Genomic DNA, 69,426 nt, shown 5'->3' with positions numbered 1-69,426 from the left:
CTTGGTCTCATCTGTCCACAAGATGTTTTCCCAGAAGGATTTTGGCTTACTCAAGTACATTTTGGCAAACTGTAGTCTTGCTTTTTTTTATGTCTCTGTGTCAGCAGTGGGGTCCTCCTGGGTCTCCTGCCATAGCGTTTCATTTCATTTAAATGTCGACGGATAGTTTGCGCTGATACTGATGCTCCCTGAGCCTGCAGGCCAGCTTAAATTTCTTTGGAACTTGCTTGGGGCTGCTTATCCACCATCCGGACTATCTTGTGTTGCAACCTTTCATCAATTTTTCTCTTCTGGCAACGCCCAGAGGGATTAGCTACAGTGCCATGGGTTGCAAACATCTTGATAAGATGGCGCACTGTGGACAAAGGTAAATCTAGATCTATGGAGATGGACTTGTAACCTTGAGATTTTGATATTTTTCCACAATTTTGGTTCTCAAGTCCTCACACAGTTCTTTTCTCCTCTTTCTGTTGCTCATGCTAAGTGTGGCACACAATGCAAAGACTAAGTGAACTTCTCTCCTTTTTATCTGCTTTCAGGTGTAATTTTTATATTGCCCACACCTGTTATTTGCTCCAGGTGAGTTTAAAGGCACATTGCATGCTTGAAACAATCTTATTTATCCACAACTTTGAAAGGGTGCCAAGAATTTTGACCAGCCCATTTTTGGAATTTTGTGTGACGTTCTGTCCAATTTGCTTTTTTTCCTCCCTTTTTTTTTTGTTTTGTTCCAATACACGCAAAGGGAATAAACATGTGTATAGCAAAACATGCTTGATTTTCTGGAAACATTTCTGGGGTGCCAACATTTTCGACCATGACTAATTCTTTCTGTCCACTCGAGCATGTTTTAATGTCAGGTGCCTGCTCCAGTCCCTTCTGTCATTGTCCTTCCTCAGCCGATTTAACCCCTACTAGCCAGCTCCTGTACAGGTGTTTCTTCCACCAAGCAGCTCTTCCTTTTCCTTTTTATGTGCCCTTGTATTGGTTACAGGACTGCCCCCTGCACTCCAATTAGCAAGCTAAGAAGAGAGTGACAGGTATTATAACAGCGGTAGCTGCATGAACAGAAAGCGTGTGTTGGGATGGCACAGATGTTTCCTGTTATCTACTTTCCCTTCTTACAGGCTTTTTTTTTTTTACTTTAATCCTTTTGGTTTTACAACTAAAATTTCTGCTTGCTCCTCCCTCTTATCCTGCAGTGCAAAGCAAGTACACTGCACCATGCAACCAGACTATAGAGCAGCAAAAAAAAAAAGGTATTTATCATTATTTTTGATGAGCTTACATTACTATTATTATTATATTATATTATTTATATTACATTACTGTTGCTTACATTATTATATTTGCGGCTTATTATATATATATATATATATATATATTTCAATTGCACTACCCTTGCTATCTGCAGTAAGTGTCGATGCAAAGTTAATGACACCCCAAAGGCAGTGCGCTTGCCCACACTGAAATACACGGTACAAAAGTACGATGTAATCCGGTTGCAGTCCATTTCCAAAAGTAATACATGCACTTTGATGCAATGCAATTTCAGCCCCTTTAAAATGAATGGGCTGAGTTTGCACTGCACAGAACTGCATGTTGATCGCACAGAAACCACAAAGCATTCCTGTGCAATTCATATGCAGCACCTAGTGTAAATGGGACCTTAATTTTAAAGCTTTCCTCAATGACTGGAAACAACCTCAGCGATGCCTGACAATGTGATGGAGCTTTTTTACTTAGAAAGGGAATTTATTAGTCCCCTAGCTCAGTGGTTCTCAAACTCAGTCCTCAAGTACCCCCAATGGGCCATGTTTTCAGGTTTTCCTTTACTTTTTACAGCTGCTCAATATCAATGACATGGCATTGGTAACCGCTATTTTATCTAAGGGAAGTTCCCAAAACATGGCCCGTTGGGGGTACTTGGATGGTGGTCGAATAAGGGTTTCATGCACATAGCGGACCTTTGTGATCATAGGGATATTTTTGACTAAACAAACTGATAGAAAATTCTGAACATTTTCGATATACTCAGCGCATTTTTTTATTTTTATTTTTTTAATACTTTCTTGCCATCCTGATATAGTTACTGTCACCTATGGAATACTTATGCCACAAGTATGATAAACTTTGAGGTCATTTTTAAGAGAGCTGTGCTATGCTAACATATACCTTGGTACATGGTCAAATGGAAACGGGATCTTCAGGAAAGTTTTGATTTTGATGAATGGCACTTGATGGCTCAGGAAGCCACGAATCATCAATGCCTCCATTATCGTGGCAAATTATAAAGTGCAACTGAGGTGGTATATGGTACCAGACAGATTGGCTACCTACATCTCAGTAACGTCTCCAGTGTGTTTCCGGGGGCTGTGGTCAGGTAGGGATGGCATACCACATATGGTGGCAGTGTTCTAAGGTGAGGCGGTTCTCGATTATAGGTTATCATTTTTATTTATACCCTCACCCAAGTCAATCTAAGTCTCCAAAACACGCTTTGTTGGGATGTATGGTGGAGGAAGCCTCGTAAAACAAGAGACAACACATCACTTTTATATTTGTATCTGCAAAACATACTATTGCCAAATAGGGGTCCGCTATCCTACCATTTGAACAGCTAAAACTTTCCTGGATTATGATAAACAAGTGTCTAACAGTAATATTAAATGACAGAATGAATTTGTTTCGGAATCCGTGGATCAGATTTTTGACAAGTGATCTTCAGACTGTACCCGATTTTAGAATGCTTTTGGTTGGTGCAGGCTGGAATGTGGAGTCCTTTTTCCCCCCTCTCTACTTCCCCCTTGGCTTTTTTCCACCCTTTTTCTTATCCCTTAATTTCACTAATTTCATTAATAACAAATGTCTGGAGGTCTGCACGTTTCACAATTAAAGTATTATACTGCCAATGGGGGTGATATCCTTTCATATGCATAGTATACGTCAGCTACAAGTCTGGGACATGAGGAAAAAAAAAAAAAAAGATGCTTCCAAGGAACATCGGATTAACTTGCCCTAGGGAAGTTTCCTTTTTGGTCCTGCCCTAGACAGTGTCATTACTGTTGCCGCTTGTGGTTGGAGTGTGCTTCTGACTGAATGAAGGAGATCTGAGGATGGCGTAAGGGAACTTCAATCTTCATTTACTTCAACAGTAGTACCTTGTAAGCAGAGCCATAACCTACGTCTCCTAACTGATGCCCCCTCATTTCCTGCTTGGAATTAAGTATACACCACTGGTCAGCAGACAGGACACATTGATACCCCCCCCCGGCATCAGGCTTCTCCTATTAGGTGATGGTAAGTTCCGAGGCCTCCACGGAAGCCGATCAATGGCAGATAGGTCCTATTTTTGTGGCCAAGCTGCAGTTGTCTCACGTTTTAAGGATTTCCCTAAGATGAAACAGCTGTGGTAATTACTAAGGCAGTGAAACTGATCAAATTTACCGTAAAATAATGGAAAGCCTGACAATATTACCTGTTGGGGCACCTTGAGGACCTGGAGGAACACTGCTCTATCAAATGAATATTCCTAGTACTAGCATTTTGATTCTCACTCCCAGCAGACAAATTCTGGTACTTACAGGGAAAAGATGGACGATTCCTAAAATCATATAGTTAAGTGACTGATGAGGCAGATTTTCAGTAGGGCTATTACACCCCAGAAACAACAGTAGGTGTTGACTGGTAGGAGTCATAGTCATCTTTAAATGTTCCTGTGCACCTGTTTGGGTATAGTATGTTCTCATCCCTGTCTACTCTTTAATTTGGGTGTTGTTGATTGCTATAGTGCCTTGCCAAAGTATTCACCCCCCCCCCGGAATTTTTTGTGTTTTGTTGCCTCACAACCTGGAATTAACATGTTTGAGGATTTGCATAAATTAATTTACAGAACATGCCACAACTTTGAAGATAATTTTTTATTTATTTTTTATTTTTGCGAAACAAACAACAAATAGGACAAAATAACAGAAAAAGTCAATGTGCATAACTTTTCACCCCCTAAAGTCAATACTTTGTAGAGCCACCTACTGCGGCTATCACAGCTCCAAATCGCTTTGGATAAGTCTCTACGAGCTTGCCACATCTTACCACTGGAATTTTTACCCATTCCTCCTTGCAAAACTGCTCCAGCTTCTTCGAGTTGTATGGTGGGTGGTCAGACTTAAAGACTGCTGTTCACAAGCACTGATTTTCTATTGGATTGAGGTATGGGCTTTGACTAGGCCATTCCAACACATTTACATGTTTCCCCTTAAACCACTGAAGTGTTGCTTTAGCAGTGTGTTTGGGGTCATTGTCCTGCTGGAAGGTGATCCTCCATCCTAGCCTCAAATCACACACAGAGTGGTACAGGTTTTACTCAAGAATATCCCTGTATTTAGCACCATCCATCTTTCCCCCAACTCTGACCAGTTTCCCAGTCCCTGCTGCTGAAAAACATCCCCACAGCATGATGCTGCCACCACCATGTTTCACTGTGGGGATGGTGTTCTTTGGGTGATGTGATGTGTTGGGTTTGCACCAGACATAGCGTTTTCTTTGATAGCCAAAAAGTAAAATTTTAGTCTTATCAGACCAGAGCACCTTCCTCCATACATTTTGGGAGTCTCCCACATGCCTTTTCGCAAACTCAAAATGTGCCATTTTTGTTTTCCTGAAAGTAATGGCTTTCTTCTGGCCACTTTGCCATAAAGCCCAACTCTAGTAAGCATACAGCTTATTGTTGTCCTATGTACAAATACTCCAGTCTCTGCTGTGGAACTCTGCAGCTCCTCCAAGGTTACCTTAGGTCTCTGTGCTGCCTCTGATTAATGCACTCCTTGCCTGGTCCATGAGTTTTTGTGTGCGGCCATCTCTTGGCAGGTTTGCTGTTGTGCCATGTTCATTCCATTTGGTTATGATAGATTTGATGGTACGATCATATTTTAGGTTAGGTCAAGTCAGGGTTAGGTTATATTTTTTTTTTTTTTTTTTTTTTATAACCTAACCCTGACTTGTACTTCTCAACAACTTTGTCCCTTGTTTGGAGAGAGGTCCTTGGTCTTCCTGGCAGTGTTTGGTTAGTGGTGCCTCTTGCTTAGGTGTTACAGCCTCTGAGACCTTTCAAAAAGGTGTGTATATGCAATGACAGATCATGCACACCCTGACCCTCTGCTGATCACATGTACCTTCTCAAGCACAAAAAAAAAAAAAAACTCTCGAGCAATACACACCTGAGCATGTGCAACCTGGCCCATAATGTTCTGTTCTGTAAGAAAATGGTCTGGAGTCAGTGGAAGAAGGGGAGGATCAGAGAAGACGGTCACACAGCTTTTTTACACAATGCAGAGGATTAACCCCTTAGGTTCCACGGTGAGTATAACAAGCATGATTTACTGCATATACATACTGATTTTACTGTTGTGGGTTTAGTAACACTTTAAAGGCTATGTTACACAAATAAAAATAGAATATAAAGGAAAAATAGGAGTAATGGGTAACAAAACAAAACATAAAAAAAAATCACTGTGTTAATGCTATTGGCAGACCTCATTGTAAGTAGTACCAAACTAAAGGTGTTGCAATTTGGCAATAAAATGAGTCCCTTTATATAAAAGTCACAAAACATACTACAAGGTCATTACTGTATTTGTAGTTCTCCAGATGTAACAAAAACAAAAACATAATCAATAAAAAAGAGATAAGCTTACACCATATGATTTAACAGTTTTTGGAAATAAATCCTTGCTAAGCAACCACCAGCTGTAATATTTGGTCTGATATTAAAGCGGAACTAAACCCATTGATTTCCCAAAACTATTACATTTTACGCATGCCATGAATGACAACTGTCGAATGTGCTTGTGCTGTCAACTGAACTGTTTTTTTTTTCCAAGAGAGCAGTGCTGGTATTTTAGGTGTGGGCGATTACCTCTTACCATTAGTTTTGAACTGAACTGTTAATCCATCAAATGGCTGCTGTCATAACTGATCACATGTACAACCCCACAACAACTGCAGATCAAACCGAGGCTAATAGGTCAGCTTCATTAGGTGTTAACCACTTAAGGACCGCCGCATGTCAATGTACGTTGGCAGAATGGCACCGACAGGCATAAGCACGTACATGTACGTGCTTGCCTTCCAACGGGTGGGGGGTCCGACCCCCTCCCCCTGGCTGCGGCGGTCCGTTTCGCTTCAGGAGCGATCAGGGATGAGGGGATGACCGTTGGTTTCTGGCCATCCCCTCTCGATCGCTCCTGGCAAATGAGAAGCTTCGCCCGCCTGTGTAAACACAGGCAGGGAGGAAGTGATGTCATTCTCCTCGGGGCGGTCTTTTTGACCGGACTGCGAGGAGAACACAATAGTAAGTGCACCAACACTACACTGACATGTAGGTACACATAGGCACACAAATCCTCCCTCCCAGTCACAGTGTCACTGATTGCAGTGATCATTTATTTACTGATCACTGCATTTAGTCTCCGTTGTGACAGTAAAAACTGTCAGGGTAGTTAGTGTTAGGTCCAGGGTAGCCCCCTACCCCCCCCCCCCCCCATAAAGGTTTAACCCCCTGATTGAGTGTCACTAAGCGATCGTTTTTCTGATCGCTGCATTAGTGTCACTGGTGCCGCTAGGTATTTTTTTAGGTTCACTGCCAGGTTTTTATAGTGCTAGGTACCCCCATATACTACCCAATAACGGTTTTAACCCCCTGATTGCCCCTAGTTAACCCTTTCACCAGCGATCACCGTATAAGTGCCACTGGTGATGCTGGTTAGCCAGTTAGTTATTTAGGTTCCCTGTCAGGTTTTTATATAGCGCCAGGGACCCCCATATACTACCTAATAAAGATTTTAACCCCCTGATTGCCCCTAGTTAACCCTTTCACCAGTGATCACCGTATAAGTGTTAGGGGTGACGCTGGTTAGTTAGTTTGCTTTTTATAGCATCAGGGCACCCGCCATTTATTACCCAATAAAGGTTTAACCCCCTGATCACCCGGCGGGTGATATCAATTAGGTTTTAGGGTCAGAGTCTGCGTCGCCCCAGGCAGCGCTAGGTTAGTGCCAGTACCGCTAACACCCACGCGCAAAGCATACACCTCCCGTAGTGGTATAGTATCTGAACAGATCAATATCTGATCAGATCTATACTAGCGTCCCCAGCAGTTTAGGGTTCCAAAAAAACGCATTGTTAGCAGGATCAGCCCAGATACCTGCTAGCACCTGTGTTTTGCCCCTCCGCCCAGCCCACCCAAGTGCAGTATCGATCGATCACTGTCACTTACAAAACACTAAACACATAACTGCAGCGTTCGCAGAGTTAGGCCTGATCCCTGCGATCGCTAACAGGTTTTTTTGGTAGCGTTTTAGATTTAAATCCTGAAGGCGGTGCTTGGTTTTCGGGATCCCGTACGTGGCTAGGCTCCCAAAAAGTCCCCCACGTGTGGTATCCCCGTACTCGGGAGAAGCAGCAGAATTTATTTTGGGGTGTAATTTCACTTATGCCCATAGCATGTGTGAGCAATATATCATTTAGTGACAACTTTGTGACCAAAAAAAATAAAAAATTGTAATATTCCTGCAACTTGTGGCAAAATATAAAATATTTCATGGACTCAACATGCCTCTCAGTAAATAGCTTGGGGTGTCTACTTTCCAAAATGGGGTCATTTGGGGGGTTTGTGCTATTTTGGAATTTTATGGCCTTCGGAACTGTGATAGGTAGTGGAGTGAAATCAAAAATGTGCACCCTTAGAAATCCTGAAGGCAGACTGGTTTTCGGGGTGCCGTACGCGGCTAGACTACCAAAAAGTCCCACATATGTGGTATCCCCATACTCAAGAGAAGCAGCAGAATATATTTTGGGGTGCAATGCCACATATAACTATGGCATGTGTGAGCAATATATCATTTAGTGACAACTTTTTGTAAACTTTTTTTTTTTTTTATGTCATTATTCAATCACTTGGGACAAAAAAAAAATATTCAATGGGCTCACCATGCCCCTCAGCAATTTCCTTGGGGTGTCTACTTTCCAAAATGGGGTCATTTGGGGGGGGGGGGGGTTGTACTGCCCTTCCATTTTAGCACCTCAAGAAATGAGATAGGCAGTCATAAATTAACCACTTCCCGACCGCCGCACGACGATGTACGTCGACAGCATGGCACGGGCAGGCATATGGGCGTACATGTACGTCCCTGCCTTCCCGCGGGTCGGGGGCCCGATCGGGCCGGTGCCTGCGGCGGTCGGTATCCGTGCAGGAGCGATCGGGCCCCCGCCCGGTGCCTGCGGCGGTCGGTATCCGTGCAGGAGCGATCGGTGATGAGGAGGCGGCCATTCATTCATGGCCACCCCCTCGCGATCGCTCCAGACGAATGGGAGTGAAGCATTGCATCACTTCCTCTCCTGTAATGTAAACACAGGAGAGGAAGTGATGTAATCTCTCCTCCGTGTCGGTATTTTTCGTTCCGGCACCAAGGAGAGAGCATCGGTGAGTTGCACAAGCACTACACTACACAGTAGAACATGCCAGGCACACTCACACCCCCCCTTTACCCCCCGATCACCCCCCCAATTACCCCTGCCCCCCCCCCCCCAGTCACAGTGACACCAATGCATTTTTTTTTTTTGCATTGGTGTCATTTGTGACTGTAATAACTGTTAGGGCAGTTAGGGTTAGCCCCCTTTAGTTCTAATGTACCCCCCTAAGCCCCCCAATAAAGGTTTAACCCCGTGATCACCCCCCGTTGCCAGTGTCACTAAGGCTGGGTTCACATTGCAGCGGTTTATGAGAACGGATGTGATTCGCACCGCACTGCAGTGCAAATCACATCCGATCTCTGCGATTCGAGTTCAGCCATTCGCCGCACCCGCCGCAAATTCGCACGGGACCCTTTTTTTGGTCCGCAGCAGAATCGGATCGCATGGGTGTTCACACCATGCGATCAGAGTTTGCAGATCGCACTGCGATATGCGAACTGATCTGGGGGTGTCATTAACATTTCACTGACACTCCTAGCAGTTCGCATAGGGCAGTGTGAACTGCCGCCGGGAGGCATGCGATGCGGGAACCCGCCGCGGATTCGTGGCGTTCCCGCATCACTCCAGTGTGAACCCAGCCTAATAAGCGATCATTTTTCTGATCGCTGTATTAGTGTCACAGGTGACGCTAGTTAGGCAGGTAGGTATTTAGGTTCGCCGCAGCTTTTTATAGCGCCAGGGACCCCCATATACTACCGCATAAAGCCCCCTGATTGCCCCCTAGTTAACCCTTTCACCAGTGATCACCATATAACTGTTACAGGTGACGCTGGTTGGTTAGTTATTTTTTTATAGTTTCAGGGCACCCGCCATTTATTACCTAGTCTCACTAGTGTACCCGTAAATTTAGGGGTGTCTACTTTCCAAAATGGGGTCATTTGGGGGGGGTTGTGCCATCTTGGCATTTTATGGCCTTCAAAACTGTAACGCCCTTAGAAAGCCTGAAGGCGGTGCTTGGTTCTCGGGGCCCCGTACGTGGCTAGGCTCCCAAAAAGTCCCACATATGTGGTATCCCCATACTCAGGAGAAGCAGCAGAATTTATTTTGGGGTGTCATTTCACATATGCCCATGGCATGCGTGAGCAATATATCATTTAGTGACAACTTTGTGTAAAAAAAAAAAAAAAAAGTTTGTAATTTTCCCGCAACTTGTGGCAAAATATAAAATATTCCATGGACTCAACATGCCTCTCAGCAAATAGCTTGGGGTGTCTACTTTCTAAAATGGGGTCATTTGTGGGGGTTTTGTGCCATCTTGGCATTTTATGGCCTTCAAAACTGTAATAGGTAGTGAGAAGTGAAATCAAAAAATTACGCCCTTAGAAAGCCTGATGGCGGTGCTTGGTTTTCGGGGCCCCGTACGCGGCTAGGCTCCCAAAAAGTACCACATATGTGGTATCCCCGTACTCAGGAGAAGCAGCAGAATTTATTTTGGGGTGTCATTTCACATATGCCCATAGCATGTGTGAGCAATATATCATTTAATGACAACTTTGTGTAAAAAAATAAAATAATTTTTTGTCATTATTCAATCGCTTGAGGCAAAAAAATAAAATATTCAATGGGCTCAACATGCCACTTATCAATTTCCTTAGGGGGTCTACTTTCCAAAATGGGGTCATTTGGGGGGGTTTTGTACTGCCCTGCCATTTTAGCACCTCAAGAAATGAGATAGGCAGTCGTAAACTAAAAGCTGCGTAAATTCCAGAAAACGTACCTTAGTTTGTAGATGTGACAACTTTTGCGCAAACCAATAAATATACAGTTATTGACTTTTTTTTTTACCAAAGACATGTGGCTGAATACATTTTGGCCTAAATGTATGACTAAAATTGAGTTTATTGGATTTTTCTAATAACAAAAAGTAGAAAATATCATTTTTTTTCAAAATTTGCGGTCTTTTTACGTTTATATCACAAAAAATAAAAATCGCAGAGTCAGTCAAATACCTTTAAAAGAAAGCTCTATTTGTGGGAAGAAAAGGACGCAAATTTCGTTTGGGTACAACATTGCATGACCGCGCAATTACCAGTTAAAGCAGCGCAGTGCCAAAGTGTAAAAAGACCTCTGGTCATTTACCAGCAAAATGGTCCGGTCTGAAAGTGATTAAAAGCTGTAAATTCCAGAAAATGTACTCTAGTTTGTAGACGCTATAACTTTTGCGCAAACCAATAAATATACGCTTATTGACATTTTTTTTATTATGTGGCTGAATACATTTTGGCCTAAATGTATGACTAAAATTTAGTTTATTCGATTTTTCTTATAACAAAAAGTAGAAAATATATATATATATTTTTAAATTTCAGTCTTTTTCCTTTTATATCGTAAAAAATAAAAATCGCAGAGGCAATCAAATACCATCAAAAGAAAGCTCTATTTGTGGGAAGAAAAGGACCCAAATTTCGTTTGGGTACAACATTGCATGACTGCGCAATTACCAGTTAAAGCAGTGCAGTGCAAAATTGTAAAAAGACCTCTGGTCCTTAGGCTGACAATTGCTCCGGGGCTGAAGTGGTTAAGGATAGGAGGGTTTAGTTCCACTTTAAGTGCACTGTCTGGTGAAAGATAGCAATCAAACAAAACAGGTTAATGTGCACATCACTTATACAGTTTATACACATACATAAGTGAAGGGGGAGGGTGTTTAAAGCATTTGTACTTTAGTGACCAGAAGTTTAGGAATAAATGTCTTGTTCAAATGTCAAAGAGCGTCCAGCACTTCTCACATTTGGTGAGTGTTCATCTGTAGATTTTATGCAACCATGTCAAAAACCTAAACCAGTAGCTCCCTGGAACAGACGAGCATTTACATTGGTCTAATAACTTCACCATTCCAGAGTCTGTCTTCAACGTACAATACTTTCAGGAGTGTCCCACTCTGTGTGCTGTGGTTCTATCCTCCAACCCCACGTAGGACACAGCAGTGACATAGGAGTCAGAGGATGGAACCACAGCATGCAGCGTGGGAGATGCGACATGGCCAAACTTGAATGCTGAAGAATCTGGTGGAGGCTGCAGAGATGGAACAGACTGAAAGGAGGAGGAGATGTGGGCTAGCAAAAAGGTGTGTGTATGTGTAGATATATATATATATTATACATACACACACACACACCTTACCCAAATAAAATTTAGATTATTTGTTTTTCACACCAATATAGCTTTCTTTTGGTAGTATATAAATGAAAAAAAAAAGACTGAAAATTCTGAAAAAAATATATATTTTTTACTTTCTGCCAAAAAAAAAAAATCCATTAAAAAAAAATAGGGCAAAATGTATTCTGCTACATATCTTTTGGTAAAAAAAAAAAAGTTTGTGTGGAAGTTATAGCATCTACAAATAATGGTGTGTATGTGTAATATACACACACACATATACATACATACATACATACATATATATATATATACACACACATACATACATACTGTATATATATATAGTTATATACTAGTAATAACTGTGATTAGAGACTTATAGTGGGACTGTGATAGTGCGGTAGGCAATCTGACACTGGGTAGAAACTGACACCAATACAGTGATCAGTGCTAATACTATACAGTGTACTAATGACACTGGCTGGGAAGGGGTTAACTGAATGCCGATTTTACTAAGCGATGCAGTTGTTTTTAAAACAGCCATATTGCTGCTCTGTATTGCGATTTGTAGCTCCAGGCCATAAATCTTTGGGCCGGGACCTGCTGACCAACTTGTGCTGTACTGAATGACAGCACAGATCAGGCAGCGCATGTGCACCCTACCTGGAAATGCAGGATCGCGTATGTGAATCAGCATAGAGCAGCCGCAGTATTTTTACAATGGAGCCGTTCAACATAATTTAAAGTGTCACTATGTGTCAATATTACTCCATATCTCCACAAACTTATTTTCTATGTGCACTTGTGGTAACTGACATTTCTCTAGTACAGGAACAAAACAAAAAAAAGTCACCATACAGTGAGTAAGCCCTTATGGAGTGGAAAAGGTTTAGAATAGTCAAGCCAGCATGTACGCAGAAAAGGCTCCCTTGTGCACATAGGTGGGAGGCAGGTATACCCAAATTTCAGTTGCATCTCATCTCTGCACCAGGTCACTTTGTAATCTTATGTGAATCCCACTCACCATATACTGCTCTTGTGTGTAGGCAGTCTATAATTATTATCAAAGTGATTGTAATAAGTTGTACCTGTTTAGCTGCAGTCTCCTCTGCAAATAATGGCACTTAGTGCTCTGGATTGAAACAAGTACACACTACAGCTGGATATGCTTTATTCATATTTCATGTCTGAGATATACAACCACTTTAAAAGTAAACCTATTACTTCGCCTATTCAGGTCAAAAGTGACAGATTCACATAATAGACTTGCTCCTTTCTACTGATACCTTTTGCCATGCTCTGTTCGCCTGTCAGAGTCCTTGGCGATACCAGAATACAGTAAGGAAAAGAATTGCAGATTTTGTAAGTTTGCCCACTTACAAAGAAATGAAGGCGCTATCATTTCTTTCATAGGTGTTTTTTAAATAATAGAGCCAAAATAGCAACCAAAAATCCTGAAACAATATAATGCAAATGCCATAAATTGAGTTGCATTTCAGTGAATAAAATAAGTATTTGATCCTCAAGCAAAACAGGACTTAGTACTTGGTGGAGAAACCCTTGTTGGCAATCACAGAGGTAAGACATTTCTTGTAGTTAGTTACCAGGTTTGCATACATCTCAGGGGGGATTTTAGTCCACTCTTCTTTACAGATCTCTAAAGCCTTAGGGGCAACACGACTTCCAGCGCGACTTTTGGAGGTAACTTGGACACGACTTGAGTATGAATAATAAGCATGTATTCCCCCTCTGGGAGCATACCAGGCCCTTAGGTCTGGTATGGATTTTAAGGGGAACCCCCTACGCTGAAAAAACAGCGTGGGGCTCCCCTCAAAATCCATACCAGACCCTTATCCGAGCACGCAGCCTGGCCAGTCAGGAAAGGGGGTGGGGTCGAGCGAGCGCCCCCCGCCCCTGAACCATACCAGGCCGCATGCCCTCAACATGGGGGGTTGGGTGCTTTGGGGAAGGGGGGCACCCTGCGCCCCCCATCCCAAAGCGCCTTGTCCCCATGTTGATGAGGACAAGGGCCTCTGTTGTCGGGGTGGGAGGCTTATTGGAATCCCAGCCCCCCACCCTATGTGAATGAGTAAGGGGTACATTCCATTCACCTGGGGGAACAAAAAGTTTAAAAAAAAACAACACAGGTTTTTAAAGTAATTTATTAATCAGCTGCAGGGGTCTTCTTCCGACTTCTCCGCTCTGTTCGGCCTCTTCTCCCGGGCTCCTCCGCTATCTTCTTGCACCTCTTTTACTAGGGGAGGAGCTCAGTCTCCCCTTCCCCCGATGTTGACACAACACTCTCTCCCACTGAAATGCAGTGTGCGACAACTTTTATGGGGCGTGGTCACCGGGTGATGTCACACTGTGACTCCACCCCCTTATGATGCCAAGTCCGGGGGGAAGACTGGGACTGTGACGTTATAAGGGGCGACATCACCCGGTGACCACGCCCCATACCTATATAAGTTGCCGCGCATGTCGCACAAGCCATTACAGGGGAAGAGAGCGTTGTGTCAACATCAGAAGAAGAAGGACGGAGGAGACCAGGCTCCTCCGCTCGTAAAAGAGCAAGTTGATAGCCGATTAGCCAGAAGAGGCCGGACACCGGGAGAAGAGGCCAAACAGAGAAAAGTCGGAAGAAGACCCCCACAGCTTATTAATAAATTACTTTAAAAACCTGTGTTTTTTTATTGACACTTTTTTCCCCCCCAGGTGAATGAGTAGGGGTACGATGTAGCCCTTACTTATTCACATAGGGTGGGGGGCCGTGATCTGGCAGCCCCCTTATTAAAGGGGGCTCTTGGATTCCGCTAAGCCCCCCCCGCCCGCAGACCCCGACAACCAACGGCCAGGGTTGTTGGGAAGAAGCCCTTGTCCTCATAGACATGGGAACAAGGTGCTTTGCTTCCCCAAAGCACCCACTCCCCCATGTTGAAGGCATGCAGCCTGGTACGGTTCAGGAGGGAGGGGGGGGGGCGATCGCTCGTCCCCACCCCCTTTCCTGACTGGCCTGGCTGCGTGCTCGGATAAGAGTCTGGTATGGATTTCGGGGGGACCCCATGCCGTTTTTTCAGCGTAGGGGGTTCCCCTTAAAATCGTTACCAGACCTAAGGACCTGGTATTCTCCCGGAGGGGGAACCCATGCCTGTTTTTTCTTTAAAATTTGGCGTGGAGTTCCCCCTCGAGAGCTGATCATTCTGTAAGAGAGGCGACATTGTCGCTTCAGTATAGATGGAGATCCGACTTGGAGGCGACTTCCATTGAAATCAATGGGTACAAGTCGCCTAGAAGTCGGATTGAAGTAGTACAGGAACCTTTTCTGAAATCAGAGAGACTTCAGTAGTGTGCATTAAAGATGGCTCTCATTCACTTACATTGATTTTTTACATGTAGCGTGACTTGGGGTGACTTGAAGTCGGATCCAAAGTTGCCCCTGTGTGAATGGAGTCTTAAGGTTTCTTGAGGTTTGCCCACTTCTTTGTAAGGGGTCAAACTTACAAAATGTGCTGGGGGTCAAATAATTCTTTTCCCCACTGTATGTGACCTTTTCCTCTCTCCTACAGTGCAGTGACCAGCAAATGGTCAGTCATAAGCAATGTCACATGGATGAAGGGCATCCCATTGCAAGCTCTGCCACAGATCTGTGGAAGGTATTAGGTGGTTGGGGAAGTTATCAAGGGAACGTGACACTTTTGTCCATTGAGAGGTAAACAGATTGTTATTCATTTGGGAGGGGGGTGATCCTGAGAAAATGCTGAAAGTTTTATCACTCTCTTGGGCTTATAAATAATGTTATGTGATTAATGAAAAATTGTTGCTTGCTGGGTATTGGGTGGCAATGTTATGGGTTTGGGCACTTAGATCTGGTGGCATTTAACCAGCATCAAAAGTCAACCAGCGCTAAATAACAAAATCTTAACACAAACTGCAGCTGAGATACTGAGGGTAAAATTACCAAATCCAAGAATAGTTCATCATAAAAAAGCAGTACAGCGCAGATATTTAAACTAAAACATTAAACTAAAAATAAAGCTAATAATAAAACACAAGAGACAGTCCATTCTCTTAAAAACTGAAAGAAGAAAACTATGAAATCAGCAAAGAAGCCCCAAGGTATCCAGTGAGTCAGGTGAACTATACATCAGGTATGGTGACTTGAGTGACACCCTCCACCACCGGTAGTAATGGGCGCTCACCTCCGGAGATGGACCCCTGAGTGAATCAGACAGGTCAAATACAGCGGTCCCTTTTAGGGAATAAGTAAACGAGCCCAAATGCTGGTTTCACCTGTAGAGCTTGCCGTATCTCTGGTATAACATCATCATTTTCCTCCAAATGTGATACATGTAATAAAAGCAGAAAAATCTAGTGCTCTGATTATAAAACGATTTATTTAAAAATCACAGAGTGCACATAAATCGCACTGTGCCCCAGTGCTAGGTAACAGACAAATCTGAAGCAAAGTGTTCCATAAGGATCAGCATGTAAGGACGCGAGTGATGTCACGATTGCAGGGACATGGTTTGTGTTTTTTGGGGGTTTTTTTTACGTGTTACGTCCCAAGTGGGCAGGACATCGTGAGCGACGACGGCATGATGTTGGCCACTTGCTTTATACACAATCAGCTTACCGCTGCAAGCAATCCGAATGGCTATGCGGCCATCACCATGACAGCCAATCAAGCCATAACATGCGTAAGCGTGTATGACAATAGGAGAGAGTAGAACAACAAGCAACAATGTCTGCGTGGTAATTTCCCACGAAGTGAGTTAAAATAGTATACCTACTACGACTCAATTGGACATATGCCCACAATGAATTATTTTAAAATCATCTTAATAGAACAATAATCTATGTGTCACCCTGCATCCCAGCTGATCCAAATGGTACACTCATAAATTAACAACCACACAGTGGCTACATGAAATTTGCATTTAAAAGATATATTAACATAATAATAAACAAAAAAAATTAAGAAATAAGAGTAAGAGATGAATAACTGAAAAAAGAAAAGATGAAAAATAAAAGTAAAATTAAAATAGAAAATAAAATAATTAGAAATAAAAATAAGAAATATATACAAAAAAATAATAAAAATTATATGGAAATTATATACAAAAATGAAAAAGAATAATAATAAAATTAAAATAAGACAAAATAAAATAAAAATTTAATGAAAAAAGAATAAATCACAATACAAATAAAAAAAATCAATCATCGATCAGAAATGAAACAGTTCAAATCAAATTCCACATTTAAGCCACCCGATACAAGAACTTTTTTCATGGATCCAGTGAGATTCCCTACGACTCAACTGACGTATAAAACTGCCACCTCGCCAGTGTTTGATGACCCTCTCTATACCCCAAAAACTCAAACTTTTGGGACTCTGACCATGTACTAGCTTGAAATGTCTAGAGACATTATGCGTCTTCAAGATCTTTTTTTTTGTATTTTTTACATGTTATCTGAGTCGGACATGAAGAGGTCTCGATGTCTTCCCGATGTATTGGGAGGCCACACCCACACTGGAGCATATACACGACTACTACGGTTGTGCAAGTAGTGAGTTGATCAATTTTATATTCTTTATTAGTTGCTGCAGTTACAAAAGTTTTCCTCTTTTTGATGTTACATTTGGAATGTTTGCAAGCCATGCACCACCTACAGGAATAGAAGCCAGAAAGAAAAGAAAATAATCTACTCTCCGACTGTATCAGATGGTCAACTACTCCTGGGGCCAGCCGGTCACGTAAGGAAGGGGCTTTTTGTATATAAAAGCAGGACGTGTTGGCAATAACGGTCCTAATACACGATCCTGCTTCAATATAAACCAGTTCTTAGCAACCACTTTCTCAATTTTTTTATGCTGCACATTATAGTCAAGAACCATTTTGAAGTTAGCAACACTAGCACTCATATCCTTAACCTTATCAGACACTAATACTGCTCTGTCCATAGCTCGGACTTTATCAATATCTTTTTCCAGCACATTTTTATCATATCCTTTTTCCTGAAACCTGGGAGGATAAAAGTTGTGACCGACTCAAAACACATGGAAACCACATGACTGTGGTTGTGACGTCACCCGCGTCCTTACATGCTGATCCTTGTGGAACACTTCGCTTCTGATTTGTCCATTACCTAGCACTGGGGCACAGTGCGATTTATGCAAGTGCACTCTTTTATTTTTAAATAAATATTGTTTTATAATCAGAGAGCACTAGATTTTGCTACTTTTATTACATGAATCACATTTGGAGGAAAATGATGATGTTATACCAGAGATACGGCAAGCTCTACAGGTGATACCAGCATTTGGGCCGGTTTACTTATTCCCTGAAAGGGACCGCTGTATTTGACCTGTCTGATTCACTCAGGGGTCCATCTCCGGAGGTGAGCGCCCATTACTACCGGTGGTGGAGGGTGTCACTCAAGTCACCATACCTGATGTATAGTTTACCTGACTCACTGGATACCTTGGGGCTTCTTTGCTGATTTCATTGTTTTCTTCTTTCAGTTTTTAAGAGAATGGACTGTCTCTTGTGTTTTATTATTAGCTTTATTTTTAGTTTAATGTTTTAGTTTAAATATCTGCGCTGTACTGCTTTTTTTATGGTGGCGTTTAACCACTTGCTTACTGGGCACTTAAACCCCCTTCCTGCCCAGACCAATTTTCAGCTTTCAGTGCTGACACTTTTTGAAGGACAATTGCGCAGTCATTCAACACTGTACTCAAGACATTTTTATCATATTTTTCATACAAATAGTGATTTCTTTTGATTACCACTGCAGTTTTTTTTGTTTAAAAAAAAATTAAAAAGACCGAAAATTTTGAAAAACCAAAAACAAGTAATTTTTCTCCTTCACTGATGTACGCTGACGAGGCTGCACCGATGGGCACCACTAGGCGGAACTGATAGCTGGCACTGATTGGCATCACTGGTGGGCATTGATAGGTGGCAATGATATGCACAGTTGAGGTAGCTGCGCCACTTCCTCTTCAGGAGCGATGTCCCTTTCACAGAAGCCTGTGATCTGCTTTTTATTCTCCTCACACGGTCAGCAGGAGGAAAAAAAAAAACCCAAAAAAAACAAATTACCGATCTGTTTACATCACATGGTCAGCTGTCATTGTCTGACAGCTGATCATGTGGTAAGTGGCTGTGAGCATCCTGTGTGGGGAGCGTGCAAAAGGGAGGACATCTATTGATGGTCTCCCAGCAATGTAGGTCTGTACTGTAGCCGTCATTCTGCTATAGTGTGGGCGAGAAAGGGATAAAAGAAGGCTAAAACCCCATTATACAGGCTATAATAAATTTCCAAAGTATGCATTTTCATCATGTTGCAATAGTTGCATCTTGTTGATCTTTACATTCAAATTTAATTCACAAAGCATGGTTCAGCTGAATTTACTGCATACAGGTGAGATTTGTCAGTTTGCACCATTTTGTATAGAAAAAGACAATGGTTATTTGTAATAAGATTAAACAAAAAATTTATTAAAAAGGGACAAAAGGTTTTGTCTTGGATAGATCAAGCTGTTAACACCTTTCTGTTGGAAAGATGTAAAAAAAAGGCCTGCTTTTAGGTTTTTGTTTTTTTTTGGATACTTTTTTTGCAGTCTTACATTTTGGCCTTTCAACTTTTTTTTGCCAGAGTGAGGACATTTTAGTTAGCCATTTAAATACTTTATAGAAATCTTGCCCATCAGTTTATCTGCTTAAAGAGGAAGTAAACTCTCCCACTCTGATGCTTCTTTTCATTTAGTCAATTATAATAATTATCAAACTATAGCCACTATAATCCAGCCCAAATCGCATATTACTTACGGTTTAAAGAAACTTTAAAAAACTTGTTTCCAGGGGTTAGGCAGCGCCATCTTAACCACTTCAATACAGGGCACTTAAACACCTTAGTGCCCAGACCAATTTTGAGCTTTCAGTGTTGTCGCACTTTGAATGACAATTGCGCGGTCATGCTACACTGTACCCAAATTAAATTTTTATCATTTTTTTCCCACAAATAGAGCTTTCTTTTGGTGGTATTTGATCACCTCTACGGTTTTTATTTTTTGCGCTACAAATAAAAAAATACCGAAAATTTTGAAAAAAATAATGTTTTTTTTGTTTCAGTTTCAAAACTTTGTAAATAAGTAAGTTTTCTCCTTCACTGATGGGCACTGATAAGGCGGCACTGATGGGCACCAATGAAGTGGCACTGATGAGGTGGCATTGATGGACACTGATAGGTGGCACAAATTGGCACTGATAGCTGGCACAAATTGGCATGGATGGGCGGCAGAGATGGGCATGGATAGGCGGCACAGATGGGCATGGGGGAGCACTGATAGGCGGCACTCATAACAGGTGGGCACTCATAGGCGGCATTGGTGTTATACTGTACTAATGGATGCCAATCAGTGCCAAACAATAATGCATGCCAATCAGTGATGCCCATTATGGGCACTGATTGGCATCCCTGGTGGTCTAGGGAGGATTACCTTTTCCCTGGTGGTCTTGTGGCGTCCCTGGTGGTCCAGTGTGGGCATCCTCGGGGGGGTGTGCTGATAATCGATCAGCACAGCCCCCCCTGTCAGAGGAGCAGCCGATCGGCTCTCCTCTACTCGCGTCTGACAGACGCGAGTGAGGAAAAGCCGATCACTGGCTCTTCCCATTTACACTGTGATCAGCCGTGATTGGACACGGCTGATCACGTGGTAAAGAGTCTCCGTCGGAGACTCTTTACCGAGATCGTAGTTGCCGGGTGTCAGACTGACACCCCGCAACAACGATCGCCGCGATGTGCGCCCCCGGGGGCGCGCAGCGGCTCATAATCCTGAGGACGTCCGGTCAGGATTATGAAACCACTTTGCCGCCGTCAATTTGTAATAGGGCGGGCGGCAAGTGGTTAAGTATTATTTTCTGAGTCCACAGTGGAGTGTATTTCTGCCCTTACATTGAGCACTTCCTGTACTGTTAACCAAGCCTCCTTCTCAATCCAACGTTTCTATGGCAACTTTGCTTCCCTGTTCATAGCTGACTTGTTTTATTTCATAGTATTTACTTGTGCCGATTATCTAGTGTTTGCCTTTTGTCAGTCTTATCAGCTTCAGCTGATAAGACTGCAGTACTGCTGTCCCATGCATGTGCTATAGGAAGTCCCGATAATAGAAAGACAAAGTACACAGAGTGTGCCATAAATCAGGGCAGATCTGGGCAGGGGAGTGCGTTTCCACTTTTACAGCCAAATTAAAATAACACCTACTTTAAACTTGCTACATGTTCACATTGCATTGTATGTTAATAAAGAGGAGACTCTGCCTGTCTGTAGGACAGACTCATGCCGCGTACACACGACTGGACTTTCCGGCAGACTAGGTCCAAAAGGATTAGTCCGGACAATCTGATCGTGTGTGGGCTAGTCCGATCGTTTAAAAAAAATAAAATCAGATGGACCTAGAAATAGAACGTTTCAAATCTATCCGACGGACTCAATCCCGACGGACTAAAATTGAGAAAACCGTTAGCCTGTGTGCTGGTCCGACTGACCAAATACGATGCAAGGGAAGCTATTGGCTACTGAACTTCCTTGTTTAGTCCCGTTTACGTCATTACGTTCAAAACGAATGGACTTTCGAACAGACTTAGTCTGGTCGTGTGTGGCCAAGTCTGTTCATTAAGTCCATCGGAACTCAGCCGAAAGTCCGTCAGGAAGAGCGTTGGACCTAGTCTGCCGGAAAGTCCAGTCGTGTGTACGCGGCATCACTTTGACAAAAATCCTTGAAGTCAGCCACGAGGGGGCCAGAGAAACTTCTAAAAAGGCAAGATAGAGATCTATCATACATACACACACAGTATCTGACAAATGTGAGTACACCCCTCACATTTTTATAAATATTTTATTATATATTTTCATGTGATAAAACTGAATAAATTACACTTTGCTACAATGTAAAGTTGTGAGTGTACAGCTTGTATAACAGTGTACATTTTCTGTCCCCTCAAAACAACAACATAGCTATTAATGTCTAAACTGCTGGCAACAAAAGTGAGTACATCCCTATGTGAAAATGTCCAAATTAGGCCCAATTAGCCATTTCCTCTTCCCAGTGTCATGTGACGTTTTAGTGTTACAAGGTCTCAGGTGTGAATGGGGAGCAGGTGTGGGAAGTTCAACATGGCACCTCATGGCAAAGAACTCTGAGAATCTGAAAAAAAATGTATTGCTCTACATAAAGATGGCCAGGGCTATAAGAAGATTGCCAAGACACAAACTGTACAGCAGCACAGTGGCCAAGACCATACAGCGGTTTAACAGGTCAGGTTCCACTAAGAACAGGCCTCGCTATAGTTGATCAAAGAAGTTGAGTGTACGTGCTCAGGGTCATACCCAGAGGTTGTCTTTGGGAAATAGACATATGAATGCTGCCAGCATTACTGCGGACATTGAAGGGGTGGAGGGGATTTAGCCTGTCAGTGCTTAGACCGTATGCCGCACACTGCATCAAATTGGTCTGCATGGCTGTCATCCCAGAAGGAAGCCTCTTCTAAAGATACTGCCCAAGAAAGCCTACACTTTGCTGAAGACAAGCAGACTAAGGACATGGATTACTGGAACCATGTCCTGTGCTCTGATGAGACCAAGATAAACATTTGTTTCAGATGGTGTCAGGAGTATGTGGCAGCAACCAGGTGAGGAGTACAAAGACAATTGTGTCTTGTCTACAGTCAAGCATGGTGGAGGGAGTGTCCTGGTCTGGGGCTTCATGAGTACTGCCAGCACTGGGGAGCTACAGTTCATTGAGGGAACCATGAATGCCAACATGTACTGTGACATACTGAAGCAGAGCCTGATGGCCCTCCCTTCTGAGACTGGGGTCGTTATGTTGGAATACTGTCCTGCGGTCCAAACACACCTCCAAGATGACCACTGCCTTGCTATAAAAAAAAAAAAAAAAAAAAAAAAAAAGGTAAAGGTGTTGGACTGGCCAAGCATGTCTCCAGACCTAAACCCTATTGAGCATCTGTGGGGCATCCTAAAATGGAAGGTAGAGAAGTGAAAGGTCTCTAACATTCACCAGCTCCGTGATGTCATCATGGAGGAGTGGAAGAGGACTCCAGTGGCAACCTGTGAAGCTCTGATGAACTCCATGCCCAAGGGGGTTAAGGCAGTGCTGGAAAATGTTAGCCACACAACATATTGACACTTTGGGCCCAATTTGGACATTTTCACTTAAGGGTGAACTCACTTTTGTTGCCAGCGGTTTAGACATTCATGCCTGTGTGTTGTTATTTTTAGGGGACAGCAAATTTACACTGTTATACAAGCTGTACACGCACTACTTTACAGTGTAGCAAAGTGTAATTCCTTCAGTGTTGTCACATGAAAAGATATAATTAAATAATTTACAAAAATGTGAGGGGTGTATTCACTTTTGTGAGATATACATACACGTTTTTTTGGTCAGCTCTTTAAATGAAAACACTAAACCTATATAGCAGGGTTTTCTCAAACGTGATTGTCAAATTGAAATACAGTTTAACGTATGAACTGTAGAAATGGCACTATAGAACAATTGTACAATCTTAAAAAGTGAAATACATTTTTCTAAATAGAACTCCAGACAACTTTTATTTGGTTATAGTGTCTCAATTCTTTACAAAAAAATAAATAAACTGTGGCTGGGGCAGGGCCCTAAAGAACTGTACCTTTGGTTCAAGTTTCCCTTTAAGTGCAGACTCACACTCACCTTGTTGTAGCAAATGGCACTGCATGGCCTGTTGGAAGCCAAACAGCCTTGACTCACAAAACATCCTCTCTGAGACCTCTTCAGTTCAAGCATGTATGCCATGGGCAGTTAATTCCTATGGGGAGTAGTACTCACCTTGGCCTTCAGCTTTCCTGCAAGATTCAATGGGGTTGTAGCACAAAGGCTTATGAGGATGTTTCAAAGGGCCTGCACAGTGAAGCTAGTTGGATTAAGAACAAAAGGGGGGTGCGAGTGTTTGTTGCTGTATTCATTAAAAAAAACAATTGTAGCGTTTTCCTCTAAAGCTGAATAGATGTCTAGTTTTACATAGATAAGTAAACCTGTCCCAAAGCTGGACAAAAATAAACAGAGCATGATAAGCAGACATTACCTTCAGTGAAAAAAATATGCTAAAACAACTGGTAGATCTGAGGTATAGGCAACAGACGTTAGATGCAAAAATCAACTTTCTCTGTAAAAACAGAGCTTGAACCCAAGCCTCGTGAACACTGGATGTTTTGCTATCTCTCCTAGATGCCGTTCTTCCTGGCATCAGTGTTTTGGCAGAAGAAAAAAAAATGCATCAAACAGCACATCAAGCATCCTGGTCATTGGCCAGAATAATTCTAGCCATTGAAACACATTAACACTCAAGAATTAAATGTGCCTAGTGCTAAACATGTTTACAGGTATCAAGCATCTTTTCTACCAAAACACCACTGCTCCTGGACGCACTTGGCAGCGGGAGTTTTTTTTTCTGCCTCTAAACACCTATGTTTCCAAGGAATTTCAGCTCTGATACTGGAAGTGATACCAGTGGGTCATTCGTCACTAACGAGATCAGGATACAGATGTTCCTCCGTCTCCTTTATAGGAAGCCATCGACTGTTCAGGTATGTAAACCATTTCTACCTATAGTAAAGGCATTATTTAACTTTGGTCAAAGCCACACTGTTTGGATGTTTTCTTCATCTATGGCCCTTAACTGCATAGGCAATTTTTGGTGAAAGCAAACATTGCCTGTAAGGCTCACTTACCACACACGTGGAAAGGTCCTGTCACTGTCACACTTTTGCACTTAGAACAAACTTGGTCTTCAAAGAGCATTTTAATACCATTGTACATATAACAAGCATATTCCAGGGAGAGAAAATTAACAATTTCCATAGGGCGTACTTACTTTTAACGTTTTCATCTTTTTTGAAAAGGCAAATATTAGATCTTCATTTACACAGTGCTTACAGAGAAGGGTACTATAAACTTTTAACAAATGACACTAAAATATATTAAATATATTATATATCATTCATTATCAGATTTAAATCAGTGGTTCTCAACTCCTGTCCTCAGGACCCACTAACAGGTCAGATGTTAGGTATTCCCTTGGGTAGATGCAGACTAGAATACTGCAGTCACTGAGCAGCAAATGATATCACCTGTGATGTATTTCAGTTATCTTGCAAACCTGGCCTGTTAGTGGGCCCTAAGGACAGGAGTTGACAACCACTGATCTAAATTAACAAAAGTGCAGATCGGACACATGGAAAAAGTAAATTCACCCCTACAATGTACTACCACTTCAAAGCCATGAAATCAGAATCTCACTAGGGAGAGGGCAAGTGGAACTGGCCTTATTTAAAATAGAAGTATGTTTTTTAGCCATACTTCTTCTTGTGGGTCACAGGAATGCACTTAATTTTGCTCTCCCGTGTCCCAGAATCAGCAAGCTATAGTCTGCTGTCAGCTTACATGATAGAGCCACTCCAAGCTCTGGAAGGATCCTGATCATATGATCACGATCCACCCAACTGCCCGATTGACAGATGGCTTCTTCTCTCAGTGCCCAGCTAAAGAGCTGAAGCCAGCTGCGTCTACCCGCTCTCCAGCCTGGTGCTCCAGTGAATTTTAGGAGGAGAGCAATGCCATCTGCTCCAAGCAGACTGAGAAATTGGCTGTTCTCAATTTTAGAGCCAGCATGAAGGCGAGTATAAAGGTTTTTGTGTTTTTTTTTTTTTAAACCCAAACTTTCCTATTAACCTTCAGATATCTAAGGTTTAGTGTTCTTTGCTGTTAACATGTGTGGTGTTATCAAGATCAACAGAGCTCGCTAACACCCTCAGAAAAACATTGTGGATACTTAACAGTCTGGCAAGGGGTGTAAAAAGATTGCCTAAGGATCTGAAAACAACCATTCTGCTGTATGGACAATAAGTGGAAAAGATTTGAAACTGCCAATTTACCTAGGAGTGGGTGACCCAGCAAATTCAACCTAGGACCTGACCATTTGACGCCACTGGTTGCCCAAGGGTGTTCAGTTAACTCTTGCAACAGTTGAGGTCAAAGTGCATGCATCTGCAATCAAATGTAGATTGCACCAATTTAATCTGTATGAGAGGTGTGTAAGACAAAGTTTTGTTAAAGCACAGTGGTGGAAATGTCTGGAGTTTCTTTGCAGCTTCAAAGCCTGGACGGCTCAGTCACTAAAGTATAAACGAAGGCAAAACTTAAATTTTGGATAGAGTGGAGAGGGATTATAGCTGTCAGATTCTATTGCCGTCTCCGTTAAGTTTCAACCTCTCCATTTGTCCTTTTTACCATTATGATTGACAGGGAAAGTAAAAAGGAAAATCCCAAATTTTGGGTTGTACGCAGAAAAGTAATAGAGGGGAAATCTTCTGGTGACCTGGGGGTCTCCAAAGGATTCCCTTCATTAGCAGGGTTTCCGCTCAATTCCCATTTGGCAATGGGACACAGATGGTGAAAAAATTTAAATTAAAAAAAATTAACAACACACAGGGACTAAAGCCCTCCCTTGCTCTATACAAAATGAAAACATTTGCCTATAGTTCTACTTTAATACCATACATTTTGCGTCATATGGAAGTGCGTTTGATGCGAGGCCATTTGTCCAAAAGTCAAAGTTGTCTCTTTCAACACAATAATGATTCACAGTAAAAAATCTACCAAGGAATGGCTCACTTGGAAGAAATGAAGGATTATGGACTTTGCTAGTCAAAGCCCTGATTTGATTCCCATTGAAATTATGTAGGCAGATCTCAGAAGGATACCCACAAACATCTTGCAAATGAAAGAATTTTATATGGAGAAGCAGTCGCTTATTTCACTGACTTGACATCAAACTGGTGGGTAGTTATGCAAAATGCCTTCAAGAAGCTAATTCTGCTGAGGACAATACTAGTTTTTCATACCAAGTGTGTATTACTTGCCTTTTATAATGTCACTACAACATCTATTAATATTTATGCTGAATCAATGATTAAAAAGGCAACAATTATTGCGTTTTTACACAAGTAAATCACCTTTCTCTCTAGGCACTGTTTAAATTAAGACCAAATCTTTGCATGCTATTTTTTTCACATTACTGTACCTTTGCAGTTTTAAGAAATAAACACATTTTACATGCAAAAAGAGTAATTTCAAGGGAATTGTTTTTTTGGTAATGGAAGGTAAACAGGTATCTGCACCCACTTCCGGGCAGACCGCCGCAGACCCCCCGCCCCCCCAGTTGTGTTCTGGGAAACACACAGTTCCCAGGACACAGCGGGGGATCTGAAGAGACGCGCAGCGCGACTCGCGCATGCGCAGTAGGGAACCGGGCAGTGAAGCCGCCATGCTTCACTTCCCGATTCCCTGACAGAGGATGGCAGCGAGACGAGCGATCGCTCATCATCTGCCGCCGACATCGCTGGACCCTGGGACAGGTAAGTATGATTTTATTAAAAGTCAGCAGCTGCAATATTAGTAGCTGCTGGCTTTTAATATTTTTTTTTAGGTGCAGAACCACTTTAAGAGGTTCTAATCCAAGGAGGTGGAGACAGGCATTCTAATCATGTGACTGCCATTCACAAGTATGCATCGGGAGCTTTCTCGTATCTGCCGGCAACTGTGCTGGAAGCGCGCAGCACAGAAAGAAGCCTTTCTGCATTAAAGCCAGTCTGCCGAGAGGCCGAATATATGCTTACGGGTGTCTGGGAAAAAGGTTAAACTTGTCAAAACGCACAGTGACTTAGTGGTTAGCACCTCCACCTAGCAGCACTAGATGGGCCATTGGTTCGAATCCATCCACGACTCTACCTGTATGGCACTTGAATGTTCTCCCTGTGCTTGCGTGGGTTTCCTCTGGGTACTGAAGTTTCCTCCCACATTTCAAAGATATGCCACTAAGTGAATTGGTTCCTGTCCAAACTGACCCTATTATATGTATGAACGTGAGTTATCGACCTTAGAGATTGTAAGCTCATTGAGGGCAGTGACTGATGTGAAAATATATATAAATATATATGTAAAGCGCTACAAAAATGTATGTCGCTATATAAGTACCTGTGTAATGTAATAAAATAAATTCATAGATGTTTGAACTGGTGCTAACAGTTATCCTCTCGCTACAATATTTTAGACAAAAAACTACTAGATCATAGCATTCTTATATATAAATATTGAATGTTGCCCAATTGTTTTTATCAACATTTTTTTGTGCTTTTAGTTTGTAACAACTGCAAATCACCCTTCATTGCCACCGACATGGAACAACCATTCTCTTTACTGTTAGTCTGTAAGGGTAAATGGAAAGCTGATCCAGTTTTTCTTTGACAACTGTCCTTGCTACAGTTCTTCAGGCCTTCCCAAAACTGCCTCAGATTACAGCTGTCAAGAAAAAAAGTTGCAGTCTTGTAACAAAACCTTTAAAGTGTATTTAAACCCAAAATGTAATCTATTGCAGCTGACCTGTTTATACAGGCTGCATTGGTTTCCCCTTAATTTCCATGGGGGGTTATGCCAATCCACACACCCCCCCCCCCATCCTAAGGTGACAATGCTCGCTTGCTGCTTTTCTGGAGGAGCAGTGTGGTGATTTTAGGCCGCTCTCCTTATTTGGACTACAAACACTAAAATAATCAACAGGTATTTTACTGTACTTGCAGAAGATGATAAAACAAATTCAGGCACTACATCCAAGGACTCATAAGCTGCAATATATCACATTTTTGCGTTTCACTTTAGATACCCTTTAACACTGATATGCTATACTTTAAAAAACGTTTGTTTTCTATCAGGTTTGAATTGATATAGTGGCTGTTACTCCATGTGCCAAGCAATAGTAAATGCGCCACTCCATTCTATATTAGACATCATGTTATGGTATGCCTAACCAATTCCATCTTTTAGCTAGCGATTCAATTAACAAATGCGCAACAGATTCTCCTTTAATGGACTGGAACATGCTCTTTACAGGAATGACTCGTCACTGTAGTCCCTGGGAGGTACTCGACAAACATTTCACACAGAGAAAAACAAAAAAAAAAAAACTCTAAAATGTTTTTAATTTATATCTGGAATAAATTATTTTCTTGAATATAGTCCAGTTGGGACATACAGAATACTAGTGACAAGAAGGCATCTAAGCAGGTAGACCAGTCACTATATATTGCCTTTATTACACTAAAGGGAGGGGGGGTGGGGGGTTGGAATTAACCAGGACCCCTTAATCCCAAAGCGAGATACCACAATACACTCTTCCAGCTGGATCTGCTGAAAATCCTTTCATCTCAGAGCAAGGACAGCTGCCAACTTCTCTCCTTTGGTCTTTTAGAAAGCAACAAACAGAAAAAAAAAATATATAGTACAATAAAAAAAAAAGAAAAGAAACTGCTTTATACAAAGTGAGGAAGGTAATTCCTCTTGCTCCTCAAACAGAAATTACAGAAGTTATGCTCCCGCAGAACCTGTTAGAGGCATGGATGTAAGTGTTTACTCCACAGAGACGGTCCTCCTTAACTGAGGTGGAAAGGCATGCAAGGCTATGCAAGCCCCTATGTAGACAATCTGATCACACGTCACTTTGGAAATGCCAAATGGGACCCTGCAACAAACTCCCTGCTTTGTTATATTTGTCTTCATCCCCTTCCAATGGGGAAAATCAGTCCACTGCTGCATGCTACCTTCCCCTCCTTCTTTAGGCGAGGCCTGGATCCAAAGTCAGTAGCAGCAGTTAAAAAAACAAAACAAAAAAAAACAAAATAATGATGCCAAGAGAATTCATATCTCTCTCTCATCCCTACCTGCTTTTTTTTTTTTTCTGCCCCAAATTTCCTTGGGGGATAAAAATAAATCTCTGTTATTCGTCCGTTAGATCCTGTACAAAGAGAAGTTGTGAGCGGCTAAATCCAGCCTCCTGAAGGGTTGGAGGCACAGGGGCTTCCTCACTGGGAAGGCACGGCAACACCCTACGGGGAAAATTCGCCACTATCTGGAATTGCTCTGGGGTCTCTTTCAGAGAGAAAAGAAAATCGTGAATTACCTGAAAAAAAAAAAAAAAAAATACCACAAATTAGCCATATTAAAAAGAAACCTAAAATCAGAAACAAACAGCATTCTATGTAGTAACAGAGAGGTTAGTGCTACAAACTACTGTCACCTGCCCATTTGTTGCACACAAGACTTCACAATCCGTTTTCCCTCAATATGTTAACAAGCACATTTGGACATAAGCAAATTAACCTACCAGTGTTTTGGTTTGTTGGGAAAAATTCACAAAAACTTGTACGGTATATATAAAACAATCTAGCCACGCTAAAAGTAACCAGTGTTACTCAAAACATGTGTATCATAAAAAATTTAAAACAAATAGATAATGGTCCCAAATAAGTCCAAATGTGTGAAGAAATGGAGATGTACTAATGGTCACCTCGATGAGCTCCCAAATGACGTCAGATGCGACGAAAGGCGTATGGCAGAGCTTACACTCATGACATCACCACACATGCTGAAACCAGAAAGCAATCGGATTCCAGGATTGGTATTTTAACATTCAAGCGATTGTTGTATTTTGATATTGGGTGGTTGGTCTTATATTTATCAATAAATTGTCTATACGATTTTACACCATGTGGGTCTTCCCGATGCCTTTTCTATATACTTTGGATGGAACATCTCATGTTGCTGGTCAGGAGACTGATGACCATTGGTGGAGAAACTGGACATTTTACAGATGATATATCAACCTATATAGCCTTCATGACTCTCTTCATACAAAGGATCCACATGTTCTGGTAAGAGTCCTTTTTGTCTAAGGTGGAAGTAGACCTGAATGTTGTGCATTTCGAATTGAAAAGATACTTTTTACATCCCATTTCTTCACAAACTTGGACTTATTTGGGACTATTATCTCTTTCTTTCTTTTTCATTTATTATGATACACTTGTTTTTAGCAACACTGGTTACTTTTAGTGCGGCAAGATTGTTTTATACTGTTTCACACTTGTGTGACTTGTCCTGCGACTTGGGACTGCATGACAAGTCGTACTCCATGATTTCCAATGAGTACCGTTCATATCTGTGCGACTTCAAAGTAGTCCTTGCACTTCTTTGGTCTGATTTTGATGCGACTTGAGGTCCATAGATCTCAAGATTACACAGGCATTGGTTCAAGTTGCACAATCTTCAGCTTGTACAAGTGTGAAACGGGCCTGTTTTTGCTCGTTATTTTTACAACTTGTACAGTATACAACTTAATGATTTGGCAGAATATGAACCCAGAACCTCATAGATGCAAAACAAGAGTGCTAGCTACCTGGCTAATATGCTGACCCATTCTTGGAAACAGAAATATGGCACAGGGTGCATCTTGCAGACAAAGGCATATCACAGTGTAAGACAATAAGAGCCTGCACATAAATCAAAGCAGAGCATTCTGCACATCAACCAGATTTAATCCATCAGTTTCATAATGGATTTATGCATTTTATTACTGACATTTTACGCAGTGCTCTACATGCACTGTACATTCACATCAGTCCCTGCTCTCTTAAGTTTACAATCTAAGGTCCCTATCTCCTACTAGGGCCAATTTAGACAGAGGCAATTAACCTACCAGCATGTCTTTGGTGTGTGGGAGGACCCAGGGGAAACTCATGCAAAACTCCATGCAGACAGTGTCCTGGTTGAGCTTCGAACTGAGGATCGCACTGCTACAAGGCACATGTGCTAACCACTAAACCACTTTACTGTCCTAGATCGATAGATGTTAAAACGAGTGCATCACTGGAAATGGCGAACTTACTGACAGGGACTGTGTGAAGAGAAACCTCCGCTCCACTCTAGTATCATTTGGCATCTTAAAAATGATTTTCACACAATCAGGATGGTCCGGCTGTGGTTCTGCAGGAAGACCCTCTGACCTGCGTTCCTTTTCTTCTTGCAGGGTCTGCAAATCATATCAGAAATTAAAGCAAAAAACTTCAGATAAATATTTTAGTAATTCATACTGATCCATTACTTAGTCCAGAGGTCTCCAATAGTGCCCCCGCTGCTGGAGAGTCAGTGGGAGGAATAGTGCCCCGTCATTGGTGTCAGTGGGAGGAATAGTGCCCCGTCATTGGTGTCAATGGGAGGAATAGTGCCCCGTCATTGGTGTCAATGGGAGGAATAGTGCCCCGTCATTGGTGTCAATGGGAGGAATAGTGCCCCGTCATTGGTGTCAATGGGAGGAATAGTGCCCCCTCATTGGTGTCAATGGGAGGAATAGTGCCCCCTCATTGGTGTCAATGGGAGGAATAGTGCCCCCTCATTGGTGTCAATGGGAGGAATAGTGCCCCCTCATTGGTGTCAATGGGAAGAATAGTGCCCAGTCATTGCTGTCAATGGGAGGAATAGCAGCCCGTCATTGGTGTCAATGGGAGGAATAGTGTCCCGTCATTGGTGCCAGTGGGGGAAAAAAAAAAACTCCATTGTTGGTGTCAGTAAGAGGAACGGTTTGTATCAGTGGGAGGAATAGTGCCCGAGGGCAAGTAGTAGTGCCCAAGGGACGCAGTTTGCAGACCACTGACTTAGTCCAATGTATTCATTAAAAAAAACAAAAAGCATGAATGCTAAAAAAATACAGTTCGTATAATTACTACGTATAATTTGCTTCCTGTAGTACCCTGTACTGCATCCCTCATGCTCGGAAATCAGCACCATGAGCCATTCAGAGCTTCATTACGTCGCACACCGATTATTCTTACAATAGGTTTAACCTCCCTAGCCGATTTTAGCATCATAAGCGGTAACCCCGGGCCAGACTCGGGATTGCATCGCTGGATACAGGGAGGACACAGGGAGAGTTACTTACCTTGTCCCCTGGATCCAGCGATGTCCTCCGCGATGTGTGATCGAGCTGTCCTCCGCTCGATTCACACAGTGCCCGAGTGTCTATCTGTTCACTCCTCGCTCTTAGTAGATATCCGAGCTGGAGCCAGGCGGAGTCACACGTTGTGGAAGCTAAACACTTTCTGGCTGTCTCTCCTACCAGACCCTGATCCGATACCGGCTCTATTGGCTTCCTTTTTTAGATACAATACAGGAACAGATATGGTTGTGCTCATAAGTTTACATACCCTGGCAGAATTTATGATTTCTTGGCCATTTTTCAGAGAATATGAATGATAAACACAAGCATTTTTCACTCATGGTTAGTGTTTGGCTGAAGCCATTTATTATCAATCAACTGTGTTTGCTTTTTTAAAATCATAATCACAACAGAAACTACCCAAATGACCCTGATCAAAAGTTTACCCTGGTGATTTTGGCCTGATAAGATGCACACAAAGTTTGAATGGCTGTTAAAAGGTAACCATCCTCACCTGTTTCCTTGTAGTGTGTGAGTGTGAGTGTGTGTGTGTGTGTGTGTGTGTGTGTGTGAGTGAGTGAGTGAGTGAGTGAGTGAGTGAGTGAGTGAGTGAGTGTGTGAGTGTGTGTGTGTGTGTAAAAAGGTCAATGAGTTTCTGGACTCCTGACAGACCCTTGCATCTTTCATGCAGTGCTGCACAGACGTGTCTGAATTCTGAGTCATGGGGAAGCAAAATAATTGTCAAAGGATCTGGAGAAAATGGTAGTTGAACTGTATAAAACAGGAAAGGGATATAAAAAGATATCCAAGGAATTGAGAATGCCAATCAGCAGCGTTCAAACTCTAATCAAGAAGTGGAAAATGAGGGGTTCTGTTGAAACCAAACCACGGGGTCAGGTAGACCAACTAAAATTTCAGCCACAACTGCCAGGAAAATTGTTTGAGATGCAAAGAAAAACACCACAAATAACTTCAGGTAAAATACAGGAGAAAAAAAATGTGGTGTGGCTGTTTTTAGGGCTGAAACAACTAATCGATTAATCGACAACTAATCAATTATGAAATTAATCGATTACTATTTTCATAATCGATTAATCGGCCAGTAACATAATGGGGTTAAAAAAAATTTTTTTTTTAAATTAGCCCTTTACAGTAAAAAAGGAGCAAATAATCGCTACTGTAAATATTACGTTCACAGTTCTACAGTAACAAAATGAACCCCTTACATTAGTGATTATCTGGTTTTTTTGTACTATAAAAGGGCTAATTTCAGTTTTAACCTCATTATGTTACTAAACGTCTTAGAAGCAGAAACGCACTACAGTTCATCTACATGGTTTCCTATGGGACATATTCACGCATGTAATGTGTTTTTGCAGCAATTTGTTTTTTAATCTGCCCAACAAATTGGCCAAAAAAAAATGCTAATCGCCGCAAAATCACGTGCGCAAAAATCAAAACGCACAGCAGAAACAGATCAAAAGCAAACTGCATTGGTGTGCACCGAGCCTTATGCTGGCCACACGGATCAATTTTCAGATGAAAAATCTTTGTACATTCCCTGAATGAAAGAATGCTGTTCGAAATTTTCACTTGTTTTTAACACATTCTGTTTTTAAAATGAATGTAATTTCTGAACGAAAACCACATACACTGTGAAAATTCCTTTGACCAAGACATTTACTATTTTCCAAATTTTCCTGTCACTGTGGTTGAAAATAAACGTGGGTTTGACCCCCAGTAGCTATTAGAAAATCGAACGAACTTTCTTAAAATTACATTTTTCTTTTGAAGGAAGACATTTTTTTTTTTTTAATAAAATTTTTTTTAAAAAAATGACCTGAGTCTGATGATATTTATCCGATTCACCCTTTAATAGTATATACAGCATATCTCTCCTCTAATAGTATATACAGCATCTCTCTCCTCTAATAGTATATACACAGTATATCTCTTCTGTCTGTTATTCTCAGAGTGGATTAGATATTTTGCTCCCTAACCATATAGTTGGTCATTTATATTTACCACTGAATAGAGATATTTAAGAATAAATTCCTGTTTTCCAAAACTTTACATATTAACTAAATTATACAGCACACTTTTCTTTTATGGTTATTAACCGAATAAATTGATTAATCTAAACAATAAATCGGCCAACTAATCGATTATGAAAATAATCATTAGTTGCAGCCCTAGTTGTTTCAAGATGCACAATAAAGAGGCACTTGAGGAAAGCGCTGTGGAAGGAGGAGTGGCCGCCATTTTGTTGGTAGGAAGCGTTGGACGCTTTCCTTTTGCTTCCATTTTATGTATGAAATGTGAGTTTAAGAATTTTTTTTATAAATAATGTTACTCATTTCCTGGATGTTTGTGCAATGAGAGTACCTCTTCCATTTTTTGCCCATGTGATCGCTACCCTAGGTTTGTGGAAGTATACTATATAGCCAAGCCTTTGGTGGGTCAGTAGAGGAAGGACTCCTTGCTGCATCCAGTGTGCCATATGAGGAGTAATCCAAGATTTGACCAGTTTTGCATACAATTCACTGCACATATCTAATGTGCTGGCGGTAAAAGTCAGTGATATTGGGTTCTGGTGGTGGTCTTTCCTCTCTCGCGTGTTGGAAGCCATTCCGATTTATACTATTAATGAACTTCTTTTAGAGTAATTTTGTGTTAGCAGCTATATTTGTTTATGCTTTAGCACAGCAAAGTTCTCTTTTTTAAAGAATGGGAAATGTTTGTTATATCGGAGGCGTAGAGAACAGAAGCAACACAAGTGGCTGACCCCTCCGATGACTCCAGTAGAGTGTGGCTAGCATCGATGCTCAGACAATTGTCTTTACAACTGGCTGAAAACCAGCTCTTTTTGTAGAAAAGGGATTTTGAAGGGCGGGAAAATACAGGACACGTTCGCTCTCCTTGCTAAAACACAACAACCTTCTTTCCATATAGTTGCAATAACTGGTTCACATGGTGTACCTCGATATTCCACTCAATATATCATTAAAATATTTAGGGATTTTTTTAAAGTGGAAGTAAACCCTCCTAGAGTTTTCAGCCAAGGAAGCTGCCATCTTGGCCTCCCTTTAATCTTTAACTGCCATGAAGCTGCACATGTGATCAGTTATGACACCAGCCATTGGATGGTTTGACAGTTTGGTTGAGAGCCCAACCAATGTGACAGTTAGCATTTCCGGCATGCCGGGAATGTAACTGTTTTTTCAAACTGTTAGATCGATGGGTTTACTTCCGCTTTAAGACTGCCTACACGTCCAAAGTACAACCTCTCTCTGCTGATCTTCAACCTTTCTAGATAAATATTCACTACCACGTTTATCCACTGTGGATGCTAACCAGCTCAATGCTCCACTGACCGAGGACGAGATCCTTACAGCTTTGGCTCAAACACATAATGGGCGGGCACCCAGAGCAGATGATTTTCCCTCTGAAATTTACAAGAGATACACCTCACAACTGATATCGACCCTTCTTAAAGTTTATAATAATGCATTCGTAACCTGGAAACTCCCCCCCAATGAATGAGGCAATTATCGTCATCCTATTGAAACCAGGAAAGGAGGCCCTCTCACCGGATTCTTATAGACCTATCTCATTGCTCACATTTGGCCATAAACTTTTGGCTGGGGTACTGGGCAATAGGTTAGCCAAACATATTCAAAAAGTGATTTATAGGGATCAATCTGTATTTGTACCAACAAGGTCCACGGCTCAAAACCTACGCAGACTGTTTTTAAACGTACAATTGCCTACTGTCAACCCCGGTAATAATTGTCTTAAGACGCTACCAAAGCATTCGATAGTGTCGAATGGCCTCATTTTGTGGGTGGTATTGTCAAGATTTGGGGTGGGTACCACCTTTCTCAGATGGATACAGCTGTTATATGCATTCCTGTCTGCAGGTATATGGGGTCATGGGGACATATCGGAACCTTTCCAGTTGTTCAGGGGCACTCTGCAGGGGTACCCACTTTCACCCCTGCTGTTTGCCATGGCCCTGGAACCATTGGCCTCTCATGTCCAAGCTTCACAGAATATTGTAGGCTTCAACAGGGGCTCCCAAAAAGATGTAATTTCTTTATATGTGGATGACACTCTGATTTATCTTGGAGACACGGATAAATCTCTGGGGAATGTGATGCAATTGATCACCGACTCTATTGGAGTTCACTATCAACTGGAACAAAACGGTACTCATACCCCCAGACCCACTTCCACAACCTATACCAGATTGTGCAGGCACTGCCCAAATGGTCACTAAATTCCGATACCTCAGAATCCACGTGACTCAGGACCCAAGCCAATATATCACACTGAATCTGGTCCCATTGTTACAAAAATTTCGGGCTAAATGCTCGGCATGGACTAAACTTCAGATATCAGTCACTGGTAGAGCCAATTTAATTAAAATGGTATGAGCCCAACAACATTTGTACACATTTCATAATGCTCCCATATGGATCCCACATAAATGGTTTTCCCAAATAGACTTACAGTTTAGAGTTCTGATCCGTGGAAATAAAATAGCACGTATCAGCCTATCCACACTGCAATTCGACAAAGACCAGGGCGGTCTAGCCATCCCCCCATTCTAGGTTCTACTTTGTGGCTTCCCAAGTTCAACAATTAGGAGACTGGGAACATGAGGATGTGGCAGACTCCATTAGGAATTTATTAATACCAAGTGGCTCTCTGACTCCTGCGTTATCCCACTTGGAAGCAGGATTCTCACATCTGCCCCAAAAAAGCCCCACAATAATTCTCTTGAACACTTTATGGAACTACATCAGAACGATCATGCATGTCCAAGGTTTTTATCTATATACTCCCATATGGCATAATTTTAATTATAAAGAATTAAACAAACTTCAGGACTTCCAAATCTGGGAGAGGGCGGGTATTCTGTATATCTCTCAGTTATATAATGGCACTACACTTAAATCCTTTTACGGAGATACAGGCAGAGTTTGCACTCCCCAGAAGTCAATTTTCAAATACCTGCAACTTAGGCATGCTGTTCAGAGTGAGTATAGAACCTCCCTGCTTGCACCAACGACCCACCCATTACGGTCTGATGTCTTGTTGGTAGGGTATAGAAAGGGGGTGATCTCAAAAGTTATATTCTAAACTGTTGCAATACACACATGATGCTTCCACACTCCCCTGCAAAAAAGGATGGCAAAAGGACCTGGAACATATAGATGGGGAAACTTAGAAATTATGCCTGACTTCTGCCCCTTTAGTGTTGGTCTCGGCATCACACAAGCTATTTCACCTTATTACATAGAGTGTACAGAACACCAGTTCAACTCCATAAATGGGGGATAAGAGAATCGCCAATATGCCCAAAATGCAGTAGAACCAATGACGATTTGCTACATATGATATGGAAATGCCTGCAACTGTTCCGTTATTGGTAATATCTCCTGAGTTTTCCAATTCCCATTGGCACATGATCCAATTATTTGCTTACTAGGCGCTCTGGAGATATCCTCACTTTCTCTGAGCGGTCATACTGTAGTGCTAGGTCTATTGTACCTAGCTCGCAAACTGATTTCTTGGTATTGTATATCTCCACAGGTACCATAAGGAAAGCAATGGGTGGATACAGTAAATAGTACATTGATAGGTGAAAAACTCACTTATTAACATAGGAATGTTCTTAAAAAAATGATATTCATTGTGGCAACCGTGGCTAGATACACCTGGATTAGGTCCACACCAATTGGTGAAGGACAGACTACTACGAATGTAAACCGGTGGATAATGGGTCAGTAGTATAACAACCAGAGGAGCACAAAGCTTTCATTCTTCAGATATATCCTCTTAGGCCATGGTAATCAAGCTTAAGATTTAGTAGACATTTCTACTATTTTTTGTTATATGATGATTTAAGTATTTAGGGACATACCTCTACTGCTCTAAGCAGTCGCATATTGCTTAAAAATAATGCTACGCGGCACCATTATATAGATGTTTCGGAAGATGTACTTAGTAAGATTTTAAACCTCTACTCCTTGTTGATTTATAAAAAATATGTCCTTCTGTATTTGATATATTGCTGCACATGCGTCATGTATGGCTATAGATCTGCTTCTTACTTCAATAAACCTTTTTTCGGATACAAAAAAAACAAAAAAAAAACAAAAAAAAAACAAAAGGTTCCACTTCTCATGTAAAAAGAATAAAAATAAGTTAGCTGTACATTGTTAGCGTCAGTTTATGATTACCCTTTTCTTCCTCTCCTCTGCCAGCTGCCTGAGCTGTGCCTCCTCCTCCTCCCTTCTCTTTTGCTCCTGCTTCTCCCTCTTCTTACGTTCCTTCTCCTGATCAGCTCTCAGGGAGGCAAGATATGCTTCATCCTGTTGTTGCCTCAGTACCTGAGTCTGGTTTCTCTCCTCCCTGAAAATGAAAAACCATTACAAAGTGGCTATTTCTATCCAAGGGCTTATTCAAACCGTTGGAATTTTCAACCTTTTTAATAGATGGCAAATGCATGACGGCTGCAACCACTGCAAGTCAAAAAGCAGACTGAACATGGAGAGAAAACTTCTGTAACCACACATTACTACGTATATATTTTATAGTGAAACTTTACATGATCATGGTCATTGATCATATGTTGGCCACACTGAAAGTTTCAGTAGGCAAATATAGTGCACTGAACATGAATGAGGAGTCTACACCAAATCCAAAACACTTTAAAGTCATATAGCCACATGCTAATCCAGTATTGTCCAATCACTTTTTTTTTTAATTATATCCTGCAGTGTCAACCAGAATTGCCTGGTTTTACTGCTGTATGTGCTCTTTTAGGATGATTTTAATTATCTTGTGGGCCATCAGTAAAATAGGAAGGGAGTGGAGATTTACCAAATGAGGACACAGATAGCAACAAAGAACTAACAGAGGTACTTACCCCTTTTCCAAATCAGTACTAAGAAGGGTTTTAGTTTGGTCATGCTGATAAACTGTAAGCTGGTCATGGACAGAAACATTGGGGTTGATTTACTAAAGGCACATTAGAGTGTGCACTCTAAGTGCAGTTGTTCAAGAGCTTAGTAAATGAGGGGAAGCTCTGCAACCTCCCATCCTCCAATTATGTGCAAGCAAAAATGTATTTTCCTTGCAGGTGATTGGGTATTCTTTGTAAAGAGGAACTTTACCTCAGTTACTTAATTCTGGAGCAACTGCACAGTCTACTTATTTCTAGTAAATCCCATTGCTCATCAATGTCAAATACAAGATATATTTTTGCCCTTTAATCAACAGGTTACAATTAAAAGCAACCTATTGTATTCATTCTCTGTAAGAGTTTCCTCTTACAGAGAATAAAAAAAAAAAATAATTATAATTTATCCACACCTTTCCAGTCTCTCGGACACCAAGTAGGTCTGGTTGGCATCCATAATGAAAGTCAGTTGGTTAATTAGGTCCTGGGGTTGAATTAAACCTTCCAGCCTTCCCACCACTGTCATTCGGCGGTCCTTCAGCGTTATCATGGCTAAGAATGGGTAAGTGTTCTCACGTAGGGCCTGGGAAACTTTAAAAAAATAAAAATAAAGAAAAAAAAAATTGGTTCCTAAAATTCACACATTATATGCACAAAGTAAACATTTAGCACAGTGATACCCACCTCTGAATCCCTCTGGCTTGTTAGTAGAGCATGCCCAAAATAGCATTCTGCTGTTGATGAACTGAGACACCTCCGATGTGCACAAGGTGTTCCTAAAACAGGAGAATTTTTTTTTTTTACCTGATCACAAAACCTTCAGGCAGAAACAGTTCATCAGGTCAGAGTCATGCGATTTACCCAACTTATGGAATGGCACCTTAGGCAGGACCGGGTTGTAAAGTCAGAAGTTTTTTTATCTTAATGCATTCTATGTATTAAGATAAAAAGCCTTCCCTTCCATGTGCAGCAGCCCCCCTGATACTTACCTGAGCCCCAGCTCTATCCAGCGATGTCCACGAGCGTCTCAACCATCCAGGACTCTCCCTCCTGATTGTCCGAGATACAGCAGTGATGCCATTGGCTAACTGACTGACAGCAGTGGGAGCAGAGAGAGAGAGAGAGATACAGAGAGAGGGGTGGGGCCGAACCGCAGCTCTGTCTCTGAATGGATGCATGGAGCTGTGACTCGGCTTGGGTGCCCCATATAGCAAGTTGCTTGCTGTGGGGGCACACAACAGGAGGGAGGGGCCAGAAACACCAATGGCTCCCGCTGCTGTGTCTGAGCCAATGGGGAGAGAGAGGGCCTCGCTGGATCGAGACCAGACTCTGGTAATTATATGGAGGCTGGGGGGGAGCTGCTTGCAGAAGTTTTTATACTTTAAAGCACAACTCTGGGTAAAAAAAGGTTATACCTGTATTTGTGCCTGCACTGGAGGGGTTAACTGCTCATTTTGTTCAGGGAAGAGTAAAAAACCTGATCCTTCACGATTCATCAGTGGACTGTTCAGGATGTCCTCAAGACTAGAGCCATGGATTTGATGACAGGAACAGTTCACTGCACAAAACTGCTAGACCGTGGGGGGGGAATTGATGGGTCTGGATGGCAGGAGCTGGTCTTGTGTGGGGAGGATCAGGTAAGTATATCTTCATTCCCCTAGACATAAGCGAGCAATTAATGCCACTGGAAGGCTACATTTTTTTGCCCAGAGTTGGCCTTTAATGCAGTGCGGTGATGCTTTCTCTGCTTTTCCACTATGGATTAGTCATGTGACCTGCGATGGCACAAAACTAACGGGTGGATTCTCGGCGTCCATGCACAGAGCACAATTTACCAAGGCAAACAAGCTTCCCCGTTCTTTTAAAGGTATAGTAAGTCAAATGTCTTGTACCACAGAAGTCTCTTGTAATATAGACCTCTCATTGGTAACATGTTTCTTCACTTTACAGCAGTCTCATGTAATGTTACAGCATTCCTTTTGTGATGTTCACCTCTCAGTTAACATATCCATCTCTAGTAACATTACCATTTCTTGGCAACAACATCTAATACAACAAATCATTCTTAACATGCATCACCCTGTGGTAGAAAAAAAATCAAGTCCAATGTAATGTGCAACAGTCTTGTAATACAAGAGATTATGGTGTTACCAGACAAAGAAGCATAAAGCAGTTCTGTCATCACATGGCAATGATTAAAAGTAGGTCTGCCGAAAAAGCTGTGAAGGTTGAGTAGCAGGTACATGCAGAAGCATGTTTCAAAAAACAATTCTGGGTAAGAATGTAGGACACATGTACAGGTTAGATTTGCAGAAAAAGACATACTCAGGTTTATAACAGGCAAACAGGTGTAAAGATTAATGCCCACCTGCAAAACTCATCAGAATCCTGATGATCCTCCCCATGCAGATAGACCAGCAAAAAACGTAGCTCCTGTTTGGCATCATTAAGAGCCTGCCAAAACAACAAGATAACACTGTTAAATATTGAATTATAAGCAATATCAGAATAAGTCTTTATCAGGAATACTACTATACAGAAACTTTTTTATATCACATGTAAGGACATAACAAGGACACTGGTCAGTGAATGGAACAAATTAGGAGTTAGCAGTGCCAAGTGCAAATGGCATAATGTACATTCTGAACAGGAAGGTGGAGATATGTAGTATGAAATGACTATGTAATATGTATAATGCATTATTCCTTACAGATTATATAAATACAGTGCCTTGCGAAAGTATTCGGCCCCCTTGAACTTTTCAACCTTTTGCCACATTTCAGGCTTCAAACATAAAGATATAAAATTTTTATTTTGTGAGAAGAATCACCAACAAGTGGGACACAATTGTGAAGTGGAACGAAATCTATTGGGTTTTTGAAATTTTGAAAAATTAAAAAATGAAAAGTGGGGCGTGCAAAATTATTCGGCCCCCTTGCGTTAATACTTTGTAGAGCCACCTTTTGCTGCGATTACAGCTGCAAGTTGCTTGGGGTAAGTCTCTATCAGTTTTGCACATCGAGAGACTGAAATTCTTGCCCATTCTTCCTTGCAAAACAGCTCAAGCTCAGTGAGGTTGGATGGAGAGCGTTTGTGAACAGCAGTTTTCAGCTCTTTCCACAGATTCTCCATTGGATTCAGGTCTGGACTTTGACTTGGCCATTCTAACACCTGGATACGTTTATTTGTGAACCATTCCTTTGTAGATTTTGCTGTATGTTTGGATCATTGTCTTGTTGGAAGATAAATCTCCGTCCCAGTTTCAGGTCTTTTGCAGACTCCAACAGGTTTTCATCCAGAATGGTCCTGTATTTGGCTGCATCCATCTTCCCCTCAATTTTAACCATCTTCCCTGTCCCTGCTGAAGAAAAGCAGGCCCAAACCATGATGCTGCCACCACCATGTTTGACAGTGGGGATGGTGTGTTGAGGGTGATGAGCTGTGTTGTTTTTACGCCAAACATATCGTTTTGCATTGTGGGCAAAAAGTTTGATTTTGGTTTCATCTGACCAGAGCACCTTCTTCCACATGTTTGGTGTGTCTCCCAGGTGGCTTGTGGCAAACTTTAGAAGAGACTTTTTATGGATATCTTTGAGAAATGGCTTTCTTCTTGCCACTCTTCCATAAAGGCCAGATTTGTGCAGTGTACGACTGATTGTTGTCCTATGGACAGACTCTCCCACCTCAGCTGTAGTTCTCTGCAGTTCATCCAGAGTGATCATGGGCCTCTTGGCTGCATCTCTGATCAGTCTTCTCCTTGTCTGAGCTGAAAGTTTAGAGGGACGGCCAGGTCTTGGTAGATTTGCAGTGGTCTGATACTCCTTCCATTTCAAAATGATCGCTTGCACAGTGCTCCTTGGATGTTTAAAGCTTGGGAAATCTTTTTGTTTCCAAATCCACTTTTCAGTTTTTTTATTTGCTAAAAAAGTTTAAAATATCCAATAGATTTCGTTCCACTTCACAATTGTGTCCCACATGTTGGTGATTCTTCACAAAAAATTAAAGTTTTATATCTTTATGTTTGAAGCCTGAAATGTGGCAAAAGGTTGAAAGGTTCAAGGGGGCCGAATACTTTCGTAAGGCACTGTATATAGATAAATATATAAAAAATATATATATATATATATATATATATATATATATATATATATATATATATATATATATATATATATATATATATATATATATATATATATATATATATATATATATATATATATATATCAAAAATAGGAAAACAACATGAAAACAAGTGAAAAGTTCTCCAAATTTTCTGTGTATGATACGATGAAGTGTAAACAGTCCTACACCTTCTCCAAGGAATGATCGCACAATCACCGCGTGAACCCTCCACCACATGAAATGGGGGCTTACCAGACTTAATGGATCCTACTCAAAATTATATTTGGAGGATCATATATGCTTGTAGATATACATAGGCTTTTTCGGTGTTGTCCTTTTCTGGAAGACTTTCAAGTGTGGCTATTTCCTCTACAGTATGTCTCCATCCACATAAATCGTCATAGGTAATGGGGTAGATATAAAGGAAGGAAGCAGGGACCACAATAGTGTAACTCCGTTTTTCGTTTAAAGTAATTTAATAAAAAATTATCAAACTCACGTGTACAAAGAAGATGATGTCTGCTTAAGACGAAACGCGTCGGGACTTCACTGCAGCCTGAGATTTTATTGAAAAAGCGTTTATGTTCTTTGTACACGTGAGTTTGATAATTTTTTATTAAATTACTTTAAACGAAAAACGGAGTTACACTATTGTGGTCCCTGCTTCCTTCCTTTATATCTACCCCATTACCTATGACGATTTATGTGGATGGAGACATACTGTAGAGGAAATAGCCACACTTGAAAGTCTTCCAGAAAAGGACAACACCGAAAAAGCCTATGTATATCTACAAGCATATATGATCCTCCAAATATAATTTTGAGTAGGATCCATTAAGTCTGGTAAGCCCCCATTTCATGTGGTGGAGGGTTCACGCGGTGATTGTGCGATCATTCCTTGGAGAAGGTGTAGGACTGTTTACACTTCATCGTATCATACACAGAAAATTTGGAGAACTTTTCACTTGTTTTCACGTTGTTTTCCTATTTTTGATATATATATTTTTTTTTTATATATTTGTTTGGACATTCCAGCTTTGTTTATCATATACAGCAAAGAGTGTTTAAATGTATTTATTTGTTTGCACAGTTTAATGTATGCACTGATTACATTGGTCACATTGTAATGTGGTAAAAACAAATAAGCGCTACACTGTTTTTCACAAAATTTATTATGCCACATTTGTACACCTAGATGTTGTGTTAGCTGCTGTTTGTATACCGTTTACACATTTGAATAGCGCAGTTTTTGGTTCTTTTTGAAAAAAAAAAAAAAAAAAAAAAAACTGTATATACATAGCCATACTGTAAAGCGGTCAGGAACAAAAAAGTTCACACACTGATGTGCATGCCTGCTAGAGTACATTTTTCTGGATTTAATTAGCTAGGGTTTTAAAGCTTTAGAAGGAAAAACAGTTAAAGTGGTTTTAAAATCAAACATTTTTTTACCCAACACATTCCTTGTATGAAGGTAAAAAAATGTTTAGGCATCAGCACCCCCCCACCCCTATACTTACCTATACCCTTATGCGATCCAGCACTGTGCACGTCTTCAGCTCTTCTCTCTACTTACTTTTGGGTCCCATTGGCTCTGCTGGGGCAGAGAGCCATTGGCTCCTGCTGCTGTCAAATCCAGTGACGCCAGTCAATGGACGCAGCAGCAGAGCTCAGGAGCGAGCACACACACGAGTTCCACCATGGGAAATGGCTTCCCATAGGGGCATTGGACAGAGAGAACGGGCCAGGAGCGCCAGCAGTGGGCTCGTAAAGAGGAGGGTTCAGGGTGTCTCAGTGCAATTCCACTGCACAGAGCAGGCATGTATAGACTTGTTTGTAAAGGTCAATTATTATTTATTTATTTTTAATCCAGCATGTCTGGCTTGTTAAGTGTTACCTGGCTATAGGTCCCCTGGTAAAACACAGGGTGTGTTCTGCCATACTTCTCTTCAAACATCTGTATAAAGGAGACGATGTCCCCCACAGGGTCAGTAACTCTGCTACGTGGGTCTGGTCGAATAAAACGAATGGCAAACCTAAAATAGAAAATAATTTTTTTTTTGCACAGATTCTCCGTATATAATGGATTATAAAGAAAATATATACAACTTACCTAAATATATCAAGTAGTGTATAATAGGTGATGCGGAATGGAAGCATGATCAGGTAGTAACCCCAGCCCAGAAGCCCCTAGAACAAAACACAATCATATTACATAGTTCACATTTATTAAAACATCTGGAACTTAAATCTTCAGTATTGTCCATAAAAGCAATTTTTTTTAAACATTCACTATACCAGTGAAGATAATAAATTAGTACATGTGATTGGTTCCTCTGGGAAAAGTTTTATTTAAAACAGTTTGGATGTCATTTTTCTCTACTCACCCTGGGCTGTGGCCGGGATACCACATAACTGTATACTCTATGGTCTGCTGTATTCACTTGCAGGGGCCGGTTGGGTGTTGTGTTGAAGACACTAGGAACACCCTCCTGTTCATTTAGCCTGTCTTGGACAGCTGCCTAAAATAAAAAAAAATAAAAAAAATGTAAAATCAGAAAAAAACAAGTTTAATAACATACCAGCCCTCTTTGTCCTTAACCTAATTTACATGCATATACCTCTATATTCCAGTTGTGCTGTTGCAAGGTTTGGCGGCATTGGTCCATTGACTCTATTCCTGTCAAGTCCTGGAAGAAAAAAAGGAGGGGGAAGATGTTTCAGAATAATTAAATACAACAAGCATTACAGCAAGGCAAAACAAAGGCAATAAAAGATCTGGAGGTTCATTATGCCAGGGCCCACAAATCCTAGATGCCAGTTCACTGTGGCAAGTACTGGAACCCAAATCCTGCTGTCAACAAATGCAAGATTCTTAAGTGTGCTTTACGGGCACTTTCCAGCTACAAAATCTGCTCCCGAGTAAGGATGCATACTCCACGTGCAAAGCTTGCCAGGAAGTCGGCTCAGAGATGCGCTAATCACAGGCAGTGAGACATTGCCCGATCTCTGCAGCTGCGCATCAGGGCAATGTCTCACTGCCTGTGATTAGTGCAGCACTGCGCCGACTTCCTGGTGGGCTTTGCACGTGGAGTATGCGAACACGCCGGAGATCATCCTTACTCCCGAGCTTCTTCCTCCTCTGCTTTAAACTGACAAAAGCAACATTTTAAAAAGAGACAGGTCTAGAAGTATTCTCCAGCTGTCGGTCAGGGTCCAGCAGTAAAGACAGCAATACATGGTTCCAATTTTGGCTGACTTCTGCTAAAGCAGCAACAAGTGGCTCTGTTGGAACCACCCAGATCAACAACCTTTGCGTGAAACAAAATCAACTAATTACTTCAGTTAATAAATATTGGGACTTTTAAGACTCCATTACATCTTAAAGTAAAACTATAGGCACCACCTGTGTCCCATTGGGGAGATTTACCTTCACTTCCTGTCCCATAGCCACACAGAACGTGAGTGGAAATACCTGCAAATTAAAGGGCATGCACCGAAGCCGAAATCAAGCATTTGCATATCAGTATTTGCCCAAATTCTCCCGAAACTGATACTTTGCAGTACGATTTGCGTCAATACAAAATTAATTGGTGCAAATCACACTACAAAGAATCTCATGCAATTTAAACAGGAATGTGGTGCAATTCCTGTCTGAATATATATAAATTTTATACACATACACAGGCGGTCCCCTACATACAAACATACAACTTACAAACGTTGGGAGACAACAGGAAGCGAGAGGAAATCTACCCCTAGGAAGGGAAAGTCACTCCTGTAAGAGTTAATATGGGAAAAAGGTTCCACCACTAATGCTTTATCACCAAGGCTTGTTTTTACAACAACCCAAAATTTTCAAAATCCAATTGTCATTGGGACAGAAAGTGAAGTGACATCTTCTGAACAGGGACAAAGACAGCAAAACAAATGTTGCAGGGGTGATAACCCTTCCCCTATGGTATACAAAAAAACTTAAAAATTGTTTTTTTTTAGCTGGAGCTATACTTAAAAATAATTTCTGTTCCGACTTACAGATTCAACTTAAAGCGGGAGTCCACCGGGACTCCGCGTTTTTTTTTTTTTTTTTTTTTAAAAGCCAGCAGCTACAAATACTGCAGCTGCTGACTTTTAAATAGTGACACTTACCTGTCCAGCGCGCCCGCGATGTCGGCACCCGAAGCCGATCGCTCGCTCGGCTGCCGGGTCCCGCCGCCATCTTGGGTATGGGAATCAGGAAATGGAGCCTTTCGGCTTCATTTCCCGGTTCCCTACTGCGCATGCGCGAGCCGCGCGGCGCAATCCGGACGGTCCCCGCTGCCTCTGGGAGCTGTGTGTTTCCCAGCAGGCAGCGGGGCACTTGCTGAAGGGGGCGGGCGCTTGCGGAACGGGGGCGTAACCTACGCTCGTTCCGCAGAGAGCTAGCCCGGAAGTGGGTGCAGTTACCTGGATTATCCAGGTAACTGCACCCCCCTCCCCCCTGAAAGGTGCCGATTGTGGCGCCGGAGGGGGGGGGGGGATTCCGATGAGCGGAGGTCCATTTTAGGGTGGACCTCCGCTTTAACAAACCTACAGATCCCATCTTGTTTGTAACCCGGGGACCACCTGCGAGATTATATATATCTACATGGGAAAAAGCACCATCTAGTGAGCAATTTATTAAAAATGTTAGATCTCACGGTACATATCTTGCCAAATGCAAAATCTCCATAGTTGCCCCCAGGCCGACAGAATTTCCACCCTATACCCACGGGGTCTCAGAACTTTTCCTCCAGTGGCCGTGATTTGCTTACATCGACGGGGTCAGGGCACCTATGTAGATTTTGCATTTGACCAGGTTTGTACTACTGTGAGTTCTAACATTTTTATAAACTGCCCACTAGATGGCGCTTTTCCCTCCCTTTCTATACATACACGAGCAGGAGGGGGGAGTTTAAAAAAGGGGGACAATCTAAAATTTGGGATCTTTTACTTTCACAGGCAGCGTTAAAAGCCTAACAGGGGTTATAATCCCTCTAATATTTTATATATATATATATATATATATATTTTTTTTTTTTATTATTATTTATTTTGAAAAAAAAAAAAATTCAGAATGTCATTTTTAGAAATCTTCAGCACATGCTTCTTTGCGGAGTTTTTAGGCACACTTGGCTATCTGGATCTTGGGATTTGTTTAGCCATGGCATAATAAAATGGTTTCTTTATATACAATTTTTAATACGCATAAAATACTCTCAGTATGCAAAGCAATCTGATGTGCAAAAGATTGCATTTTTGAGAATGTTTTATTCACCAAAATGTGTAAATTTACTGCAAATCACTAATAAAAAAAACGCAACATTAATATAGCTCTCTAGTCATGATTCGCAAACATAGAAAGTACTATACTGTAGGTTAAGTTTAAAAAAAAAAAGGAGAATGCCTATTGTGTGAAGGTGACAGGTGCATTCAAGCAGACCTGGCAGCTGTCATATTGACTGCTTAACCTCAAAGTTGAACAGCTTCTAGTTTCCAAATCATTATTCAACAGCTTCATCAGTCAGTATCGCATTACCATACGCCACCTTAATGTCACACTGTAGCCACAGCTGCATTGGTGGAAAAGTGACGCTCATTTTATCGGGGCTTTACCAATGTTTTTTGGGCGCTTTTAACAGCCGCTGGCGGCCGAGGAAAGGGTTAAACCTGCCAGTGTTACGGCGCTTCGGAAGCGCTGCCCAATCATTCCAATGGATAAAAAAAAAATAAAAAAAAAAATGAACTTACCTTTTTCTCCCTGTTGCTATGCGGTCCCACAAAATCTGCCTCTTCCAGTGCCTGGGCTAAACACGTAATTTCCCTCAGCGCCTCTGCCCGCTAATGTCAGTGGGCTGCGCCTAGGGCTAGGTTGCCATAACAATGGGGTGGGCACTTCCGACGACGACGCCCATTATAGCAACCTGTATAATTTACAGCACCGCTACGGTGCATTACTGTGCATGCGCGAGATCATGGATAGAACGGGTGGTGCACACTGGTCGATCAGCAGCACCGTATCCCAGAAGAGGATGCCTGTGGGCTTCACATGCCCACAGGCAAGATGAAAACGATTTGGATGGAAATTTATAAGTTTACATTTTAAAAGAAAACGTACATTATAAATGAAGCAAAACTGAAAAAGTGCATTATATATTTCTATGTCATAATCTTTGTCATTTAGCAAAAAAAAAAAACTGTTTTATACAGTGGAACACCACTATAAGTAGAGTTGTCAAATGGCAAAACAAACCCTGGATTAATCCCACTGTAGCCAACAGCAGTGACACGACATCGTCTTGCCCTGTGAACATGTAGAATGGTCACTCACAAGGAGGGCTTTCCCTGAGATTACAAGTGATGTTCTGGAACTTTTATGTGTCTGGACACTGAGCAGCATGGCATAATCAGCGTTGACCACAATGTATCCTGGGAGTGTAATTGTAGTTTTCATAAGGGAATATTTGCTTCAAATGAAGCAACCAGAATAATCCTGCTAATACGTGCACAGAGAACAGCAAATATGAGAAAGGTAGCAATCAGTATATTAAGAGGCATTTTTTACATTTTATTTGTACCTGCCATTTTAAGCAGTAGGGATGAGCTCAGGTGTATTTGCATGGTCCACATGCAGAGCGCGCCAGGAAGTCGGAGCAGCGCTGTGCTAATCACAGGCAGTGAGACATTGCCCAATCTCTGCAGCCGCGCATCGGGGCAATGTCTCTCTGCCTGTGATTAGCGCAGCACTGCGCCGACTTCCTGGCGGGCTCTGCACGTGGAGTATGCGAACACGCCGGAGATCATCCTTACTCCCGATCTCTGCAGCCGCGCATCAGGGCAATGTCTCACTGCCTGTAATTAGCGCTGCGCCAACTTCCTGGCGGGCTCTGCACGCGGACCATGCAAACACGCCTGAGCTCAACCTTATTAAGTGGTAATAAACTGCTGATTTCATATAAGCTCAAGAAATTTATTAATTTTAAGCTCTAACGAGCAGGCCTCCGATTCCTACTGTATTAAATTGTATTATAATTGTACTGTCTGCATGATGTTGTAAAGCGCTGCGTAAACTGTCGACACTGTATAATAATAATTGTAGGTCTCTGTTAATCCTTTTATAACTACAGGTTTAAAACAAAACAGCAGATAAAACCATGCTGCATACCGACATATTCCAATGAATTGCTGATGAGTACATTAGTTGGACAGCTAGTGACAATTTGTAGTATGCAGCTATGTCAATGACTAGCATGTCTGCCATGTTCTATACTATTTTGTATGAAGTCATCCTATTACAATACTCATAGAATAACTTGTTATTGGACTCCATTGGCCCTAACAGATATACAAATGTAAAAACTGTTAGAATAATTTGGAACTGTATGTGGCCACCATCTATGCATGTCATCATCAAGCAGGGCAAGGACAGCTCTGTTCCCATGAGCCCATAGGAGCGTCTTTGTTTAATATGTCAGGTATGGCACAGCAGCGGACGGGAGGTTGGAATGAACACAGCCCAGCTCATCATAATATTAAAAGGGACATACTAATTTCCTGGCCAGCTCCACCTTCAATACATTCTGAGTAACAGATGGAACAAGCATGCACCCAGTGAAGTTACAGGAAACTCAGACCTCCTCATCTAAATATTTGGTCAAGGACAACAAGGTAAATACTGACAGCTCAGATGCACAACACAACACTTGATTCTGGTTTTCCAGGTATAGCAGATTAGCAGCTGTCCCAGCCTTAAGCCCCATACACACTATCAGATTTTCTGCTGATTTTTGTCTTCAGATTTACCAAAACCATGTAGTAGAAGGGCCTGCCTGATTGCATACAAATTGAAACTCCTAAGGTTTGACATCATATTATATGGTTTTGGTAAATCGGAAGGAAATAAATCAGCAGAAAATCTGATAGTGTGTATAGAGCTTTAGATACAAACTAAATTAGTAATGGGTATTATTTTGAGAGCTGAACTGTTCTCCCAGTATAAACCAATTTGCATTTACCCTGAAATTCTACTGATGTAAACTGCCATATACACAGCAACTAATTTACACCTAAAATAATTTGTCATTTTGTCCCGTCAGGTCCTCACATTCACACATCCCTGCAAGGCAGCACAAAACAGTTGGTGTTATTATCAGTCCCCCCCTCCCAATGCATTTCAGGAGTACAACCAGCCTGCGACTGGACCATGAAGGAGCAGCGGCAGACAGAAACACTTATCTCTCTCCTCCTGTTAGGCCAGCCATAGACTGTTTGATCCTCGGCCGGTTCAGCAGGAGCCAAGTGGGCAGGCTGAATGTACCAAGTTGATCAATCAACATGGGTAAAACCAGCCTGCTGGATTTGCTTGCAATTACTGCTAGCGACTGCTATAGCCGCAAGCAATAATCACTATCTTCTCCTGGCAGAGATGGGAGCAGACAATTGCTTGGCAGGAGCGATTTCCCTGTTAGCACTGTGTTGATGGGGGAATCATGTACATTTCTTTTCTGCAACCACTGTGTATAGTCTGCCTTAGCCTATTCTTTGTCAACATGTGTGCAGGCAGCAAAACCTGGGGGAGGAGAAGGAGCACTATAACTGGAGTGAGAAGATCAGGAGGGGAGCTGTCTGACCAGAGATCAGTGTGACTGGCAGAGACATGCTCGAGGGAGGAGCAGTCAGCAGGGGGTGAAGTGGCCAGGGAGAACAGCAACTGATAGGTGCATGTGGTGTGATAAGCAGGCCTGAAAACTGTTTGTTTGCATTGCATGTTTATAGAGGAATAAGTGTCCATCTGCCAGCGCAGTAATGCTCCTGAACGAAAAAGCTCTGTTCTTACTTAGGCCGACCCCCCCCATTCACACCAGTTCGATTTGTCACTTCCAAATCGCGTGACAAATTGCACCGGCTCATGTCGCAGCAACTCTGAAAAAGGATCCTGCACTACTTTTTGCCAATTTTATTTGGACTTGCATAGACTTCTGCTGTATGAAGTCAAAAGCTGCAGTGTAAATCGCACAATGTGCGGCTTTTCCATTGCACTGAAGTAGCGCAATTTCAAAGCCGCACTGGTGTGAATGTGGGCTTATACAGAGCTGCTCCTTTATACACAACCATGTTCTCCAGACTTGCAGTGTAGTCTGAATCACAAAAGGTCGCAGACTGAGCATTGGTGGGCCATAAGTTGGCCCCCAGGGATCTAGCACTTTCCTCCCCAACCTAAAACTGGCCATACATAGATTTAAATTTGTCCGGTTCAGCAGGGACCGGCCAAGATTTGATCCATCTATGGGAGGCATATTGTCAACAAGCTGATCCAACGGTTGACTTGGGTACAACCAGCCTGTCCTTTATTTCATGTGATTACTGCCAGCAAGTGTTAGCCGCTAGCAGTAATCATTGTGTTTTGCCCCACCCTCTTCACACTCGGATCGCCTAGGAAGAAAGATTTCCTCCCCCCACCCCCTCCCCACAGTCTTCTGGGATACGTCACAGGTCCTGAAGACTTCAGGACCATTCACAACTCGCACATGTGAAGCCACAAGCAGCATAGCCAGATGCCCACCAGTTAAAATACCGGAACCCAAAGGCTAGTTAAGAACTAGCCAAGGTGAGGACGACACTGGACAGGTAGGTGTCTGTTTATTAGAAGACAGCAGCTACATGATTTCTAGCTGCTGGCTTAAAGCGGTTGTAAACCCCCCCCCCCCCCCCCCAAAAAAAAAGCTGCAAGACAAAGGCATCATTATGAAATACTTACCTTAAAACAAAGCTCTCTCAGCGGCACCCGCACACTGCTGACATGGCTGCCTTTTTCCCCGAAGTTTCTTCCGAGTTCGTGGGCTCCGGCGCTGTGATTGGCTGGAGCCATGATTAAGTCACTGACGTGCATGCGTGCGGGAGCCACAGGGACCTGAAGAAATGGCATGGGCGGCCGTTCCTTCAGAGCGCATGCGCCTAGAATGTTAGCATATATAGTAAATGCCTCCCTATACGGTGCAAGTTTAGAAGATGTTTACAGTACCTACAGGTAAGCCTTATCATAGGCTTACTTATAGGTACAATGGATTTTTTAGTATTTTTTCACATTTTCCGCTTGAGTCTGTGAAGAGACACACACCATCTACCATCATCTGCATTGGTATCCATATGAGCAGGCATTATCCTGTACAAGCGTTGTTTGACTTACTTTTAAAATTAAAGTGGTCAAACGGATCTGGTAAGCAGTTTGGACTTGTATATCCCACTACTGGTGTAGTTCTACGTTCATGGTGGAGGGAGTCGCACGTTTTCTTCCGACTTGTTGCTAATCGTTGCTATATCACGATTACTATTTGTTTTACACTTTCCGGATCGGCAGAATTAGACAGAATTAATTCTTTGTGGACACACGTTATTGGGACTTTACATTGTTAATTATTATTATTATGTATGGTGGTTCGCTGATGTCCACTATTTCTCCAGTATAATCATTATTATATATGTGCATATTTTTCACTTTGGTGATGTTCATATTATTTTAAGCACTTTTTTTTCAGCCATTCTGATTCAGTGGTTTAGAAAAATTTTTTTTTTGCAAATTAGTGGTTTAGATTAATATTTTTTACAGAGCACCCTTAATCATTGTTATCACAATTAAAAAGGAAGTCTTTACTTCCTCTTTGAGAAAATATATGTGGTGAACCGCGCTATACTCAAATAGGTATAAAGTGCAAAACAGTGCAAATAAATGGAACTAAAGAGCCACTGGATTCACTCCAATGGGACACGTGCAAACAATCAAAATTGTGCATAATGTGATCAAACATATCAACTATATCAAAATCATAAATAATTGAATCACCAGATGAAGATGATCCCTATTAGAGGTTGTAACAGCTTTTGTTTGCAAACTGCATCTAGAGATCCGCCACAGCAGGCCCAGCGATGTCTCCGACCGAAAGGAATGGCCACACGCATCCAGGTTAGACATAGAATAAGGAACAGTCTCCCATGGTGAAGTATATCAAAAATGTGGTTTATTCAATAAAATGGCTCTAAAACGCCAACTGGCATCTGGTAAGATTAAAAACAGACAAGTGGACACGAGCACGCCATGGTGCACTCTACCTGCGTTCCACTATGGGCGGAAGTGAGGTATCATGCTTGACCACACCCTACGGGTTTCGTCAGCACATCTGACGTCTTCAGGCGTCACATGACCAGATACATCACCTCCATGATTTTATACAGCCGCTCATTCTAAGATATCCAATCCAACGGTGTCAAATTGATTAGGATTTAACCACTTGCCACCCGCCCACCATCAAATGATGGCGGGGCGGTGCGGCTCTCGTTATGGGTGGAGGTTATATGACAGCGCCAAGAGCGGCCGCTCTCGGGCGCACTTCGCAGTGATCGTGGTGCGGCATGTCAGTCTAAAACATCACTAGACCAATCTCAGTAAAGAGCCTCTTTCACATGATCAGCTGTGTCAAATCACGGCTGATCACGATGTAAACAGGAAGAGCCATTGATCGGCTTTTTCGCACTCGTGTCTAACAGACGTGAGTAGGAGAGCCGATCAGCTGCTCTCCTGACTTGGGGGGGGGGGGGGGGGGGTCTGTGCTAATTGTTTATCAGCGCAGCCCCTTTCGGATGCCCACCCAGGACCACCTGGGATTGCCACCACACTGGACCACCAGGGAAATGCCACACAGTGCCCAGGCAGCTGTCAATCAGTGCCCATTCCCAATGCCTATGAATGCCATCTATCAGTACCGGATATCAATGCCACCCATAAGTATCCATTAGTGCCGCCTACCACTGTCCATCGTTGGTGCCACCTCATCGGTACCACCTTATGAGTGCCCATCAGTGAAGGAGAAAACTTACTTATTTACAAAATTTTATAACAAACAAAAGAAAAAAAAACTTTTTTTGTCAAAATTTTAGTTTTTTTTTTTTATTTGTTTAGCAAAAAATTAAAAACGCAGAGGCGATCAAATACCACCAAAAGAAAGCTCTATTTGTGGGAACAAAATGATAAAAATTCTGTTTGGGTACAGTGTAGCATGACTGCGCAATTGTCATTTAAACAGCGATAGTGCTGAAAGCTGAAAATTGGCTTTGGCAGGAAGGGGGTGTAAGTGCCCGGTATTGAAGTAGTTAAACTAAGTGATGATAAGTGAACGTGTTGGTAAATATACAAAAATGTTATATTACCTAAAAATGTAGGAAAAAAACTAAACTATAATATATATATATATATATATATATATATATATATATATATATATATACACACATATATACATACATACTTTTTTTTTTTTTTTTTTTTTAATCCTACATTTTTAGGTAATATAACATTGTATATTTACCAACACGTTCACTTATCATCACTTAGTTTAAATCTAATCAATTTGACACCATCGGGAAGGATTGCATTGGATATCTTAGAATGGGCGGCTGTATAAAATCATGGAGGTGATGTATCCGGTTATGCGACCCCTGAAGAACGTCAGACGTGCTGGTGAAACACGTAGGGTGTGGTCAAGCGTGATACGTCACTTCCTCCCATAGTGGAACACAGGTGGCGCGCACCACGGCTGTTTTTGTCTGTTTTTAATCTTACCATATGCCGGTTGGCATTTTAGAGCCATTTTATTGAATAAACCACATTTTTGATATACTTCACCATGGGAGGCTGTTCCTTATGCTATGTCTAACCTGGATGCGTGTGGCCATTCTTTTCAGTCTGAGACATCGCTGGACCTGCTGTGGTGGATCTCTGGATGCAGTTTGATAACACAGAGGCTGATACAACCTCTAATAGGGATAGGGCTGAAACAACTAATCGATTAATCGACAACTAATCGATTATGAAACTAAGCGATTATTATTTTCATAATCGATTAATCGGCCACTAACATAATGGGGTTCAAAAAAACTAAAATTGGCCCTTTATAGTACAAAAAGAGCAAATCGCTACTGTAAATATTACTTTCACTGTCTCATATTAAAAAATGAACCCCTTACAGTAGTATTTATTTGCTCTTTTTGTACTAATTTTAGTTTTTTTTAACCCCATTATGTTACTAAACATCTCAGGCCTGGGTCACACCTCTGTGTTTTTGGTGCTATTTGCAGAAACACACTACAGTTCATTTACATTGTTTCCTATGGGACACGTTCACATCCATGATTTTTTCAGCTGCTTGGAAAAGCAGCTGTATTTGGAAAAGACAAGTACTTTTTTTTTTTAACACAAAACAGTGCTATTTTGTTTTTTTGGTTCAATATACTTCAATGGAGAAGCTGCAGAAAAGCATGTAATAATACATTTTTGCGGCAATTTGTGTTTTTGAATCTGCCCAACAACAAATTGGGCAAAAAAAAAATGTAAAAGTACAAATCGCAGCAAAATTACCTTTTTTTTCCTTTTTTTAAGGTTTTTAACCGATTAATCGAAACAATAATCGGCCAACTAATCGATTATGAAAATAATCGTTAGTTGCAGCCCTAAATAGGGATCATCTTCATCTGGTGAGTAGGCCGTTTACTTGGTGTTGGTGGAGGATTCCCAAGTCACTCAATTGTTGGAATAATCACTCCCGAAATCCGAACACACTGGATGAGCCCTTGTTTTTTGGACTTGAATATATATATATATATATATATATATATATATATATAGTCTTGACCATTTGGACATTCAGTTATTTATGATTACATATAGTTGATATGTTTGATCACATTATTATTATGCACAATTTTGATTGTTTGCACATGTCCCATTGGAGTGGATCCAGTGGCTCTTTAGTTCCATTTATTTGTACCGTTTTGCATTTTATATCTATTTGAGTATAGCGCGGTTCACCACATACACTCTCTCACTTTATCGGTTTTTAAAATTTTTTGAACTGGCAGACAATTTTAATTTATAAGTAAAAGTCTTTAAATGCATGCGTAGGGAGCAATCTAAATTGTTCCCCTATCGCACAGTTACTTCTTTATTTTCCCCCCAGACTGATCAACCGCTTTAAACTTTCCCTGGTCCATCTCTATCATTTACTGGATTTCAGTCACAGAAGCTCAGCATTGCATTGGGGGTGGCAGTCTGAAGAGGAACACCCACTCCTCTAGACATTGGGGTTGATTTAAAGGCAAATAGTCTGTGCACTGCAAGTACAGCTACAAGTGCAGTTTCTCTAGATCTGAGGGGAACATGCAAACGTAAAAAAAAATAAAAAACATTTTTGCTTAGCCATTCAACTGTTTGCGTCAGGGTTTCGTACTGAGACAAAGTACTGGGATGTTTTTGCGAAACCATGTACAGCACCCTGCTGGCTTCCTTTCAGCCATATGATCTGCCTGCGTCACATAGAGAAGCACAGAGACCTGGTGAGGACATCACTGGATCTAAAATAAGGAATGTACTTTATAAAAAAAAAAAAAAAATGTAAACAATTATGTTGATCAGACAGGGAAAGGAGAATACAGTAGAGGGAAAATATAGGCAGAACTTCTGCCACAAGATCCTTCATGGATGAATGACAAAAGGGTTTGTTTACAAACCAGAAGACATGGTACACACACACACACACACACATATATTTATTTTATACCATTTCAGCACAGTGCTGACCTCCTGCCTAGTAATCCCATAGAAGAAAGTTCAGCCATGGTTTGTGATCAGTGTCCCTGTGATATACACTCATCTTCATTGCAGGTTTACTTCTCTCTATTCATCATCACAAGGCCAATTCAATGAGAGAGGGGGTGTAACCCAGATAAGTGTATTCAGTGGTGTACAAAGCTGAAGGAATTCCAAGTATGTGATGTGGAGTGCACTGGCTGTTCTGCCAGGCTGGGCAGAGGTCCTGGTATTACAGGGTGACAGACAGGTCACACCCCCTACAATGGAGGAGACCAGCCTGATCACCTGGGACAGTAACGGCTGAGGCCCTGTGTTACTCCTCTTCTTGTGCCCCCCTCATGAGATTCCAGGCTGAGGCCCCTCCACACCTCCCCAAAAAGCCCGGCCCCTCCACATAAACCCCGGGCCCCTCCTCCGGACCTCCCCTCGGCCATCTCACTTGGAACTGCAGCAGTTTCTCCGTCTGCTCCTGGCTCAACTCCCGCTCCTCCGGCGCCGCCATCTTCCCTCTCCGCCTTCTGACCCGTCACTCCCAGACACCGGAAATGACGACTCAGATTCGTGGGCTCGGAGGTGACGGATTTCCGGCGGCCATCTTAATCGGTTGCCTAGCAACTGGTGTGTCCATGTTGCCTGTGTGTTGGGTCCGTAATACAATGCACAGGCTGGTCCAGCACGCAGGGGGGCGCTGTTCTTCAGCCCATATTAGGGATATAGTGAAAGGAAAGAGCTGATAGGCTGCTGGAAGGCGCTGGGGTGGAGTCATGACTGGCAGCTACTGCTGTCAGATTTCAAGGGATAGTCTGTGCTGAAGGGCTCGTTTACACCATTGTAAATGTTAGCATGAGATTTCATGTGCTGCACAGCATCATAGCTCCCAATTGTCCCTGATTTCGAGGGACTGTCCCTGATTTGGAGCAATGTCCCTCTTTCCTCCTCATTTGTCCCTCATTTTGGTCTGATCCATATAGATGTATAAAAAATCCACTTTTTATCTTTAAAAAAAAAAGTGTTTTGCAGTGCTAAACCTTTCATCTGATTTCTAAATTGCTGCATTTGTACATTCCAAAAAGCCAATATAAAGGAAGAATAGTAAAAAAAAAAGCACTTGTGGGTTTAACCAATCATATTTTTTGCACAATTCTTCTTTAAGGCGGCGTGGCAGGGGGTGTGTCCTATGGCTGCACACTTTTGCTAAAAGGTGTCTCTCATTCCCATCCCAAAAAGTTGGGAGGTATGCAGCGCTGCAGTGTTTAACCTCTTCAGCTCCAGAAGATCTAACCCTCTTCATGACCAGGCCATTTTATGCGATATGACACTTTGTTACCTAAACTGACAATTGCGCAGTGGTGTGGCGCTGTACCCAAATAAAACGTCTTTTTTTTCCCACAAATGGGGCTTTTGTTTTGGTGGTATTTGATCACCTCTGCGGTTTTTATTTTTTGCACTAAAAAAAAAACATATTTTTTACTTTCTGCAATAAAACGTTCCCAATAAAATAAAATAATAAAATGTCTAAAATCAATTTAGGCCAATATGTATTTTGCTGCATATTTTTGGTAAAAATAAAATAAAAGCCTATATTGGCTGGTTTGCACAAAAGTTATAGCATCTACAAACTATGGGATAGATTTACAGAATTTCTATTTATTTTTATTGTTTCTGATAGTAATGGTGGCGATGAGCGATTTTTAGCCGGACTGCGACATTGCGGCTTCTAATCGGACACTAAGTGACACTTTTTGGGGACCAGTGACATTAATACAGTGATAGGTGCTAAAAAAATGCACTGTCACTGTACTAATGACACTGGCAAGGAAGGGGTTAACATCAGGGGTTACCTGTGCTACTAGGGAGTGCTTTCTAACCTTGTGCGGGATGCTTTGACTGGGGGAAGACAGAGATCTGTGTTTCTGCTTAGCAGGAACACAAGATCTCTATCTTCCCCCTCTCACAGAACGATGGTTGGCATTGTTTACATAGGCAGACCGCCATTATGCCTCTCCTCAGAACAATCGCAGATTGCCGGTGAACATCAGGTCCGCCAGACCCGCTGATTGGCTCCCACTGTCTCCAGTCACAGTAAGAGCAGGTTGACAGGGTGGCTCGTGCCCCAGACCCAGTGCACAAAGTCACGTACAGGTACGTGATTTCGCAGAGGAGGGCCGCCCTGCTGCAGTATATCTGTGTGGTGAGGTCCAAAAGGGATTCATTCAATGGTCTCCCCCTACAGCACTTTGCAACATATGCACTTATTTACTTGCATTTATGTGCATCTTGCTTGGAGGTGTAGCTTCGTTCTAAATATGAATTTGGTCGCTACTACATCCTTTTACCACATTTATGTGCAAATTACACTAGTACATTCCTCTTAACAGAGGTTTGGGGCCTTTTTTTATAACACTGTTACAAATAAACAAATAGCGGCACCCTCAACGTGGCAAGGAGTTTTTTTTTTTATGTGAAAATGATGTGCCTGACACATGTTGCAATCTCTGAACACTCAATAACAGGACAGTATGCGACCGGTCTAAACTACATGGCATGTTCACCAATGCCAGGAGTCTGGCGGACAAGATGGGAGAACTAGCAGTGGCGGCCCCTCCATGGGGGGTGCATGGGCGCCACTCCCCCACCCCCCTCTAGGCAGTCACAAAAACAAAATGTAAAAACAAAATTTCTCTTATGTTCACCGACTGACACAGCTCCTCTCTGTAACAAAATGGGTTGTCAGCCCTATCACTGGAGATACTAGGCAAAGTTGTAAAACAACACTTCAGAACTTTCAGTTGCACCCAGGGGGCGGTCCTTCGGCTACAACCCCCACAGCCTGCCCTATCAGACTCAGTTTTTTCTTGCCTAGCGAAGGAGATAGACCTAGGAACCCTGCGGGCCCATAGGCCTGTGTTTTTTTGATGCAGAAGCTTGGCTTTTTGCGCAAGATGAATGATCCTGTGATCTTCTATCAATAGCCGGCTGGGTGACAGGCTGGTTTACTTATCCTTGTAGTCTCCCCAGTCTGGCCATCAAGCGTGTGCAGGTCGCAGCTACGGCTCGGCAGGCCATGACATACCTCAGCTCCAGAGGTGGTCGGTGAGCTTTATGCTCCGGGGCATTCATATGACCGGGCTACTGATGTCTGCGTCACAGTATGTCAGGCCAGTAGTCTTCCCTGTACTGATCAGGAGTTGACTGCCATGGAATGTCCCCCAGCTCTTCAGGACTGGTAAGTACAGCTCTCCCTGTAGAGCAGCTGGGCATTCCCTGGGAGGTCAATTTGGGGGCCCCCTCTCACCCCCTCTCTTCTCTCCCCTGTCCCTAACTCCCCTCCTTTGCCCCCTTAACGGGGGGGGGGGCTGTACATGTGCTGAGCGGTGTGTGTGTGTGCATGGGCTCTCATCTGGGGGTTTAGCTGTACTGGGTGCCTGGGTCCTGCAGCTTAGTCCCGCTGGATGCCTGTGTGTAGTCTAGCCTCTGTGCTGGTGCAGCACTGTGTCTGCCGCATGTTCTCTCTAGCCTCTCATAGCGCTGTTCGGCGGCCATTTTAAGTATGGGCAAGGGTCAGACATGCTTCTGGCTTCTAGCGGCCATTTTCCTAGCGATTCTCTATTAGAACACTGGTGGCCATTTTCTTGTAGCCGGACCATGTTTTTTGTGCTCTAGCAGCAGCCCCTGTGCCCTCGGCTTCCTGTTTGGTCATCACAGAGCGCTGGGAGGTTTATCCTGTGATTCTGGACATGTGTGTCAGATCGCTCACCAATCGTTCACCGATTGTGTGACCAGCCACCGACACAGTTTTGCTATCTCTGCATCTGGGAGCGCTGGGGATCATCAGACACTGCGGTAATACAGCACGGAACTGCCCAGGGTGGTGAGTCCAGTGGGTTAGAGCCCCTCAGTCAGCGGCAGCAGGAGGGTGGGACTGTCACTGTCCTAAGTCCCCTTCGGGTGGCAGACAGGGTAGGGTCAGCATGGCTTCAGAAACTGGTGTTTCTTCCCCCAAAATCCAGGCAATTGCAACCGGGTCACCTGCGGATTGCGCGGTCCCTATGGACACCCTTATGGCGGTCCTTAATTCGTTCATTGCCAAGTAGAGGCGGTACGTGGGAAGAAAGGTGCTAAAAAGCGGCCCCTGCCCCCCTGTCCTCTGGGGAGAGTTCTGACGCAGACTCGGGTCCTGCTGAGTCCGGTGACCCCTGCTCTGTCTTGTCAGATGGCGCTGACCAGGACCGTTCGGACAGTGAGGATGAGTCCCCACCCGGGTCCGTGCGCGACGCGGCCATTTACATCCCGGGTGTAGAAAACTGGCAGGCGAACTACCTGAGTCGGCAGATGCTGGACCCAGGAGAATGGGCATTGCATCCGGGGACATTCAGACTGCTGTGCCTGAAGTGGGGAACACCAGATGTGGATCTGTTGGCCTCTCGTCTCAATCGGAAGGTGCCAAGATTCCTGTCCAGGACAAGAGATCTGTGGGCAGACGCGTCAGCCCCGTGGGTTCAGTATCAGCTGATCTACGCCTTTCCTCCACTGAAATTGTTATTACGTCTGCCTTGCAGAGTGGAAGCCGAGGGGATTCCAGTGATACTGGTTGCTGCAGATTGGCCTCAGCGTCCCTGGTACGCAGATCTGGTGCATCTGGTGGTAGACACTCCTGGGCGACTGCCATGGTGAGAGGACCTTCTGTCTCAAGGTCCGATTTTTCATCTCGCTTTACCATCGCTGGCTTTAACGGCATGGCTGTTGAGAGCCAGGTGTTGAGGAACAGGGGTCTGTCGGACTCAGTGATTCCAACTATGTTGAGGGCACGGAAATCTTCTTCTAGGAAGATATACCATTGTACCTGGAAGGCTTACATCTCCATGTGTGAGGGAAATGGGTGGCATCCGTGTTCCTTTTCCATAGCAAGGATCATGCTGTTTCTCCAGCGAGAAGTAGACCAGAGATTGGCATTGAGCACCATCAAGGGGCAGATCTCAGCCCTGGCTGTCTTTTTTCAATGACCCCTGGCATCGCACTCCTTAGTGAGTACCTTCGTTCAGGGTGTATAACATTTAGTCCCTCCTGTGCGCCCACTATTACCCCCATGCCATTTGAACCTGGTGTTGTCGGCGCTTCAAAAACCGCCGTTTGAAAATATCAGGGGGATTCCCCTGTTGACTCTTTCCCAGAAAGTGGTCTTTCTAGTGGCATTTACCTCGGCCAGGAGGGTTTCGGAATTGGCGGCCTTGTCATGCAAGTCGCCTTATCTGGTCATCCACAGGGATAAGGTGGTGTTGCGTCCACAACCATCTTTTCTACCAAAGGTGGTCTCGGCTTTTCATATGAATGAGGACATTGTATTACCATCGTTGTGTCCTAAGCCGAAGCACCCCAAAGAGGTGGCCCTTCACGCTCTCAATGGGGTTAGGGCTCTGAAGGTGTATTTGTCTGCCACGGCTCCCTTTCGGAAGTCAGACTCACTGTTTGTTTCGGTGGCTGGTCCAAAGAAGGGTATGACGGTCTCGTCGGCCACCATTTCCAGGTGGATCAGACAGATTGTAGTACAAGCCTACGCCTTGAAGGGGCAGGTGCCCCCCTTTCCGGTCACGGCCCACTCTACGAGGGCAATCGGAACGTCTTGGGCCTTCCGACACCAACCGTCTGTCGCTCAGGTGTGTAAGGCGGCGACCTGGTCATCTGTCTATACGTTTACCAAGTTCTACAAGGTAGACGTCAGTGCATCGGCTGATGTCTGTTTTGGCCGCAAAGTTTTGCAGGCGGCCGTGTAGTTTCAATTGGATATGCAAGCTTGTTTTTCCTGTTTTTTTGATAAAAATGCAGTACTGTTATGTTTATGCACTGTTGCATTACTTCCACAATGTTGCGGTCTTGGGGATCACTCCTGTTGAGGATACCCGGTTATATGGTGGTGTTTTCCACACACTGCTGTTTTTTATGGGTTTTGTTTCACTACTTCCCACTCGCCATGGTGGATGACGTTTTTATGCTGTTTTTCCCACCCCTCGTTTGGCACTGCTTGGAGGCGTCCTATTCCCACTCACCGTAAAATCCTTTTCACTGTAATTCACTGACCGACACAGCACCTGTCCCTCCTTTTTCTCTTTACGTTATACTGCTTGTTGATGTACTGAGTCTGCTAGGGCAGGCTGTGGGGGTTGTAGCCTAGGGACCGCCCCCTGGGCGGAACTGAAAGTTCTGAAGTGTTGTGTTACAACTTTGCCTAGTATCTCCAGTGATAGGGCTGACAACCCATTTCGTTACAGAGAGGAGCTGTGTCGGTCGGTGAATTACAGAGAAAAGGATTTTACAGTGAGTACAAAAAATCCTATTTTTTTAATACTGGCCCTTTAAAATGTGACACAGGATGCATTTGGGGTACACAGGCTGGCTGCATTTGGGGGACACAGGCTGCACATGTAAGGAGAGACTACGCTGGGGGCACCTGATGTAAGGACGGACTCCGCTGGGGACACCTGATGGCATCTGGTGGCAGGTGACGTGGCTAGTGATATGCTCAGGGCTCCCACTGATTCTGCATTATGGTGAGTTGAATGATTTCATTTTATATTACAATGTAATAATAGAAATAATGCACTTCAATCATCCTGACACCATAACAACCATGGTGCTGGGATGATTGAAGTGCAAACACCAGGTGTTTGGAATATCTTTATCTGCTCATTGTTAAACTTTCTAGAATACACATATTTCAATTGTGTAAGATCTGGGCCTGCTGTCCCTCCATCCCTCGCTCCCTCTCCCTCCATCCCTCGTTCATCTAACGAGGCCATCTTACACTAACCACACCATCTTACAGCCGCGCCCACTATTTCACTGAAACCATGCCCATTTCTCCAAGTGGGAGGGGTCAAAAAGGAGGGACAGGGTCTGGCCCCCCCATCCTAAAACTTCACACACCACCACTGAGAACTAGAGATACTGTTGTACAAGAAGGATTTCGATTTTGTGTGAATTTCAGACTTGGTTCAACAGCTCTCATGATTGGCTGGCAACTATTCAAGGGTATTCCCTTTCTCGCAGGTATAGAGAGGGTAAAAAAGGGAGAGGGGTATGCATGTACCATATTTATCGGCGTATAACAGGCACTTTTTCCCCCATAAAATCAGGGGAAAATCGCGGGTGCATGTTATACACCGATCCCCCGCTATTGTGAGCCTCTGGGCGGCTTTCAACCGCCTTTGGCCCTTCTTAGCGGCTTTCGTCTGCCTTCGGCCACTCTCGGCAGCTTTCGGCCACCTTCGACCATTCTCGGCAGCTTTGGGCCACCTTCGGCCGTTCTCGGCAGCTTTGGGCCGCCTTCGGGCACTCTCGGCGGCAAAGGCGGCCGAAAGCTGCCGAGAACGGGCGAAGGCGGGCGAAAGCTGCCGAGAACGGGCGAAGGCGGGCGAAAGCTGCCGAGAACGGGCGAAGGCGGGCGAAAGCTGCCGAGAACGGGCGAAGGCGGGCGAAAGCTGGCGAGAACTACCGAGCGCCGACGAGATACACAGGACATCTGGCGCCATTTTTAAAAGAAAAGCTGCAAAAAAACGGACAAGGTTGCAAATGACACTGACAAGGGTGCAACAATGGACAAGGCTGCATGAAAAGCTGCATGTGACACTGACAAGGCTGCATGACAAGGCTGCAAATGATGAACAATGCTGCATGACAAGGCTGCAAATGACACTGACAAGGGTGCAATGATGGACAAGGCTGCATGACAAGGCTGCAAATGACACTGACAAAGGTGCAGTGATGAAAAAGGCTGCAGATGGACACTGATAAGGCTGCATTGATGGGCATTTAAATGTAAGTATTTTTTTCCTTAACCACTTCCCGACCAGCGCACGCCGATGTATGTCGACAGAATGGCACGGGCAGGCATACTGGCGTACAAGTACGTCCAATATTCAATGCCGCCCTGCCATCGGGAGCGCGCCGGAGGCGGCGCGCTCCCGCGCTGGTCGGGACCCCCGTGAGTCCGGTCGCTGGACCCGTGGACTCGATCGCCGCGGGCATCCCCGCGATCGTCTCACGGAGCGGCCGAATGGAGGAAATGCCGTGTAAACAGCATTTCTCCTTTCTGCCTAGCAACTAGTGACGCTGATCTCTGCTCCATGTGATTGGAGCAGAGATCAGTGTTCACTAAATGAAAGCCCAACCCCCCCACAGTTAGTAACACACCTCTAGGAACACTTAACCCCTACACTGCCACCCACTGGTTAACCCCTTCACTGCCAGTGTCATTTACACAGGAATCACTGCATTTATATAGCAGTGATTACTGTATAAATGACAATGGTCCCAAAAATATGTCAAAAATGTCCGATGGGTCCCCCACAATGTCGCAGTCACAATAAAAATCGCTGATCGCCGCCATTACTAGTAAAAAAAAAAATAATAAAAAATTATTAATAAAAATGCTATAAAACTATCCCTATTTTGTAAACGCTATAACTTTTGCGCAAACCAATCAATAATCGCTTATTGCGATTTTTTTTTTTACCAAAAATATGTAGAAGAATACGTATCGGCCTAAACTGAGGGAAAAAAATGTTTTTTTTATATATTTTTGGGGGATATTTATTATAACAAAAAGTAAAAAATAATGTGTTTTTTTTCAAAATTGTCGCTCTATTTTTGTTTATAGCGCAAAAAATAAAAACCGCAGAGGTGATCAAATACCACCAAAAGAAAGCTCTATTTGTGGGAAAAAAAGGACGTCAATTTTGTTTGGGAGCTACGTCGCACGACCACGCAATTGTCAGTTAAAGCGATGCAGTGCCGAATCGCAAAAAGTGGTCTGGTCTTTGACCAGCAAAATGGTCCGGTCTGCAAGTGGTTAAAATTCCCTCCTAAACTTGGGGTGCATGTTATACGCCAGTGCGTGTTATACGCCGATAAATACGGTATATCAAGAATAGTGTACGTAAGTTAACGTGAGAGATTACATCACTAGGGGGGCTAGGGAGGAGGTGGAATCCTTATAGGTAGAGCTCCAAAGGGATGACACTAAGGGGAAAATAATACCGGGAATATGCTATGGGCCCCCTAACCTGAGAGAGGAGGGGGAGACGGACCTCATATCACAATTTGGATTAGCAGCAAGAATGGGAAGTGTCATCATAATGGGGGATTTTAATTATCCAGACATAGACTGGGTGGAACGAACCATGCATTTGTCTAAGGCTTGCTAGTTCCTAAATGTCTTACAGGACAATTGCATGGGTTAGATAGCAGATGCAGCAACTAAAAACAAACCTTTACTAGACCTACTGATTGCCAGCAATACAGACCTGATCACAGATGTGGAAATAAGAGGCAATTTAGGAAACAGTGATTACAGGTCATTTAGCTTCAGTATAAATCACACAATTAGGAAACATAAGGGGAATACAAAGACACTGAATTTCAAAAGAGCCAGCTTCCCTAAACTACGAACCTTGCTAGAATATAATAACTGGGATAAAATCTTAGGTACAAAGAACACGGAGAAGAGATGGGTTCGCTTTAAGAGCATATTAAATAAGGGCATTAAGCAGTGCATCCCATCGGGAAATACATTTGGGTTAACTCCAATGTAGAATAGATATAAAAGCAAGAAGGACTTCAAAAAATACAAGGCTGAGGGATCATCATCAGCATTCAGACTTTACAAAGAATGCAACAAGAAATGTAAGGGCACAATTAGGGTGGCTAAGATAGAACACGCAATACACAGTGGAGGCAGGCAAAAAAAAAATCACAAGAAATTATTTAAGTATATAAACAGTAAAAGAGGGAGGACAGACCTTATTGGCCCCATAAAGAATGATGAAGGGAATCTGGTTACTAAGGATGAAGAGATGGCAAAGGTATTGAATTTATTCTTCTCCTCAGTCTTCACGAGGGAATCGGGGGGGGCTTCAGGAACCAAAACTGCAGTGTTTAACCTCATGACACATCACAGGAAGCACCTCCATGGCTAACAGAGGACAGAATTAGAAACAGACTTGGAAACTTAACATTAATAAATCATCTGGACCAGATGACTTGCACCCGACGGTCCTTAGGGAACTTGGTTGAGTAATTGCCAGACCATTGTTCCTAATTTTTACTGACAGTCTACTGACTGGAATGGTACCAGCTGATTGGGGAAAAGCCAATGTAGCTCCAATATTTCAAAAAGGCCCAAAATACATCCCCAGGAATTACAGACCAGTTAGCCTAACATCAATAGTTTACAGAAATAAAAAACTGCGCCAACCCTATAATAAAAAATGTCTAAAAGTAATATCAAAATAAATAGATATTAACTTTAAATAATTATCACAATGAAAAAAACACCTTAAGTGCATAAAAAACAAAGCAATATGTAAAGTGAAAAAACAATATAAAAAATAATATAAATCAAAGTCCATTCAAAGAAAGTTCATGTGTGAATCCAAATAAGAGTCGGTGACACCGCGGTGATTTAAACACGATCCAAAAACTCTTAAAAGTGCCCGTCACCATACAATGAATGTGCTTACCAGAAAAATAAGCAATTTGAGCGTTTGTGAATAATAGATGGATCCCGTCAAAAGATATCCTCCTTTTAAGTGGGTCAGATTTCCATCTCCCAATAATGCCCTCCAGATATTGATATGCCTCGTGGAGCTCAGTAATACCCGAAAAAGAAAGGGGCTAACATGGCATGATATCGTTTGAACAATTTATTAAAAAAGATAAGGTAGCACACTTACATGTGGATGAATAAAATACAGCATATACGAACAATAATAAGAAACCGGCCGGTAAAACAGGAGCCCGTCCTCCTCTCAAACAGCGTGGTGGCGTCACTACGTGCCCTCCCAGACGCGTTTCGTCACACCTGACGTTGTCAATGGGGTTCCCCATTGACAACGTCAGGTGTGACGAAACGCGTCTGGGAGGGCACGTAGTGACGCCACCACGCTGTTTGAGAGGAGGACGGGCTCCTGTTTTACCGGCCGGTTTCTTATTATTGTTCGTATATGCTGTATTTTATTCATCCACATGTAAGTGTGCTACCTTATCTTTTTTAATAAATTGTTCAAACGATATCATGCCATGTTAGCCCCTTTCTTTTTCGGGTATTACTGAGCTCCACGAGGCATATCAATATCTGGAGGGCATTATTGGGAGATGGAAATCTGACCCAC

The 69,426-nt window shown here is 42.6% G+C and overlaps 1 protein-coding gene across 1 annotated transcript; it reads right to left on the bottom strand.

Moving 5' to 3' along the window:
- Window positions 1-28,709: 28,709 nt before the first annotated feature.
- FAF2 (Fas associated factor family member 2) lies at window positions 28,710-58,834 on the bottom strand. Its single transcript, XM_077472397.1, has 11 exons — window positions 58,701-58,834; window positions 46,227-46,295; window positions 45,993-46,127; window positions 45,719-45,795; window positions 45,503-45,641; window positions 41,852-41,937; window positions 40,168-40,259; window positions 39,897-40,074; window positions 38,762-38,933; window positions 31,467-31,610; window positions 28,710-29,705 (listed from the first exon to the last, which is right to left on the bottom strand). The coding sequence occupies exons 1-11, from the start codon at window positions 58,761-58,763 to the stop codon at window positions 29,523-29,525; spliced, it is 1,338 nt and encodes a 445-aa protein (XP_077328523.1). The 5' UTR covers window positions 58,764-58,834; the 3' UTR covers window positions 28,710-29,522.
- Window positions 58,835-69,426: the final 10,592 nt, after the last annotated feature.

This window comes from Lithobates pipiens, unplaced genomic scaffold, assembly GCF_037356315.1.
Source record: "Lithobates pipiens isolate NorthernLeopardFrog02 unplaced genomic scaffold, aLitPip1_a1.2 Scaffold_8, whole genome shotgun sequence".
NCBI lineage: Eukaryota > Metazoa > Chordata > Amphibia > Anura > Ranidae > Lithobates > Lithobates pipiens.
Note: the sequence above shows the minus strand (reverse complement) of the source record. Positions and strands in the feature narration are given on the sequence as shown.

Bases quoted from the DNA above. Each gene is read 5' to 3' on its own strand.
- FAF2 (XM_077472397.1), bottom strand. From the start codon at position 58,763: ATGGCGGCGCCGGAGGAGCGGGAGTTGAGCCAGGAGCAGACGGAGAAA. The intron at 46,128-46,226 runs GTATATGCATGT...TTTTTATTTTAG, and splicing joins AGCACAACTGGAATATAGAG to GCAGCTGTCCAAGACAGGCT. The intron at 40,260-41,851 runs GTGGGCATTAAT...CTCCTGTTTTAG, and splicing joins GATTCTGATGAGTTTTGCAG to GAACACCTTGTGCACATCGG.